Genomic DNA, 71,778 nt, shown 5'->3' with positions numbered 1-71,778 from the left:
TACATGTCCGCAAATTGTTTGAGGAACAGGGAAGGACTCAACGATATGAGATATCCAAGAGCCTTTTCCGCGCTAGGATGACTGAGGGGACACCGGTTCAGAACCATGTCCTAAAGATGATTGAGTGGATAGAGAAACTCACAGGTCTAGGAATGGTCCTAGAGGATAACTTATGTGTGGACATTGTGCTTCAGTCCCTACCAAATTCCTTTTCACAGTTCATAATGAATTTTAATATGAACAAGCTTGAGGTGACTCTCCCAGAGCTCCTCAATATGTTGAGGGAGGCAGAGAGTACTATTAAGAAAGAGAAGCCAGTTCTCTACACTGGTGAGACCAGAAAGAAAAGGAAAGCAGAAAGGTCCCTTAAGAAGGGAAAGGGCAAGGGCAAACAAGGTAAAGCAAAGGTTGCTAAGAAAGACCCAGCAAAGGACAAAGGCCAGTGCTTCCACTGTGGTAAAGATGGGCATTGGAAGAGAAACTGCAAAGAGTACCTTGCAGAAAGGGCGAAACAAAAGCTTGATGAAGCTTCAGGTACATTCATGATCAGTCTCCATTTGTCAGAATCTTATGATAACACATGGGTATTGGATACCGGTAGTGCTTATCATATATGCAATTCGTTGCAGGTTCTGGCAAGGCCTAGGAGACTTGAGAGAGGCGAGATGGACCTCAAGATGGGTAATGGAGCAAAAGTTGCTGTAGTAGCTGTTAGCGAGGTCGCCTTACATCTGCCTAGTGGAGCTTTTAATGCATTAGATGCATGTTATTTTGTTCATTCTATTATCAAAAACATTATCTCCATTTCATGTTTAACAGTTAGTGGATATAAATTTGTTTTTGAGAACAATGGTTGTTCAATATTATTAGATGATAAGATCATCACGAAAGGAACATTGCATAATGGTTTATTTATGTTAGACACTACTCCACATATCATGAATGTAAATGTGTCTAAGAGGAAACGAGATGAAGTGAACAGTGCATACCTGTGGCATTGTAGGCTAGGTCACATCCATGAAAGAAGGATTCAAAAGTTGCTAAATAATGGATATCTAGATCCATTCGACTATGTGTCTTATGCAACTTGTAAGCCTTGCATTCGTGGAAAATTGACCAACTCTCCATTTAGTGGAACTGGAGAGAGAGCCACTGAGTTGTTGGAACTCATACATAGTGATGTATATGGATCCATGTCAACTCATGCCATTGGAGGTTACTCCTACTTCATTACATTTACTGATGATTTCTCAAGGTATGGATATGTGTACTTAATGAAGTACAAGTCCGAGGCCTTTGAGAAATTCAGAGAGTATAAGAATGAGGTGGAGAACCAGACTGGAAAGAGTATCAAAACTCTTCGATCAGATCGAGGAGGTGAGTACTTAAGTACAGAGTTTACTCAGTTCCTCAAGGACCATGGGATATTATCCCAATGGACACCTCCTTATACACCTCAGCTCAATGGTGTCTCTGAAAGGAGAAATCGTACATTATTAGATATGGTACGGTCCATGATGAGTTTCGCTGACCTACCCATCTCATTCTGGGGATATGCCCTAGAAACCGCAGCTTACCTTCTGAACAGAGTTCCAACTAAGTCGGTAGTGTCTACACCATATGAGATATGGAAAGGGAAGAAGCCTGATCTTAAGGTTGTTAAGATTTGGGGCTGCCCAGCCCACGTTAAAAGACACAACCCCGATAAGTTAGAATCAAGGACAGAGCGATGCATATTTGTGGGATACCCCAAGGAAACTTGTGGGTATTACTTCTATCATCTCGAGGACCAAAAGGTCTTTGTAGCTAAGAGAGCAGTGTTCCTTGAGAAGGAACACATTCTTGGCGGAGACAGTGGGAGAATGATAGAGTTGAGCGAGGTTGTAGAACCAAGCTCAAGCACCACTCTACAGCCCGAGTCTGTTCAGGTACCTAATACACAAGTTTCAACTTTACGCAGGTCTGATAGAGTATCTCATCCTCCTGAGAGATATGTGGGACATATTAGAGGAGAGGATGCTGAGGATATTGATCCTCAGACCTACGAGGAGGCTATTATGAGTATAGACTCCGGGAAGTGGCAAGAAGCCATGAATTCTGAGATTGATTCTATGTACTCCAATAAGGTTTGGAACCTAGTTGATGCGCCCGAAGGTATTGTACCCATCGGTTGCAAGTGGATCTTTAAGAAAAAGATCGGAGTAGATGGAAAGGTGGAGATCTATAAAGCAAGGCTAATGGCTAAAGGGTATCGTCAAAGACAAGGTGTTGACTACGACGAAACCTTCTCACCCGTAGCAATGCTAAAATCCATCAGAATTCTATTGGCTATTGCAGCACACTATGATTATGAGATCTGGCAGATGGATGTGAAAACCGCATTCCTCAATGGGAACCTCGAGGAGGAGGTGTATATGATGCAACCTGAGGGATTCGTGTCCAAGAACTGCCCAGATAAGGTGTGTAGGTTGCTTAGATCCATTTATGGACTAAAGAAAGCTTCCCGAAGTTGGAACATAAGATTTGATGAGTCAATCAGATCTTATGACTTCGTTAAGAACGAAGATGAGCCTTGTGTGTACAGGAAGGTAAGTGGGAGCGCTATCACCTTTTTGGTGTTATATGTGGATGACATCCTCATCATTGGGAATGACGTAGGAATGCTATCCACTGTAAAGACTTGGTTATCTAGACACTTCTCCATAAAGGACTTAGGGGAAGCATCCTATATCTTGGGGATTAGAATCTATAGAGATAGATCCAAGAGGATGCTTGGCTTGTCCTAGTCCAGGTACATAGAAACCATTGTCAAAATGTTTGGCATTGAAAATTCTAAGAAAGGGCGAACATGGATATGATACCTTATGCCTCAGCAATATGGTATATCATGTATGCCATGCTATGTACTAGGCCTGATATAGCGCATGCTCTGAGTGTCACGAGCAGGTATCAGGCGGATCCAGGCTTGGAGCACTGGAAAGCAGTAAAGTGTATCCTTAAGTACTTGAGAAGGACTAAGGATATTTTACTAGTATATGGAGGTAATAGCCTTAAGGTTGAAGGCTTCACTGACTCAAGTTTTCAGTCTGATGTCGATGATAGCAAGTCGAATTCAGGGTATGTGTACACCTTGAATGGAGGAGCAGTGTGCTGGAAGAGTTCCAAGCAAGATACCACTTCTGACTCGACCATAGAGGCGGAGTACATTGCTGCATTAGATGCAGCAAAGGAGGGAGTCTGGGTGAAGAAGTTCATCACAGATTTGGGAGTCGATACAGATAGCGAGAAGTCGACTTCCTTATATTGCGACAACTATGGGGTGATTACTCAAATAAGGGAACCCGGGTCTCATCAGAAGTGTTCTGAGGAGGTTCCAGCTTATAAGAGAGATCGTAACCCGAGGAGATGTAGTAGTGGAAAGAGTTCCATCCGAAGATAACATTGCAGATCCACCGACAAAGCCGTTGTCTCAGATTGTCTTTGAGCGTCACAGGAGTCTGATGGGGATCAGACACATAGGTGATTGGCTTTAGGTCAAGTGGGAGATTGCTAGTCATAGGTGCCCAGCAGGCCAATCACGTGAGTAATGGCACGTGTGACTTGATACATAATCTTTTTGTTTATTATATTTTGGCGTATATCACTTTATAACTATTGCATAAATGCATATATATATATATTGTGATGTCCTTGGATTTGTGCAATGGGAATCAGATCGTGATGAGATCACGATAATGAGATCGATTCACCTTTAAACACATATCCTAAATAATCCCGGTCATAGGTTACTCGAGAGGGACATCGTGATAAACGGATAGACTGGTGTGCTGTATACCCGTCCATATGATGGATGCAGCTGGTCTCATAGCTGCTCGTGTAGGGACACTAGGGATACAGTACAGGTGCTCATTGGAGAATGAGTTCACTGATTGATCCGCTTACGGAATGCTGGATGGTTGATGATGCATTATTGTCAGACAACGATTCTGTAGTCCTAGTGGTGTATTTGGTCCTTAGACTTGAGACACCAAGGATGTCCTGTATGAGTGCTCCACTCTTTGATACCAGACTTATAGGTTTGGCTGTCCCCAGATCTAGTACAGCTGGTCATTGGGAGTGGTAGTCGACCTTACGAGGGCTATTGAGTGTCAATAGAGGATCATCCACTCTCGGCGTCATGAGAGGAATATCCTATGTGTTCTTGCTCAGACAAATCCCTGGCCAGGGTCATTCGGGTTGAGAGAGAAAGAGTTCTCCGGGAGAATCCGATTAGAGCGAGACTCGAGTAGAAACCGTATGGGTCTGACAACACCATGCTCGATATACGATCTCTGGGATATTAGATGGATGAGGGATTATAGGTACATGGTAACTGAGGACAGACAGGTCCAATGGATTGGATTCCCCTGTATCGTTTGGGGACTACGGCGTAGTGGCCTAGTACGTCCGTAGTCGATGAGTCGAGTGAATTATTACAGAGATAATAATTCACTGAGTTAGAAGGAGTTCTGACAGGTATGACTCACGGCCAGCTCGATATTGGGCCTAGAGGGTCACACACATATGGTAGGCATTGCGATGAGTGGAGGTTCGGATATGAGATATCCGACGGAGCCCTTGTCTTATTGGATGCAGATCCAATACCCACTAGGGAAGGACCCATTAGGGTTTGACACGGGATCTCTATAAATAGGTGGGATTCACAGCCTCATAGGCTAGAGTCTTTGCTTGCCTTTCCTATTCTCCTCTCCCTCTCCACCTCAGAGTAGGCCTGGAGTTTTGAGGAGCGTCGTCGCAACCCTACTGTGTGGATCACCGCTAGAGAGGAGGACGCTTGACCTCCTTCACCCTCTCCTAAGGATCTGCAAGGAAACAAGGATATACGATCTCCCTAGGTAACACAATCTCTATACGCAGTTTTGTGTTTTGCGGATTTTTGCGCACAAATCTTCGCACGACGACGAACATCTTTTTGGGAATCGGGGATTTTTGTTTTCTTGTTCTTCCGCTGTGCATATGATGTTGCCCCCCAATGATTTCCCAACACTCTCATGACGCCGAGAGTGGATGATCCTCTATCGACACTCAATAGCCCTCGTAAGGTCGACTACCTCTCTCAATGACCAGTTGTACTAGATCTGGGACAACCAAACCTATAAGTCTGGTATCAAAGAGTGGAGCACTCATACAGGACATCCTTGGTGTCTCATGTCTAAGGACCAGATACACCACTAGGACTACGGAATCATTGTCTGACAATAAGGCATCATCAACCATCCAGCATTCCGTAAGCGGATCAATCAGTGAGCTCATTCTCCAATGAGCACCTGTACTGTATCCCTAGTGTCCCTACACGAGTAGCTATGAGACCAACTGCATCCATCATATGGACGGGTATACAGCACACCAGTCTGTCTGGTTATCACGATATCCCTCTCGAGTAACCTATGACCGGGATTATTTAGGATTTGTATTTAAAGGTGAATCGATCTCATTATCGTGATCTAATCACGATCCGATTCCCATTGCACAAATCCAAGGACATCACAATATATATATGCATTTATGCAATAGTTATAAAGTGATATACGCCAAAATATAATAAGCAAAAAGATTCTGTATCAAGTCACACGTGCCATCACTCACGTGATTGACTTGCTGGGCACCTATGACTAGCAATCTCCCACTTGACCTAAAGCCAATCACCTATGTGTCTAATCCCCATCAGACCCCTGTGACGCTCAAAGACAAAATGAGACAACGGCTTTGTCAGTGGATCTGCAATGTTATCTTCGGATGGAACTCTTTCCACTGCTACATCTCCTCGGGTTACGATCTCTTTGATAAGCTAGAACCTCCTCAGAACACTTCTGATGAGACCCGGGTTCCCTTAGTAATCGCCCCATAGTTGTCGCAATATAAGGAAGTCGACTTCTCGCTATCCGAAATGACTCCCAAATCTGTGATGAACTTCTTCACCCAGACTCCCTCCTTTGCTGCATCTGATGCAGTAATATACTCCGCCTCTATGGTCGAGTCAGTAGTAGTATCTTGCTTGGAACTCTTCCAGCACACTACTCCTCCATTCAAGGTGTACACATACCCTGAATTCGACTTGCTATCATCGACATCAGACTGAATACTTGAGTCTGTGTAGCCTTCAACCTTAAGGCTATTACCTCCATAGTAAAAGATCCTTAGTCCTTCTCAAGTACTTAAGGATACACTTTACTGCTTTCCAGTGCTCCAAGCCTGGATCCGCCTAATACCCGCTCGTGACACTCAGAGCATGCGCTATATCAGGCCTAGTACATAGCATGACATACATGATAGACCCTATTGCTGAGGCATAAGGTATCATATCCATGTTCGCCCTTTCTTTTGGAGTCTTTGGGGACATACTAGTAGAAATCGATATCCCATGTCTCATCGGTATGAGACCTCTCTTGGAATTTTTCATGCCAAACCATTTGACAATAGTTTCTATGTACCTGGATTGGGGCAAGCCAAGCATCCTCTTGGATCAATCTCTATAGATTCTAATCCCCAAGGTATAGGATGCTTCCCCTAAGTCCTTTATGGAGAAGTGTCTAGATAACCAAATCTTTACTGTGGATAGCATTCCTACGTCATTCCCAATGATGAGGATGTCATCCATATATAACACCAAAAAGGTGATAACGCTCCCACTTACCTTCCTGTACACACAAGGCTCATCTTCGTTCTTAACGAAGTCATAATATCTGATTACCTCATCAAATCTTATGTTCCAATTTTGGGAAGCTTGCTTTAGTCCATAAATGGATCTAAGGAACCTACACACCTTATCTGGGCAGTTCTTGGACACGAATCCCTCAGGTTCCATCATATACACTTCCTCCTTGAGGTTCCCATTGAGGAATGCGGTTTTCACATCCATCTGCCAGATCTCATAATCATAGTGTGCTGCAATAGCCAATAGAATTCTGATGGATTTTAGCATTGCTACGGGTGAGAAGGTTTTGTCGTAGTCAACACCTTGCCTTTGACGATACCCCTTAGCCATTAGCCTTGCTTTATAGGTCTCTAACTTTCCATCTACTCCGATCTTTTTCTTAAAGATCCACTTGCAACCGATGGGTACAATACCTTCGGGCGCATCAACTAGGTTCTAAACCTTATTGGAGTACATAGAATCCATCTCAGAATTTATGGCTTCTTGTCACTTCCCGGAGTCTATACTCATAATAGCCTCCTCGTAGGTCTGAGGATCAATATCCTCAACATTCTCTCCTCTAATATGTCACACATATCTCTCAGGAGGAGGCGATACTCTATCAGACCTGCGTAAAGTTGAAACTTGTGTGTTAGGTACCTGAACAAACTCGGGCTGTAGAGTGGTGCTTGAGCTTGGTTCTCCAACCTCGCTCAACTCTATTATTCTCCCACTGTCTCCGCCAAGAATGTGTTCCTTCTCAAGGAACACTGCTCTCTTAGCTATAAAGATCTTTTGATCCTCGAGATGATAGAAATAATACCCATAAGTTTCCATGGGGTATCCCATAAATTTGCATCGCTTTGTCCTTGATTCTAACTTATCGGGGTTGTGTCTTTTAATGTGGGTAGGGCAACCCCAAATCTTAACAACCTTAAGATCAAGCTTCTTCCCTTTCCATATCTCATATGGTGTAGACACTACCGACTTAGTTGGAACTTTGTTCAGAAGGTAAGCTGCGGTCTTTAGGGCATATCCCTAAAATAAGATGGGTAGGTCAGCGAAACTCATCATGGACCGTACCATGTCTAATAGCGTACGATTCCTCCTTCCAGAGACACCATTGAGCTGAGGTGTATAAGGAGGTGTCCATTGGGATAATATCCCATGGTCCTTGAGGAACTGAGTAAACTATGTACTTAAGTACTCACCTCCTCGATCTGATCGAAGAGTTTTGATACTCTTTCCAGTCTGGTTCTCCACCTCATTCTTATACTCTCTGAATTTCTCAAAGGCCTCAGACTTGTACTTCATTGAGTACACATATCCATATATTGAGAAATCATCAGTAAAGGTAATGAAGTAGGAGTAACCACCAATGGTATGAATTGACATGGGTCCACATACATAACTATTTATGAGTTCCAACAACTCAGTGGCTCTCTCTCCAGTTCCACTAAATGGATAGTTGGTTAGTTTTCTACGAATGCAAGGCTCACAAGTTGCATATGACACATAGTCGAATGGATCTAGATATCCATCATTTAGTAACTTTTCAATCCTTCTTTTATGGATGTGACCTAGCCTACAATGCCACAGGTATGCAATGTTCATCTCATCTCGTTTCCTCTTAGACACTTACATTCATGATATGTGGAGTAGTGTCTTGCATAAACAAACCTTTATACAATATTTCTCTCGTCAATCTCCCCTCGGCTTTGCTAGAATTTACAATAAATTGTAGATGTGATAAGCAATACTGGTATCCAATACCAATGCACTTTCACAAAAATCCGACAATTGGAGATTGATCATGAATGTATCTGAAGCTTCTCTAAGCTTCTATTTCGCCCTCTTTGCAAGGTACTCTTTGTAGTTCCTCTTCCAGTGCCCATCTTTACCACGGTGGAAGCACTGGCCTTTGTCCTTTGCTGAGTCTTTCTTAGCAACCTTTGCTTTACGTGGTTTGCCCTTGCCCTTTCCATTCTTAAGGGACCTTTCTGCTTTCCTTTTCTTTCTGGTCTCACCAGTATAGAGAACTGGCTTCTCTTTCTTAATAGTACTCTCTGCCTCCCTCAACATATTGAGGAGCTCTAGGAGAGTCACCACAAGCTTGTTCATATTAAAATTCATTATGAACCGTGAAAAGAAATCTGGTAGGGACTGAAGCACAATGTCCACACACAAGTTATCCTATAGGACCATTCCTAGACTTGTGAGTTTCTCTATCCACTCAAACATCTTTAGGACATGGTTCTTAACTGGTGTCCCCTCAGTCATCCTAGCGCGAAAGAGGCTCTTGGATATCTCATATCGCTGAGTCCTTCCCTGTTCCTCAAACAATTTACGGACATATAGGAGAATGGATCTGGCATCCATCTTTTCATGTTATCTCTGTAACTTAGGAGTCATAGAGCCCAACATATAGCACTGAGCAAGAGTGGAGTCATCAATGTACTTCCCGTAGCGAGCGATCTCATCCTCGCTCGCCCCTTCTTTGGGCGTAGGCATCACTATATCAAGGACGTACACGATTTTCTCCGCTGTGAGAACAATTCTCAAGTTACGGAGCCAATCCATATAATTTGGACTAGTGAGGCGGTTGACATCAAGTATGCCACGTAAGGGATTTGAAAGCGACATTTTCTGAAAATAAAGATGCAGCAGAAATGAATAACATGTAGATTTTGCAAGAAATAAACTATCAAGATATGAACTTCTATCTTAATATGCTCCCACTATTTTACTAACGAGTCACGCGACACCCTTAGCACGTGAAACGGAAGTCTCCGACATACTTCTAGTGGGGATCAGGATCCAATTAGCGTCTTAGTGTAACCTCGAGGGACTTGACCAATCACACTTAAGCCTAAAAGGTAGGCATCTCTTGCCGATCACAACTCCTTGTGATTCCCGTCCTGTTCGGCCTCCGAATCACCATGGCCTCGAGGGACTCGACCAACCATGATGCTCGGTTAAGTCAACACCTTCATTACAAGATGAGTCTAATTTGATGATATACCCTCGAGGGACTCGACCAAGCATACCATGCCCTCAGGTCACCGGTGACATCTCTATGTCGTAAGCAAGATAGCGAATCGCGATATAGGTGAGTCTCGAGGGACTCGACCAACTCAACCTACACCGGGAATCGGTTCCTACTTATAACGATGGAAGGTCACGTGGGTCAATCTAATTGCATCACGTTTACCGACTTAATATTATCGAGAGATGTTTATATGATTTGGTCTCCTAATATGACATGTCACACATATACATATTTAATATATATCTACATCGCATGCAAATATATATACATATCTAGTATGTGTAAAAGCAATCACACCAGATGATCATGGACCACAACCTAATGTGATTAGGCCCGAGCCAGTAGGCCTAATCACTCACATCAAGATCTTTGTGTGCAACAGTGCATCTCCATGCCCTGTGATCGTCCATCTCGTCCTCGTCGGTTCCGTCGACATCTTGATGCATCTTCATGCATCACGATCGTCCGTCTCGTGGGTCCCGCTATCGCATCCACGCTCCCGTTGCGCCTCCTCATGTGATTACAACTTAATCATAGGCACGCAGACCCGACAATAAACGAGAAATATAATGGAGGCTCGCAGATCTCAATAATAATAATCACAAGTACACACATCACACGGTCCATGATCATCCGTCCACACATCATACATCACATGTTTAAATAATCATCATCATGTAGGACTACTAGATAATAATAAAAATAATAATCAACTAAACCTTTTAATTAATTAATATTTTTTGAAATCAGGGACATGTAGGAAATTTCTCAATTCTAAGGGTATTTTCATAACTTGGACAAAGACATAAACTAGAATTTCTCAAATTCACAGGGGCAAAACTATCTTTTTGCCCAAAACCCTAATTCCCTCTTACTGTTGCCGTTGCCGCCACCCTGCTGGCGGCGGCCTGTGCGACGGGGCGAGGGCGCTGCCCTCGCCTGCAGGCGGCGGCCTGTGCGGCGGGGCGAGGGCGTTGCCCTCGCCTGCAGGCGGCACGACTGTTGGCGGCGCTGCCGCTGCAGGTGGGCGCCCCCGCGGGCGCCGCCGCCTCCGCGGGCGTTTCTGCCGGCGGGGCAACGCTCGCAGGCGGTGCTGTCTCGCCGGGCGGCCGCCACTATGGGGGGGGGGGGGGTTTCGCCCGCGGGAGCAGCGGCGGCAGGCGCCGCTGCTCTGCGGCGCCTCACCCCGCAGGAGAAGCGGCCGCAGGCGCCTCTGCCGCGGGCTGCTAGCCCCACCGGACGCAAGCCTACTGCAGACGCAGCCCCTGTGCTGCCCACCTTCGGTTGCGCTGCACGTACGTAGATCGAGGGAAGCAACTGTTGCTGCCCTTCCCTGTTTTTGCGTCAACGATTTTGACGTCAAAATTCTTCCTAAACACAACACACGCAGTTCAAAACCAATCATTCACACGAACAACCTGGCTCTGATACCACTGTTGGGAAATCTTGGGGGCGACATCACATTCGCAGCGGAAGAACAAGAAAACAAAATCCCCGATTCCCAAAAAGATGTTCGTCGTCGTGCGAAGATTGGTGCGCAAAATCCGCGAAACTCAAAACTGCGTATAGAGTAGATTGTGTTACCTAGGGAGATCGTATATCCCTGTTTCCTTGCAGATCCTTAGGAGAGGATGAAGGAGGTCAAGCATCCTCCTCTCTAGCGGTGATCCACACAGCAGGGTTGCGACGACGCTCCTCAAAACTCCAGGCCTGCTCTGAGGTGGAGAGGGAGAGGAGAATAGGAAAGGCAAGCAAAGGCTCTAGCCTATGAGGCTCTGAATCCCTCCTATTTATAGACGTCCCCTGTCAAACCCTAATGGGTCCTCCCCTAGTGGGTATTGGATCTGCATCCAATAAGACAAGGGCTCCGTCAGATATCTCATATCCGAACCTCTACTCATCGCAATGCCTACCATATGTGTGTGACCCTCTAGGCCCAATATCGAGCTGGCCGTGAGTCATACCTGTCAGAACTCCTTCTAACTTAGTGAATTATTATCTCTGTAATAATTCACTCGACTCATCGACTACGGACGTACTAGGCCATTACGCCGTAGTCACCAGACGATACAGGGGAATCCAATCCATTGGACCTGTCTGTCCTCAGTTACCGTGTACCTATAGTCCCTCATCCATCTAATATCCCAGAGACCGTATATCGAGCATGGTGCTGTCAGACACATACGGTTTCTACTCGAGTCTCGCTCTAATCGGATTCTCCCGGAGAACTCTTTCTCTCTCAACCCGAATGACCCTGGCCAGGGATTTGTTTGAGCAAGAACACATGGGATATTCCTCTCATGACGCCGAGAGTGGATGATCCTCTATCGACACTCAATAGCCCTCGTAAGGTCGACTACCACTCCCAATGACCAGCTGTACTAGATCTGGGACAGCCAAACCTATAAGTCTGGTATCAAAGAGTGGAGCACTCATACAGGACATCCTTGGTGTCTAAAGTCTAAGGACCAGATACACCACTAGGACTACGGAATCGTTGTTTGACAATAAGGCATCATCAACCATCCAGCATTTCGTAAGCGGATCAATCAGTGAACTCATTCTCCAATGAGCACCTGTACTGTATCCCTAGTGTCCCTACACGAGCAGCTATGAGACCAACTGCATCCATCATATGGACGGGTATACAGCACACCAGTCTGTCCGGTTATCACGATGTCCCTCTCGAGTAACCTATGACCGGGATTATTTAGGATTTTTATTTAAAGGTGAATCGATCTCATTATCGTGATCTCATCATGATCCGATTCCCATTGCACATATCCAAGGACATCACAATATATATATGCATTTATGCAATAGTTATAAAGTGATATACGCCAAAATATAATAAGCAAAAATATTCTATATCAAGTCACACGTGCCATCACTCACGTGATTGGCTTGTTGGGCACCTATGACTAGCAGATGTGGCCTGGCCCTTTGCCCAATGGGGGCTCATTCTCCTTGGGCCTTTCCCTCCAACATCGGGTCAGCGACGCTTTCTCATAGTCGGGGTCGACTATTTCACAAAGTGGGTCGAAGCCGAACCCTTAGCCTCCATTACCGAGAGGCAAGTCCAAAACTTCACATGGAAGAATATCATCACCCGGTTCGGGATCCCGAAGGCTATCATTGCCAACAACAGGACTCAATTCAACAAAACTAAATTCAAGGCCTATTACTAGTCGTATGAGATCTAGTTGAAGTTCAGCTCGGTCGCACAACCCCAAACCAACGGCCAAACTGAAGTGATGAACCGAGCAATTCTGGAAGGCCTGAAGAGGAGAATCTCAGGCGCACATGGTGCCTGGGTGGACGAGCTTCTCAGCGTCCTGTGGGCAATGCGAACGTCTCCCAAAACTGCCTCGGGAGAGTCTCCATTTAGCCTGGCGTTCAGGACCGAGGTGGTCCTTCCGCCCGAGATGTTATTCCCGACCCTGCGCACCTCCAATTATGAGCAAGGAGACTCTGAGGAGGGACTCCGGGCAAACCTGGATCTCCTCGAGGAAAGGAGAGCCAGGGCACATCTACGCGCCTTGGCATACAAGAAGGTGGTAGCTCGGATATACAATCGAAGGGTCCGTCCACGACCGATCCAGGTCAGGGACCTCATCCTCCGAAGAGCAGAAGTGAGCGACCCGACTCGAGCGAGGGGAAAGCTCGCACCCAACTGGGAAGGCCCCTATCGAGTCTATGACATGGTCCAAGAGGGAACCTACTGACTCGAGACTATGGAGGGAAGTTCCTTGCCAAGAACGTGGAATGCGGCAAACCTAAAGAAATTCTACCCATAAAGGAGGTTGGCCGGGACGTAGAAAAGATATAGGGGGTCCGTGCACCCACAGTCGGGGAGAAGAGCAAGTTAGAATTTCAAAATAAAAGTGCTTCTTGATGATAAGGGAGGTACATATGGCGGTCGGGCGGCACGACCCCAAGCCCAACCAAAACAAAAAAACAAAAAGAGAGGGGGCGCAGCCCCTAGCTCAGGGGAAGAGTCACGGGCCCATCGTCGAAGGGGACGTTTGCTGGCATGTCGACGTCCTGATCCGCCGGGTTGTCGACAAACGGGTCCGACAACAGCTCCAGGTCTGGATACTTCACCCGGAAGCGAGCGCAGGCCACCCGGTACCTATACTCGTACGTGACCTGGCCCGACCTCACCAAGCCATACTCGAACCCGGCAGACGCTTTATACCCGACGACCGCCTCCTCGACCCTTTTGGGCAACCCCAGCCACTCCTCCTCCAGGGCCTCCTCGGCAGCCCGGGTCATCGACCTGGTGGTCTTGACATCCTAGGAGAGGGTTAGCAGCTCGTCATCCAGCAAACAGATGTGTGACCGGCTTTCTTCCAGTTCGGTCTTCAAACGAGCCACCTCCTCACCCAGTGCCGTGGTGCGCTCTTCGATCACGGCAATGGCCTCTGGACCCCCCTGGCTCGCAGCTTCAGGTTCTCTAGCCAGAGGGCGGCATCAATCTCTAATTGGCTCCCGATCACCCGCCCGACGTCGAGGACCCAGTCGATCAACGCCATACCGTAGTGCTGGCTCTGCATAAGGATCGCTCTCAGCTCCTAAGAAAGAGGGGATCGGGTAGGAAAAGGAAGCCATTACTTACCTAGACGAGCGACTTGGCCGCCCGCTCTACCAGCACTTCAGAGGTGGAGCTATAGAGGTCCTTGGCCAGGCTGGGTGCAGCGCCCCTCGGACGAACTCCTGGGCAGTTAGCCCATCGCCTTAGAGATGACTGTCGGCCTTGAGAGTCGGTGTTAGGACTCTAGCTTGGAGAGTCCTAATTGAGAGGGACATTCATATAAAACCTACCTAAGTCGACCCCTATTAAAGAGGTGAAGAGGCCGGCTAGGGTTAGGAGGTTGTTTCTTAGAGAAGAATAAGGAGTTGTAAAGGAATATGAGTCTTGAGTAGGAGTCATATTAGGAGTTAGGGTTTAGAAGTCCTATAAATAGTCATGTATTCCTCCTCTTTCATAAGCAATAGATGAATCTTTTCTGCAGCCTTTGAGCAGCAACTTGGAGGGAGGGACCCCTATAGAGTTCCAAAGAGGCCGATCCCCTAAAGAGATCAACCCCAAGTTTAGAATCTGCAAGGGTTCTAACACCTGGTATCAGAGCAGCGTTCTTGGCGTCTCGCTGCCCTTCCACAGCCATCCATCAACCCTCCACAACCGTCCAAAGCAATTCCCATAATTGCTTAAAAGATCATCGCCAAATTCCGTCATCATCTCCACCACCACGGATCATCCTTTGATCTCCCCGTGAATTGCAACAGGTTCTAGTTTTCTAACTTACTACTGCTGCAATTTAGTTATCCTTATTCAAAAATCCCAAAAAAATTATTCCTATATTGCTGCATAAACTTTTCGTCACAAAGTTTTCATCTCTACGACGAAAGATACATTGCAGAATTCCAACCGCATAGCACTGTCTGTTTGATCTTGCTACTGTATTTTTTCTATCCAAATTTCTACAAAATTTTTATGACATATTTGACACTTCCTAACAGCAGATTTCCCTTTAGTTTTGTCAAAAAATTCTCAATATAAACCATTGATCTTTTACGTCTAATCTACTATACTTAAAAATCTGCATTGTAAAATTTCAGCCGCATAGTACTGTTTGTTTGATCTTGATACTATGTTTTTTCTATCCAAATCTCTACGAAATTTTTATGATAGATTTGACACTTTCTAACAGTAGATTTTCCTTTGGTTTTATCGAAAAAATCTCAGTATAAACTACTGATCTTTTACGTCCAATCTGATACACTTGAAAATTTATACTACAGAAAATTTCAGCCGCATATTGTTGCCTTAACCCATCTATTTGCAATCTTTTTTGAATGAAATTTCTTATACACTTCATAGATCACCTTGGCTTCCATTTAAAATTGATCTATTAAGGAATTTATCTCTAAAAACGATTTTGTGTTGCTGCAAATTTTCATCGTAGACCACTGAAATTTTTCGACGAGAATTCTGCAATCGCAACTTGCACCAATTTCCTTGCTGTTATACTGCCGAAATTTTCTTGATTAAATTAGACATCCTTGCTATCATATAAACTGTGATTTTCCTATCAATTCTCTCCTAATTCTATCAAGTTTTTGGTGGAAATAACATCGAGAAACCATTGTTTCTTCGACGACAATTCTACTCTTACAAGACAGCACATACTTGCTGCAACTTCCACTGATTTCCATCAAACCTTTGCTACCATCTACCACAGATCCAAAACTTTCATCCACAGCCCTAAAACTCCACCAAACCATACTCTCAAGCTGCACCCAAAATAGCCACAAAACAAGCCTAAACCGTAGCCTACATCCACCAATCCACTAACCCTTTCGACCATCACCTCTCTCAACCAATACATGCATTTAACCCAACAACAAAAGAGAGATCTTAACATCACAGATTTGGTGGCATATACTATGGCATCTGAGGAGGTAATCAATGCTAAATTCAAAGCCTTCGAGGTGTGAATGGAGGATAAGATTCAGACGCTCTTTACCGAACTCAGATTGGACCGACCACTAAGCCCGAAGAAATCACAACAAGGAGAGAGCTTTACCTAATCATACCAAGCCCGAAGATATGACTTCCAAGAGAGGGAAGCTCTATGACCGACCCCAACTATCCATGCATGAGAGGGGACTTCCCTAGATGGGAAGAAGGAGACCCGATTGGTTGGATCTCGCGCGCAGAGCGATATTTTCGGTACCATAAAACCGCGGATGCATCTATGGTGAAAATTACAGCTATACATCTTGAAGGGGATGCTATACAGTAGTTTGACTGGTTTGAACATACTTATGGAGTCCTTTCATGACGACAATTCAAAGAAGGACTGCTGATACGCTTCAGACCAACCGATTACGAGAATATTGACGGACAACTAGCAAAGATCCGACAAACCTCCACCATTCAGGAGTACCAAACTAGGTTTGAAAGGTTATCTAATCAAACTCATGATTGGTCTCAAAAACAGCTATTGAGGACCTTCATTGAGGGCTTGAAGCTAGAGATCCGAGGAGAAGTTAAAGCGCGACAACCATATACGCTTATGGCAGCTATCTCTTTCGCACGACATCAAGAAGAGCAATTGAACCATGAAGCTCGAAGGACTAGGGTCACTCCTCAACTAGTAATATTGAAGCCCTCAGCCCCTCCTACTATCGACCAAGTCCCTACACCAAAGAGGTTAATAAGAGAAGAGCTTCGGGAGCGATATACGAAGGGGTTATGTTGGCATTGTGACGAGCCGTGGAGCCGTGAGCATTGCTATAGTAAAGGGAGACTTCTTATGATTAAACCAATAGAAGAAGAGGTCATTGAACATCCAGAAGAGAGCCTTGAACATGAAGAAGAAGATGCAGAAGAAGAGCCACAACCGACTGAAGTTACGGTACATGCACTAGCCAGCTACTCAAACTCGCAAACGATGAAAGTTGGAGGCTTTCTCAAAAAACAACCGATCACTATTCTCATTGACACGAGCAGTACTAATAACTTTCTAAACAGTAAAGTTACTATCCAGATGGCCTCACCTATCGAGGATTGCAGCAGATTTGACATTAAGGTCACCGACGGACGGATTTTGAAGTATGATCGTAGGCGTCTGCGAGTGAAACTGTTGCTGCAGGACCAAGAGCTAATTGCATATTTCTTCCTCCTCCCTCTTGATGATCATGAGGCCATGCTCAAAATTAAATGGTTGATGACATTAGGTGATGTTTCTTGAAATTTTATGCAACTAATTATGAAATTTTACAGTAAGGAGAAACAGGTGATACTGCACGGGAAAACATGGGGGCGACGTAACGACGATTTGCACACAACAAATGGAGAAGGTTTTGCATAAAGCATACAGCGGCTTTTTAGTACAACTTGAGTAGCAAACTAAGGGAGAGCCAATAGAATTTGAAGATCTAAACCTACTTCCTTTGCTTGCTAAATTTTCAGATATATTTGACGAATCACACAACCTACCTCTTACCCGTCGGCATAATCATTATATAATGATTCTTTCAGGCAAACCTCCAGCAAATACTCAGCCATATCAATATCTACATCTCCAGAAGGATGAAATAGAAAGGATTGTAAAAGAGATGCTCGAAACAGGAGTTATTCGGCCAAGTTGCAACCTCTACTCTTCACCGGTGCTACTTGTACGCAAGAAGGACGGAACATGACGAATATGCGTTGATTACCGAGCTCTCAATGGCATAACCATCAAAGATAAATACCCTATTCCAGTAGTAGATGAATTGTTAGATGAAAGGGAGCACAAATCTTCATAAAGCTGGACCTTTGATCCGGGTATTATCAAATACGAGTGTACGAAGAAGTCATATCGAAAACCGCCTTTCGAACACACAACGACCACTACGAATTTTTACTTTCTTCAACAAAAGGTGGAATATCTTGGGCATATCATATCAGAGGAAGGTGTGACGGTGGACCCCTTCAAAATTGAAGCAATGCAAAACTGGCCTACCTCGACGAACATAAAATTTCTACATGACTTTCTGGGTTTAACAGGCTACTACCGTAAGTTCATGAAAAACTATGGAAAGATCAATGCACCACTTACTTATTGGAAAAAGATGTCTTCCAATGGTTGGACAGAGCCTCCACTACCTTCGACAAACTTAAGGCAACTATAACGACGACGCTGTTGCTAGCGCTACCATATTTCAACCGACCCTTCATCATTGAGGCCGATGCATCTGGAGACAGAATGGGAGACGTTCTCATGCAAGATGGTCGATCACTCACATACATTAGCAAGGCATTGTCTCCCCCCTATCAAAACATGTTAACATATGATAAGGAGATGCTCGCCATTGTGCATGCAGCAACGAGGTGGAGATCGTACTTGATCAAGCGATGCTTTCAAATCAAGACCGACCATAAAAGCCTAAAATATCTCTTGGAGCAGAAGATATCTTCCCCCGTTCAGCAAAATGGGTAACAAAGGTTCTTGGATATGATTATGAAATAACTTACAAAAAGGGGAAAGAGAATATTGTTGCAGATACGCTTTTACGGCTACCTAAGCAAGCTAAATTTTTGGCCATTTCACTTTCAACTAGTGACTTCCTTGAGGATATTAAGATGGAATGGCAAGAAGATTCGGAGACCAGTAAGATCATAAAAAAATTGGAGGAAGCACCAAGCTCTATGGCTCATTACAATTGGGACTCAAAAGAATTACATTATAAGGGATGCATTATGCTTGTGATAAATTCTACTTGCATCTTCATAAGCAGAGTTTGGACAAAGTTATTCCATATGCAGGGTATTAAATTGAAAAGGAGTACGACATATCACCCACAAACCGATGGCCAGATGAAAGTTGTAAATAGATGCTTGGAGACAGCCCAAAGTCACCCACCAAATAAGACAACCCAATGAGAACTCCAGACCCAGCCAAGTGCCATTATTGATCGATGGATCGTGACTCGACGACAACGACCCACTAATGAAGTGCTAATACAGTGGGCGAACCTACCAATAGAAGATGCCACTTGGGAGAACTATGATGACTTGAAGATCAAATTTCCAGAATTCATGAATCATCAGCCTCGAGGACAAGGCTGATTTGAAGAGGGCGGGTCTGTTAGGACTCTAGCTTGGAGAGTCCTAATTGAGAGGGACATTCATGTAAAACCAACCTAAGCCGACCCCTATTAAAGAGGTGAAGAGGCCGACTAGGGTTAGGAGGTTGTTTCTTAGAGAAGAATAAGGAGTTGTAAAGGAATATGAGTCTTGAGTAGGAGTCATATTAGGAGTTGGTTAGAAGTAGAAGTTTTGAGTAGGAGTCCTATTAGGAGTTAGGGTTTAGAAGCCCTATAAATAGTCATGTATTCCTCCTCTTTTCATAAGCAATAGATGAATCTTTTCTGTAGCCTTTGAGCAGCAACTTGGAGGGAGGAACCCCTATAGAGTTCCAAGGAGGCCGATCCCTTAAAAAGATCAACCCCAAGTTTAGAATCTGCAAGGGTTCTAACAGTCAGCCGCCGAGCAACGTAGGGGACCCCGGCTCCCTGGCCAGAAGATCGGCCATGTGCTGGGCTTGGTACTACCCACCCTTGGCCTAGGAATAGACGTGCTCTCTTGGAAGGGTCGTTGTCGGACGACTCGGCCGACCCTTTCCCCTTCACACTCCTTGAGCCCTCCTCCTGGGCAGTGGCCCCGGGTGATTCTAGGGAGGCGCTTGAGTGGGTGGCCCGGATCACGGGCGTCTTTCGAACCACCGTCTTCGTCTTCTTAAGAGAGCGCTATGATACCGGTGATGCTGGTGCCCTCTTTGGCGTGCCCTCCAACGGGACAACCCCGCCTCCGGAGCCCTCCCCATCTCGAGACGGGGGCTCGACGGCCTTGGAGCTGGCCATCCTCTTCATCGATCGCAGGTCCACCATTTCTACAAAAATAAGCAGTGGTCAGATGGTTTGGGATGAGCGAACGAGCCATCATATGCGAATGGCCATACCCCCGGTGGCAGGGCTCAACTTCGCTTCGACCATCCACTCCTCGGTCATCTCCTTAATTGCCGAAGAAGAGAACATGATACTCCTCAAACAATCCATGACTATTGTGTCCCCATCAGAGAGCGACGGGGGGGTGTTATCGATGGTCCGAAAAGCTCACCCGGTGTTGAAGCCCCACTCCTAATCACAACTAATATAGAAGAAACACCTCTTCCAACCTTTATTGTTGGAGGGCGCACCACCGATCTTGAAACCGCTGTGGTCGGTCAAGTAATACCCGCCTTGTCCCCTGCCCAAGCGAAAGCAAGCCAGAAAGAGGGGCCGGGACAGCTCGATCCCAGCCCCCCCGACACTCCCAGATGAAAGCCACCAAGTAGCGCTAGGAGTTTGGCAACACTTGGGATGGGGAGAAGGAGAAGGAGAGGGAGATGGGGATGAAAACGAAGACAAAGATGAAAATGAAGACGAAGACAAAAATGGAGACATCCCGATCTCAGAGTTGCGAGAAAGAAGCCCGGGGTTCGGGGCGAGGGATTGAAGCAAAGAGGACGACGGAGTTGCAAGAAAGGAACCGAGGCGCAGGACGAAAGACTGAAGGCAAAGTTGATGGCAACCACCCTGGATGGTGATTATTAAAGGCGGGTAACCCGCGGCGAGGCGACGATTAGGGCTTCCCGAGGAGAGGAACAGTCGTGGCATTTAAGACCTATTGCAACCCCTCGGATCCGCCAGATTCGCTTGCCTCAGAGCTCCCGCCAAAGGCGTCCCATCACCCGAGACCCCCCGCCGAAGGCCATTCAAAATGAAGTTTCCCACCGGCCCCCGTGACGCTCCACCTGGCCCGCCACGTGGCACGATGGCGTTCAGGTATGAACCGACCCCCAGGATCAATTCAGAACCGAGCTTAATCACTTGGCCCCCGGGTTCGATTCCTGCCCGGCTCACTCTAGATCGCTCCCGATTAGCGACCCGTTGACACCGAAACCGGAACCGAGCTCAATCACTCGGCCCCTAGGATCAATTCAGAACCGAGCTTAATCACTCGGCCCCCAAGTTCGATTCCTGCCCGGCTCACTCAAGATCGCTCCCGATTGGCAACCCGTCGGCACCGAAACCGAAACCAAGCTCAATCACTCGGCCCCCAGGATCAATTTAGAACGGAACTTAATCACATGGCCCCTAAGTTCGATTCCTGCCCGGCTCGCTCTAGATTGCTCCCGACTAGTGTTAGTGAATAAAAGTACCATGATTGATGAGTCAACACGATTAAGTCAGCAGGCCGATGTCGGGAGCTTCTTGTGGAGTGAGTAGGATGATGAGGTGGCCGTGCCCTCGGGAAGGAATGCTGGTTAGCGTTGGTCGGGATCCGGGACAGCCCACTGCTCTCCCTTGTGCGATGGAAGGTATCTCTTGGGTCGAGGCGCTTGCCGCTCGGGGGTGGCCGCTTTGGAGCGTCTCGGGCAAGAGTCGAGCCAACGGGGTCGACTAGGACCTCGTGAGAGGATGTTGATCAACGTTCCTCGGTCTACCGACCCGGGCATCGTTTGTGATGGGTCACGTCTCTTCGACTTCGGGGTGAATGACAGCGTGTCCTCGTGCACTATATGGCGATTTCCGGGTTGAGACGCTCGCCGCTCGGGGGTGGCCGCCTTCCTGCAAAAATGGTCTTCGTCGGGTGCTCCTCGACTTTGGCCCCTTCAACGAGCAAGTCAGTCGAGTGTTTTTATCTCGATCTTATTTTTCCCTCCCCTTTGGCCGGATGTCGGCCAAGGGTTTTTATACTATCGTGCGAGGATTGGTTGCCCCTCGGTTCGGTGTGGCCGTTGACCTTCGAGGGATGGAACGACTTCTCTGATGAGTTGATGTCTTTGGGGATGCCTGAGCGGCGTCAGACAGCACCGCCCCGAGCTCTCGGGATAGTCATATCGCATAGTGTCTTGGTACGGAACCCGACGTAGCGTACACCATGGGGTTTTGATGGCGTGTGTGCATCGGATTTTGACATTGGTTGGGACGTGGCATGTGATGTCGATGGTGACTCATCTAGGGACCAAAATATGCCTTATCAACTGGCGACCCATCGGCACCAAAACTGGAACCAAGCTTAATCACTCGGCCCCTAGGTTCGATTCTTGCTTGGCTCGCTCCAGATCGCTCCCGACCGGCGACCCGTTGGCATTGAACCAAAACCGAGCTCAATCACTTGGCCCCCAGGATCAATTCGGAATCGAGCTTAATCATTCAACCCTTAGTTTCGATTCCTGCATGACTCGCTTCAGATCGCTCCCAACTAGCGACCCGTCAGCACTGAAATCGGAACCGAGCTCAATCACTCGGCCCCCGGGATCAATTCGGAATCGAGCTTAATCACTCAACCCCCAAGTTCGATTCCTGCCCGGCTCGCTCCAGATCGCTCCCGACTGACGATCTGTCGGCACCGAAACCGGAACCGAGCTCAATCACTCGGTCCCTAGGATCAATTCGGAACGAAGCTTAATCACTCGGCCCCCAGGTTCGATTCCTGCCCGGCTTGCTCCAGAACGCTCCCGATTGGCGACCCATCGGCACCGAAACCGGAACCGAGCTCAATCACTCGGCCCCTAGGATCAATTTAGAAAGGAGCTTAACTTAATCACTCGGCCCCCAGGTTCGATTCTTGCCCGGCTCGCTCCAGATCGCTCCCGACTAGTGACCCGTAGGCACCGAAATCGGAACCGAGCTTAATCACTCGGCCCCCCAAGTTTGATTCCTGCCTGGCTCGCTCCAGATCGCTCTCGACTGGCGACCCCTCAGAACCAAAACCGGAACTGAGCTTAATCACTCGGCCCCCAAGATTCGATGCCTACCCGACCCGCTCCAGATCGCTCCCGACTAGCGAGCCGTCAGCACCGAAACCGGAACCGAACTTAATCACTCAGCCCGCCAACCCAACGCTTAGGCCACACCCCACAACCAATCTTATGCCCGAGTCACATCTCGGTCGATCCAGTGCCCGAATCACCAGCCTAGTCCGTTATCTAAGTCACTCCACGTCGACCCCAACTCACTGCCCGTCAAGTCCCAAAAACCGAGTTGCTCCGACTCTCCCGCTATCTTGGAAACTCGGCAGCCGTAACTCCGAACCATACGAAACCCATCATCTAAACTGAGACACGTCGAGTTCCCCGCATAGGTCTCGACTCGCTGGTGTCAGCACTTCGATTTCACCTCGTCAGGCCCCCACCATTCAATCAGTAGGGTTAGTCCTGCTTGAATCGTGGGGCACCGCCCCCCCGACGAGTCAATCCAGCTCCCCGCACGAGCAACTAGCACAATAGCCTCCTTCGGCCCCAAGCGTGCCCCCCCTGGCCCATTAGGGACCCAACGACATGCCTTGGAGGGTGGGGGGGGGGGGGGGGGGGGGGGGTGGTTGGGAGGGGGAGAAGTGATAAGACATATTTTGGTCCCCGGATGAGTCACCGCCGGCGTCACACGTCACGTCCTAACTAGTGTCAGAATCCGATGCCACATGCCATCAGAACCCCGTGATGCACGCTAAGTCGGGTCCTGTACCGAGACACTATGCGACACGACTATCCCGAGAGCTCGGGGCGGTGCTGTCTGACACTGCTCAAGCATCCCCAAAGACGCCAACTCGTCAGAAAAGACGTCCCATCCTACAAAGGTCAGCGGCCACACCAAACCAAGGCGTAACCAATCCTCGCACAATAGTATAAAAACCCATGGCCGGCACCCGGCCAAGGGGGGAAAAAAATCGAGATTAAAACACTCCATTGACTTGCTCGTCAGAGGGGCCAAAATCGGGGAGCACCCGACGAAGGCCATTTTGCAGGAAGGCGGCCACCCCCGAGCGACGAGCGTCTCAGCCCGAGAATCGCCATCCAGTGTACGAGGACGTGTTGCCATTTATCCCAGAGTCGGAGATGTTAGGATCGGAGCGGCACTAAGAGGGGGGGGGGGGGTGAATTAGTGCAGCGGATTAAAACTTGTAAGTTTGAAAACGATTTTGTAAATGCGTAGAGATTTCAATCCGACAATGAATAACTTGGAGAAAGTAGCTCAAGTAAAGTGAAAAGATGAAAACCGAATGCTTACTGCTATGTAAATAATGGTTTCAAAAAGGTAAATACTCACACATTCAAAGAACACACTAATTTAAAGTGGTTCGGTCAAAATGACCTACATCCACTTGCGAAACCTTCTTCGATGAGGCTCCCAACTTCCACTAGCAAATCACTTTGAAGGGGAAGGACAAATACCCCTCTTACAACATTTTACAAGTGGTTCACACTCTTACAAATTTTCAAAGAGAAAGAGGGAGGTGAACACTTAAGCTATGGAAAACAAGATTTGCTAAAGACTTTGCTAATGCTTTATCTCAATCTCTTACTTCTCAAAAGGTGTATTCTCTGCTGAGAATAGAGGGCTATTTATAGACCCCAAGAGGATTCAAATTTGAGCTCCAAATTTTGAATTCCCCCGGGTTCCCGAAGCTGGTGGTGCCACCGTCTGTCAATGTCATATTGATCGTTTACTAGCGCTGCCACCGCCCAGTCCAGCGGTACCATCGCCCGGTCCTTCGGGTTTTGGGCGGTGCCACTGCCCAGTCCAGCGGTTCCACCGCCCGATCCTTCGGGTTCTGGGCGGTGCCACCGCTTGGACTATTTCAGCTCATTGGTTGGGCTCCAAATTTGGCCCAAACCAGTCCAAACTCGGGCCCAATTGGCCCCTAACTGGGTTATAGGATTAACCCTTAATCCTAACCCTAATTACATGCAAACTACGAAATTAAGACATAGTCCTAAGCATGTTTTTAACCGGCAATGTCGAGTTCCCTTCCGGCGAGCTTTCCGGCGAACTTCCGGTGGACTTCCGATACCCTCGGATTTCTTCCGGCGGACTCCCAGCAGGCTCCCGGTCTTGTGGCGAGTTCAGTGAGTCTTTGGCAAGTAGCCGAACCTTCTCGGTGATCTCTGCGAACCTCTGACAATCTCTTCGGTAGACTTCCGAAATCTTCGGCAAGTCCTCGATTTCTTCTCGGTTGGTTCTGGCAGCACTTCCGACGAATCTTCGGACTCTCGAACACCCATCGAACTTGACTCCGGTAGACTTGCTTTATGTCTCAAGCTATCGTAGTTAATCCTGCACATGTAAAACAAAACTTCGATCTAGACAATTACTCCTAAGCAATTAATCAAGTTGTTTGGTATGTCATTGGTCCCTCGACGCTTCGTCCAATTCTTCAGCGCATCGTCCTCTCTTGCGGCCTTTCGCCCAATCGGTCAGTTGACTCCGTAACTCCGATATCCTTGGCGCAGTACCCGCTCTTCTTGGCCCGATGCCCGAATCCACAGCCCGAAGCCTTCTGTCGATACGTCGACCGTTCCACCGGCCCGATGTCCAATCTTCTGACATGTTCCTTCGGCCCAACATGATTTTTCTGCTTTAATTGTCCCATCCTGATCGAAGCATCCTGCGTCACTAAAAACGTAGATTAAATCATAAACACATATAAAGTGGTTTCATCATCAAAATACGAGATTCAATAAGAGAGACATGACCCATCACAAACGACACCCGGGTCGACAGACCGAGGAACGCTGATCAACATCCTCTCATGAGGGCCCAGTCGACCCCGCCAACTCGACTCTTGCCCGAGTCGCTCCGAAACGACCACCCCCGAGCGACAAGTATCTCGACCCAAGAGATACCTTCCATCGCACAAGGGAGAGTAATGAGCCGGCTCAGACCCCGACCCACGCCAACCAGCATTCCTTCCCGAGGGTGGCCTGCGGACTTAACCGTGCTGACTCACCAGCCATGATACTTTTGTTCACTAACACCTACAATTTTTTGGACGATAACTTCCTCTCTAAATTAGATTCGACTCTTCTCACCTCCCATGTCCCGGTGGTGGGTGGTGCCCTACAAACAAAGAGGAACATTGTGCACCTGAGATTGCGGCGACTGCACCGCTTGCACGCGAATAGGTTCTCCGTGCGCACGCTTGTACTAGCCTAAGATAATGTCGAATTAGATTAGCATTTGAACATTCAGATAATAACGATTGATAGTTTATTTTTGTTAAATATTAAGTAATAAAGTATTATCATTCATTAAAGGCTTAGTTTTGAAGACTAGCAATCACTCCCAAAAATGATTGTTTGATTCGTTTCCCTGTATTCTGCCTATTGTCTATTACGAAAATTAGGATATTAGTAATGAATTCTAGAGAATCTGCAGCATGAATAATAATAATAGTAAACAAAGCAACTAAAAAGGTTTATAGATTCTTTTGCTCCTACATAATTGTATGGATCAATAAAGATTCCAAACTTTTTACCAACTTTAATAGCTTTCTTACATTTGGATTTTGTATTTCTCCTTTGTTATTCAATTCATATTCTCAATACACATTCACCTAAATATTGTTATCTAAGCGATAAAACAAGTCCAAAGAAGCATGAATTACAATCCTGAAAAGCACAACAAAAGACAAGTGAGATGAGAAATGCTATCAGCACAAGACCAACACGCCCCAAAACACCCATATATACCAGACTATTTCCACTAGATGTATGGGTGGAACAAGTATGGTCAACCATAACCAGTATGGTTGTGTTAAAGCTAGTCAATCAACTGGTTCTTAAGATCTAACATGTAGCAAAAGCACAAAACAAACCAGCAACTATCAAATGAATTTAAGAAAAACTGAAATAAGTTCTACAAATACCATTTTGTGCACAAAAAATTGGAAGTTCCATCTGTTGATGCAGAATGACAACCAATATACCTGTTGACTGAACTGGTCAAAAGTAGAACTCTTCAAGAGTTGAACTAAAGATTACAAATACTGAAGAGATTCTGAGACTATTCATCATTTTGCAAGGCAATTCCCAGAGAACACGTCAAAAGATGACTCGTTCAGATCTCTAGGGGCAAAAAAAACCTTTCAATTATGTATTCCCCTTAAATACCTTCATATTACCGATATAGAAGAATATCTGGCCTGCTGATTGAATAAAGATTTCTCCCATAAAGCAGCTTCAATAAATTATCTGGATTGTAGAGCAAATAATCAACAATCATCTCTCAGAATTTGATGAAACCTTCTGCATGATCATAGCCTCAGCAGCACGAATTGCTTCTGATGATCCAGTTATTGTTACTTTCCTGTATGTATGGTCGCAGAATAATCAGAATACAAAAATCCATGTGGTAAGATGAACTGAGAAGAGGAAACAAATACAAGAGCTTTCTTTACCTATCTGATGTGCCCAAAATGAAATCACCTCTATCTGAAATCTTGATCCTAGCTCCACTAACCTGAAAATCAAGAGCCTTTCATGTTGAAAATTTCCAGCAACTAATTCTTGCATTCGCTAAAAACTTCTGCCAAAAATATGATTTGATGACTAACATCCACTAAAAAGAGCCATGTTAGTACTAAATGCGTAGATAGAAGGACACTACCATTATGCATATACTTCTAAATTAAATCAAATAATTACATAATCTGATTAATTATTTCAGTAGATAGTTTCCTGTCATGTACATAGAAGAATTACTCTCTCTAGTGCATGAAACATAACAAGTAATAAGAATACTAATTCCCATATTAGAATTCTTGGTTAGATAGCAAGACACCCTTTCTTTCCAAAATGAATATCTTTACCTAGAACTCATATTGAATCATCAAGATATGGACTTTAACTGTATCTTTACATCAAGCATCAATCAGTACCTACCTTTATAATTTCAGCCATTATTACATCATAGCAAAAATCGAAATAGAAACATGGTGTATTTTTTTTCAAACCTGACTTATCTCCATTATGTTCCTCCCCCCTCGACCGACAACAGCACCAATATGCTCATCTGCAATGCCAATTGTTGTCGAGTTACTCTGGTTTTCATGAGACCCACCAGGTGACCGAGATGAAACCAAAGGTGATGCCACACCCTAACATACAATTATCTTGAAGCATTATTAGCAAGGGTGTAGTCAAATACAAATCATCACACAAGGCTTTTTAATGTTGCAACAAACAGAAGGAAACATTATCATGAAAACAGGACCAAAGGTACAATATCAGACACATCAAATAGTGACTGACTACTAGCATGCAACGTTTAACTCTAAGATCACAAGATACCAAATACTACTTTCTGGTAACCAAATCCATAAGACAACAACTTCAGACATGATCAACCAACAGTCAACTACTGACTACTGAGTAGTATTCCAAACCTAGAAAACCACAGAAAGACTTAAAATAATGAGTTAATGTCCACACATAGTGATCGAGCATCAGCTGCTCCAGGGTATAGGATAAGTTAAACATATTTTCTAGGCTACATGTTGCAAAATATCTAGCACAAAGTGCTAAGCTTACATTCTATTTGCTGGTTCCGAGTTAAGTCACAAAGTTTATGTTTGGTTCACCAATCTTTACAGATTTCTGGTGTTTAGGTAATGCACACTTTACTATAGTCCAACTTATATACTGTGCCAAGACCATTTTACCAGATTAACCAGCAATATGGTTAAACAGTGCACTGAAGTGGCAAAATGGAAAGTCAAGAAACACAATATACTGTGAACCGTTTCATCATTTATAATTTTATTAAATTTCATATGTATAACTTTTAGTGTCTAAGCCTTTGTTAAACCAAACTATACCATCAAACTAATTAGTTCCCCAATTCAAAGATCTTTTGGTCTAGCAGGAACCAGAATAGATTTCTAAAGTACACCTCCTGGAAAACTGTGGTCCAGCAACTATAAGATGCCCTTTAATTGATTTAATTGTTGACATTCATAATGTATATTTACAAATTGCACCACTTCATTCATCCATGAGTATGCCAAAATAAATACTAAATTTCTGTAAAGTTTTCTTCATTAATTAAGAAAACATTATGGTCCATCACCTGTGATCATCATTATCATTGTCCATATTATGTTGTTTTTTTGTTGCTTTTTTACATCACACCAACTTCAAAATCTCCAAAAATAATGCATTTGAAACATGATAAAGGCCAACCTGACCAGGGAAATCTTATTCAAACAAGTGTTTTTGATGTCTTTTAAAGTTTCTATATTCTGCTAAAAAACATCTAAGAAAACTAGAAAAGTTACATGGAACTATAACATTAGCCCTGCTGTCAATGTTCTTGTGCCAGTACAGGACCGTTATGGAAGTGTCATGGAAACAGAGGCCCGACTACCAACATGATTGGTACTAGACATATCAAATGGGAGATACTCTTGGCATGCTACTATGTTCTGAACACATATATGTATAACTATCATGAGATGGCACAACCACAATCCCTGAAACCATATTTTGACAATTTATAGCTTATGGTTTATCAAGCAAAATATGAAAACTAATGCTCCTCGATAAAGATCAGTAAACGAAAAAAATACTGAATGTAATATTTTGTTCTATAAGAAACAGATGATATTCTTACTTTATTACTAAGATATTTTCCTCCAATTCCATTTGCTCCATAACCCACAGGATATGCTACAGAAGGAATCATGTAACTAACAGGAACACCAGGAAAACCAGGAAAGTTAACACCTAAGAATCCAAAATGAGAAAGGAAAGAAAACAAATTAACAATCATATTTAATAATGAATAATATCAAATAATCAACTCTGTTCACATCAGATCAATAGATAAATTGCTCATAGTGAAAAGATAATCGGAAAAATTAACTCTGAAATTATCAGATCAAAAATAAGTTGCTCATAGTGATATGCGCATTAAGCCAGATAAAGCTGCCAGACAAGATTAGAAATGCCACATCAAACTTTAGACGCTATTAACGTGTCACATCACTGTAGGAGCTTCTGCCACATCAACACAATATGTTATCATCACTTCACAAACAGCTGCCAGTGTGTCTAAATGCACTCATGCACTGCTAAAGCAAATGAACAATTTGCAAAATATTCGAGTATTCAAAAGAAATATGCTTTAATCTGCCTCACTTACCCTCACTTTAATAGGACAAACCAATGGCTCCACATGTGGGTCTTGAATGGGACCCATCATATCCTCTCATCATAATGCAAATAGCTAAGATGAGTAAGCCAGAAACAGGTTAAAAACGTACTGCTTACACTATAGAAAGATAAGCACCTCTTGGCTTTTTTGACATAGCAAAGTTCCTACTGACTACCACCAAGTCTTTTACTCATCTAAATTTCAATATTTCACCATGTCATTCAGCTAACACAATACAACCAAACCAGTTCTGGGCCTTATCATCAGAAACAAAAAAACAGAATCAGCTAGAATCAGCTAAATTCAACTGGAATTGGTCTATTTGGCTAACTCTAGCTGATTTGACTACCTAAAAAGAAGAAATTAAAGAGAGGAGAGAAAGAGGTGGAGGCGTCAGATGGCAATCTTCAGCTGAAGTTTTAGATCCACTTTGCAATCTTCATCCAAGTTCAGAAAGAATTGCAAGAGTTCTCTTTGCTCCATGCTTATACATCAAAGTTTGTTGGATCTCTAGCTACAACATTGTTTTCCGTGAGAAACAACAACTACTATAAATCCTTTAGCAATATCACAATATCACTCTAGTGGTATCACAACTAACCATAGAACCTAGATGGATTCCAGTGGTAGCCATCAAGGTACAGAGGGCAAAAAAAAGAAAAACTAGTACACCATCGTTCTTGGATGCTCCAGAACATGGAATAGGAAGCCGTAATAGAGAAAGCACAAGAAAGATAAAGAGACTTCTCAAGCTAATAGGTTAGCAGAGATGCAGAATTCAAACATAGATCTAAGATTGCCATTTAGACGGCAAAGGCATCTAATAGAATATACACAAAACAACTAGTGATAACAAAAAATTCTACATAAAGGATGGACTACATAAATATTGGAGATGCACCTGAATATGGATAAGGCGAGTTTAATGTTTGAGGATAGTGAGCATCTTCTATTAATTTTGACAATATAAGAAAAATAGCATGCATTTGCTCCTCAAAAGACCCTGTCAAGGAAACCAGCCTATCATTTAGGCCAGCAATATTATCCTGAGGTGATATCTTAATCCCAGCCTGGGACTCTTCTATAAAAGACCTGCAAAATTGATGACATGTCTCAACTACTTATGTCAACAAACAAAAGGGACACAAAGAAGCACTACGAATAAGTAGTGAATTGTACAATATAATGTAATTCAGATTAATCAACTAAAATAAGGTAAAGAGAAAAAAGTCACTCCTACTAATGCAGAATAGCTTTATGGTTCTTAGCCTATCGCAATCCAGAAGTAACTGTCATACAAAATGACAGTATACAGTTGCAAATATTGTTTAAGATTTTTAATTTATGTTTTCCCCTAATTCCAGGTATCAAGTGTACAACTTCACCTAACTATTAAAGAATATGCTTATAAGACTATACTTTATAGTGGATCCTCCTTTTCCAATTATGGCACCGCATGAGCTATTAGGAACAATGAGCCTCACTTTTGATCTACCTTCAACATCATTACCCTCTTCCACCTGTATGTTAGTAAAGAAAACTTCAGATGAAGTACAATTTTCAATAAAAAATTAGAAATAACATAAAAACTATACCTCATTTAGCAATTTTTCGAGGATCAGTTCCATTGCCTTCATTACTTCACTAAATGCCCCAGAAATCAATATTATTCTATCTGAAGTTCTGGGAAAGACTTCATGATTACGTGATAGCTGAATACGGGCACCAGATTGTGACTGGAATTCAGTAATTGTTAATCCACCCTTCCCGATTATGCACCCAGCTGCAGTGTTTGATACAAGAAATCGTATGTGTGTCTGCTTCTCCTTATCATCTAAGAAAATTGAAGTATTTAATAGATCAGGTTTATGGATCTGAACAAAGAAAAAAAAATATAGTATTTTCCAAGTAAATATAATTGCAAATGGCAAAAGAAAATGTCAAATTTATTCAACATGGTTAAAACTCATGACAATTTAAAAAATAAAAAAAGAGAAAGCAATATAAGAAAAAAGTTAATCCAATCAGCATAAAAAGGGCATACAGATCGTTTTTTCAGACTCTAAATAACATGTGATATATTTTATAAGGTAATAGTTAGCAATTTACTTTCATAAACTCACATATGGCTAGTGAAATCAAGTCACATTGAAATAATAAGTGGTAATCAGCTGAAGATGCTTAAATGATGGATAGCTGATACCTAAATCTCTTACAAGTGTCACAAAATGAAAAAAGTTTCCTTGTCATAAATTTTGCTTATAATAGTTGTTAACTTGAACATCAAAATATTTTTTATCAGTCTCATATGAATGAATCAAATAATGATGAACTTCTATCACTTACAGCCAGTCATTCCTTATTTCATGTCTTTGTCTAATCTTTGTATGCCACATTGACCATCATTGGCCATGTGAAGCCCAAATATATAATACAGCATCATATGTTAGATAAGTTACTTAGCAATATTAATTTAGAATGTTTATGGAGTTCTCTAAAGAAAAAAGAACTTTCATCACGATCTAATCTCACACTAAAGATTTTTCAATTTCATGGTATGTCATCATGATGGTCATGCTGGTAGAATACATCAAGGTTTGATGTATCAACTGAAACAGTATAAAATGAGTGGTACCTACCGTTTAGGCAGCTGATCGATACATTAACCAACCTGTTTCGTGCGGCATGCAAAAAAACTGCTCTAGTATTGGCCAGTATGGGTCGTGTATCAACCAATAAGATCAAGACTTGACGATTGCCAACTAATACGAGTCATTAACGGTCATATTTTGACCAATACTGACCCATAATGAGTCAAATCTGGCCCCAACAGTCAATATTGGTCGATACTCGATTGTAACCAACCGATGCGGGTCGGTAATGATTGGATTTTGACTATTACTGACCCATAAAGGGTCAAATCTGGCCCCATCAGTCAAATTGACTGTTGGGGCCTCTTTTGTGCTCTAATCCTCCTCCCTCCCATCTCTTTCACTCACTCTCACTTTTAAGGCTTTAGATGGACTGTTGAGGTGCCTTGAACACATGTTATTAATGACAATGACGCAACAATGTTTACCACATTGATGCACCAACAGTACATGGTTTATAAATACAATATGTCAAGGGAGCATTTTCAAGATTGGATCCAATAAACCTATCATATTGACATATAACTTCATAGGATCGAGGACCCCATTCCATCGATCATGGATTCTCAACATTTATTTTGGTGGTAGAAACAAATATATATAATTGTTATCCTGAATTCTTGATAGTTTATTTCGCTCAAACCTTGAAGTTTAAATATCTAATCCAACATCTCAACTCTTTTTTTACAGATAATTCAAGATCAACTGAAGTAGATTCCTTCAACAGTTCCTCGATGCATCTGAAAAGGTAAATCCAATTTTTCTCCTTATAACCTAGATTTTCTATTCATTTATGGCATATATATGCTTTATTCTTATTAAAGTATAATTTATATACTAATAAGGAGAAAAATTCATAAAAAAGGGTTTTTTGAATTTTCAATATTTTCTAGCCTTTTTTCGGAAAACTGATACATACTGGCATATACACTGGCCGACAAGTATATAGACATAGGCTATAGCACTGTAATGTCACGAACGGTCGGCACGCACCCGCAACAACTTCGTTCAACGAACCGTTCGTTGCTTTTGTTTACATGTACAGATGCTTGACAACATGTTTTGCCTTGGTTTTGTGTTCTTTTGCTTGTAAAATATGTAAGTTCGAACAGGTTGTAGCGCTACAGTGCAACCGCTCACCGCATCGAGCAAAACAGCCCAAAATGGCTCCGTTTTCGCGTGCCACGGGCTGTTTTCTGCAGCCCGCTGCCGCGCATGAAACATCAGCCATCTCAGCACCCTGGAACCACCCAGGTGGCACCATGGGGGATGGGGCTTCAGTATAGTGTCGGGCATTGAACAATCTTCACAACTTCGCACGTTTTCTTGACGGGAACTTGCCTTTGCGCCCAGCACCTGGTGAGCAGTTGTTTGTGGACTTGTAGTTGTTCGTTTAACCTTCTAAAGTCCTTGTTTTCCTCATTTCTTTGTTTTCTCTCATGCACTCAAGGTGCTTGCTGAATTGTTTGTAAAGCTTCCCTCTTTGCGAGATGTCGGGACTTGTCCGTCGCTCGTTTTTCGAACTAATCAACTTTCTCTTTTACAGGTCCTTCGGGACCTAAGTGAAGTTGCAAATTGGCTGACCTTTGTGGACGCATATCGTAAGGGCACGTCAAGACTTAGGCAATCCCAGCTAAGTCCGAGAAGTTGGCACAAGGGTGCTTCGTGACTTAGGCATCTTAAGCTAAGTTCGCGCCTTGGCCGCAAGGGTGCCTTACGACTTAGGCAATTCCAGCTAAGTCCGTGACATTGTGGTATCAGAGCGGGCAAGCAATTCAAGCAAGCAGTGAAGGAACTTTGCAACTTCGCCATGGCAAAGCATCGTGGCGAATCAAGCAAGACGGGGCAAGCCGGACCCTTGCCCCAAGCAGTCGTAGGTGGGCTGCAATTGCATACTCGCTCTTAAACTGTTGGAGTTGCTCAGGAGGATCGCGATAGCGAACATGATGAGCGAGAAGTTGGCTACTCTCCGCGAGCGGAGGAGGCGCAATCTGGAGCGCCAACTTGACACGGACTTAGCTGGTTTTGCCTAAGTCGTGCGGCACCCTTGCGCGTCCGTCCGCAAAGGTCAGCCTCCCCGAAGCCTCCCATTGTCCCTTAGGACCAACAAAAGAGAGAACGGGTTAAAGAGAACGCCTCAAACGGGATCCACAAGCAAACATGTCCGAAAAACACTTCATAGACAAAGCAAATTACAAACAGACTTTACAAGCTCTGAACAATGGCACAACAAAGGGTAAAATGGTCCATTACAGACCGAAAAGCTCTCGCACGTGTCTACATGACACAACCTTTATTTACAAGCCTAAAGAGGCCACCAACCCAACTAAAATGGGACTTATAAGCCTTCGGCTGCCCCTTTACATTCTGTACAAGGCATGAACATGCCAAACGACACGGACATACATAAGCATTACATCAAACACCTTGTTTAGAAGTTTGTCCGTGACAGTCGGGCGGGCGATTGGGCGTCAGATGGACCTCGACGATGCCCTCCGGAAGGTCCGGCATGTCGACGTTCTGGTCCGCAGGGTCTTCGGCAAATGGGTCCAATTCCAGGTCCAGGTCCGGGAACTTCACCCGGAAACGAGCACAGGCCACCCGGAACCCGTACTCGTACGTGACCCGGCCTAACCTCACCAGGCCGCGCTCGAACCCCGCGGATGCCTTGTACTCGGCAACCGCTTCCTCCACCCTTCCGGGCAACCTCAGACGCTCCTCCTCGAGCACCTCCTCGGCGGCCTCAACGTCTTGGGAGAGGGACAACAGTTCGTCATCCAGCAAACGGATGTGTGACCGGCTTTCTTCAAGTTCGGCCTTCAAACGAGCCACCTCCCCCACCAACGTCGTGGCGCGCCCTTCGGCCGTGGCAATCGCCTTCGCACCCCCCTCGGCCTTCAGCTTCAGGTTCACCTTCCGGAGGGCATCGTCGAGGTCCATCTGACGCCCAATCGCCCGCCCGACTGTCACGGACAAACTTCTAAACAAGGTGTTTGATGTAATGCTTATGTATGTCCGTGTCGTTTGGCATGTTCATGCCTTGTACAGAATGTAAAGGGGCAGCCGAAGGCTTATAAGTCCCATTTTAGTTGGGTTGGTGGCCTCTTTAGGCTTGTAAATAAAGGTTGTGTCATGTAGACACGTGCGAGAGCTTTTCGGTCTGTAATGGACCATTTTACCCTTTGTTGTGCCACTGTTCAGAGCTTGTAAAGTCTGTTTGTAATTTGCTTTGTCTATGAAGTGTTTTTCGGACATGTTTGCTTGTGGATCCCGTTTGAGGCGTTCTCTTTAACCCGTTCTCTCTTTTGTTGGTCCTAAGGGACAATGGGAGGCTTCGGGGAGGCTGACCTTTGCGGACGGACGCGCAAGGGTGCCGCACGACTTAGGCAAAACCAGCTAAGTCCGTGTCATATGGTATCAGAGCGGGACAAGCACTCATAGAAACACTTGACATGCAAACGTGGGGGACCTAGCGGGGCTGCGTTGAGGGCAGTCAGCACATGCGCGACCGTTTGAGGGAAAACGGGCATGGAGATGTAGGGAAAAGAGTCGCTCAGAGGAGCGGGCATTTGAGATTGGCATTCAGAGGAATGGCCAACCCTTCGCGCAAGAGGCACCACGAGAACAGGCAAGCTTGGAAGAATCTGGAGCGCACAAAGGTTGGGATGGCTGAGTTTGAGTTACGGCTCAACGTTGACAACTTTACTTGATGGTGCTCAAGGCAAGCGAGGCGCTTGGCAAAAGGACGAGACCATGCAAAGTGGAATGAGTTGCTCAGCGACCGAAAGAGTTGTGCAAAGCTCACAGAGGTGAGGGGAATTGCTAACTCGAAAAATTCGGTACTCATGCATGGGCTTGTATGCGGACGATGGATTGTTCGTGGCCATCCCAAGGCGACCGAGACTCGGCGCCATGGAGCATTGAAACTTTCTCTTCGGCATGCGAAGGATACGTCCGGAGGAGGCTGAAGTGTGCAACGAGTTCAGCATGTTGCTAGGCCTGGAGGGGTGCAGCGGTGGCTGTATTGACGTGGAGGCGCAATCTAGCAAGTGCGTTTGCAAGAGGCAGAACAATGCACAGTTTGTTCAGTAGATCGGAGTAGTCCAAGGGGATGGTGGTCTCCGAAACGAAGAGAGATGTTGCTCCAACGGGACAGTTATCCAGGAGGGATAAGTCTCGGCTCTCCAGAGGGAGAATCATGTGAGACGGACTTCACATGTTGAGGAGGAGTACCTCACAAACAACAACTCCACGAAGCTCAATGGACCGAGCAAGCAGCGAGGAGTTGTCACATGATCTCGCTCGAGAGAATGCATGGGTGGATGCATTGCGAGATCAAGTGGGGGAGCGACCTGAAGCAACTTAAATGAAGGCACACTTAGAGTCGATATGGAGATCGGACTCAAGGGAGGGCTGACCCGTGGAATGGTGGGCGTGAGGGCCACCATCAACTCAATGCAAAAAACGAGGAGCGGAGCAACTTGGGGGTAACTTGGCGAAGTACTCAAGCCGCTTGAAGGGAGCCAGCATAGAAGTTGGAACATGGAGCAGAGGCACAGTGCTTTCCTTAGACAGAGGTCAAGGACATGAACTCTTGCAGAGGCAAGAGTAAGATCATGTTGTTCCATGGGTCCTTCATTCTGACGGAGCAGACTCATCTTGCATGGTGCCAAAGACGAAGGGAGCTTCGGGGCACATGCACCTTATCTCGGAGGAGCATTTGATGGAGGAACTAAGGCGACTCAATTTGCGGAGGCGAAGTTGAGTTCAGAAGGCCTTAGCACGGGGCAAGAGGATGCAGAGGCGGGTACTCTTGAAGAATATGCCACAGTGTTGCCATTCGAGTTGCTATGAAGGAAGCGGTGCGCAGCGGAGATTGTGCTGGTAGGGGCAGAGGCCTAGGATCCAGGCAATGGTGCACAATTTACAGCGAAGTCGGTGGACTTCGGGAGCTTCTAGGCGATGGACTGTCCTAGAGCGGTGCTTCATCTAGGTGTGACCCAAGAGTGGGTGGATGAAGGTCGATTGCCAAAGGAGCGAACAAAATCGAAGGTGGAGGAGACCCTGCGATGTATTGGCAGAGGCCACACATGGAGGGTTCACAATTCGAGTTTATTCCACAAGGATCAGAATGCAATGGAGATGTCACCAGGAGGCGACATGGTGCAGCGGATCGTGGTGGGACAGTTCGTGGCAATGCGATACACACGACAGTGTCCCGGGAGGGACTAGATCATATGGAGGTATGATCGGGAGCTACTGGGAGCTCCGCTTTGGTGAACAACACGACGGCAAGAAGGGCTATGGATTCAAGGAGTGAAGGCCATGGTACCGCAGAGGCGGGTCTTCCGGGCGTGCACCGAATTTTGCATCGGATGAAAACCTTGGTCATCAGCATATGGGGGCTGGGTTCCACCAAGGGAAAAGTTCGAATGCAAGTACCAGTGAGTCCCATGAGAGGGACTTGATCATGCAGAGGTATGATCGAAGCAGCTGGAGAGTTGGACTGCTCCAGAGCTCATATTCGCTTAAGGGAGCCCGACAAGTCAGAGGACAAGGTCGAGTAAGCGAACGTTGCTACCAAGGAAGCTAAGGAGAACAGAATCGGTGCAAACCCTACAATGTGATGGCAGAGGCCATGCATGGGAGTTGCAGTCTGTCTTTCCATCGAACAAACAGACTGCTTGGAAAACACAGAGGTGTTGAAGCAGGGGGTCGAAAGGGGCGAGGAAGCGACGACGAGTCCAGAGGGACTTAGCTACCCAAAATCAAGCAATCAGTTAGAATGGAGGTGGACTCGGAGGAGTGTCACGGAGGCATATCTACTGATTGTGAAGAAAAGGGATTCAGAGGCGAGGCGACGGATAGTAGCGCCATGGGCATGGCAGCGCCATGGTACCGCAGAGGCGGGACTTTCGTCAAAGTCATTGATCCCTTGCTCTCACGGAGGGAGAGCGCTTGGTCGTGAAAGGGGCCGAGGAGGTGGAGCATGCAGAGGCAATCTCCAAGTACCGAGACAAGGCTGAAGGGCAGAGGCCAAGAAACTTCGTAAGACCGGTGTCAACAAGTTTCTCATCAAGATGGCCGTAAGTGAAGGACTTCGGGTCATGCAAGAGTGCACGACCAAGGAACGAAGCAAGCAGTACGCGGTGCTGTACCTTTGCTACTCAGTGTAGTAGGCGGCAGGGTTGATGGAGAAGACGGTACAATCCCAGAGGCGACCTCATCTATCAGAGAATTACTCCAAGTTGGGGTGAAAACTTCCTGCATTCCAGAAGTTCAATGGCATTGAGAAGGTGAATCACAGTAGCTAACTCAACGCAAGGAGTGCAAACACTTCAAGTGCTTCAGAAGTGTGAACAAAGAGCAGGCGAAGACCAGTAACCAGCTCGATGCATGAAGTACAACCTCGAGGAGGCGGGCGAAGTCAAGTAACCTTTGCCTTCTCAACTCTTAAGAGAATGGGCGAAACCGAGTACCCCAGTTCTCTTATCTATCTAGCAGAGGAGCTCTGCACAAGTTCAAAGACCCTTCGAAGATAATGGAAGACAATAGTTGTCAAATCCTCACCAACGGTGATCAGTGCTACTGAGAGTAGATTGTCCGCCTCATTTCCCAACGAAATGCCAATCGAAAGTGGAAGTGATGCGAACCTACTTGGATGTGACAACTAACTGAAAGAAGAGTCAATGAGCAGATTTTGTGGAGGAAGGACCCAAAACTTCAGAAGTTTGCGAGGCGATGCTCGTTAAAGCTCCAACAAGCATCCACCCAGTTCAAGCAGCATGTGGAAATTTTGAGAGACTGGCGCAGTAAGGATGGTCTTTTTCCTTCATTTGGTGGATCCGCAGGAATCAACGAGGATCAACACAACTCAGCCAACCCCACACCAGAGTCAGAGTCATTGGCGAGTTGAAGCAGCATGGCGGATCAAAGGTTCGACTACTCAAAAACAGCAGCGGAGAGCAGCTGGGAGCCAGGAGGCGCATTGCAGCTGGAGCGGAAGATTGAAGACTCAGCAAAGGCGAAGAGTTGCAGTGTTCACAAAGGCTTCGACGAGGACGTCGAAGGGATAAGTGGGGGAGAATGTCACGGACAAACTTTGAAACAGGGTGTTTGATGTAATGCTTATGTATGTCCGTGTCTTTTGGCATGTTCATGCCTTGTACAGAATGTATAGGGGCGGCCGAAGGCTTAATAGTCCCATTTTAGTTGGGTCGGTGGCCTCTTTAGGCTTGTAAATAAAGGTTGTGTCATGTGGACACGCACGAGAGCTTTTCGGTCTGTAATGGACCATTTTACCCTTTGTTGTGCCACTGTTCAGAGCTTGTAAAGTCTGTTTGTAATTTGCATTGTCTATGAAGTGTTTTTCGGAGATGTTTGCTTGTGGATCCCGATTGAGGCATTCTCTCTAACCCGTTCTATCTTTTGGTGGTCCTAAGGGACAATGGGAGGCTTCGGGGAGGCTGACCTTTGCGGACGGACACGCAAGGGTGCCGCACGACTTAGGCAAAACCAGCTAAGTCCGTGTCACGACGTCAAGGACCCGGTCGATCAGCGTCATCCCATAATGCAGGCCCTGCATGAAAATCATTGTCATCATCCACGAAGCAAGGAGGCGAATAAAAGGGATGGCCATCACTTACCCGGACGAGCGACTTGGCGCCCCATCCACCAGCACCTTTGAGTCGGAGCTGTACAGCTCCTTGGCCAACGAGGGGTGTAGTGCCCCTCGGACGAACTCTTGGGCATCTTCTCCATCGACCCAGGGTCGGCTGTCGGCCTTCAAAGCCGACCACCAGGCGGCGTAAGGGGCTCCCGGCTCCCTGACCGGAAGGTCGGCCATCAGTTGGGCTTGAAACTGCCCGCCCTTGGGCTAGGAGAAGATGCGGCACATTTCCCGCATCGGTAGGGGGGATGCCGGCCCCCTCCTGGAAGGGACGCTACCAGATGATCCGGCCAACCCCTTCCCCTTCTCACTCCTCGCGCCCTCTCCCTGGACAGGGGTCCCAGATGATGCTAGGGGGGCGCTCGAGCGCGTGACTCGATTGGCCGGCGTCTTCTGGACCACCAGCTTTGTCTTCCGGACCACCAGCTTCGGGGGACCATGTAAATAGGTCGACATTCTCCCTTAGGAAATCGACAAGGTGGAGCTGGTCCGCTTCGGGGAGCACAATCCTGAAACGGTTTGGTCGGGTCGAGCCCGCTTCAAGGGCACCTCGATAAGCGGCTCCGGGGGCTCTAGCGTCGCTTGTAGTACAGGTGCCTCACGGGGGTCGGGAACCGGGGTTGGGCGAGGCTTTGGCGGGAGAGCGACTGCGATGAGGTAGCATCGCCTCGACTCCCTTGGGTCGCTCCAAGCCTCCCCAATCCCTGCCGAGGTTGGGAACTTGATGGTTCTGTGATAGGTGGAGACCACCGCTTGGATCCTGTTGAGGGTCGGGCGGCCGAGGATGACATTGTAGGTTGATGGTAGGTTGACCACCATGAAGGTGGTCATTACTGTTTTCGTCCTTGGTTCCTCCCCGAGAGTGCTGGGGAGCACTGTGGTTCTGAGCGGGGAGATGGAATATCCGGTGAACCTTGCAAGAGTTGACGTCACAGGGGTAAGATTTTCCTGGGTCAAACCGAGCCTCCCGAAGGCATCGAAGTAGAGGACGTTGGCGGAACTCCCTATATCAACCATCACCCTCTTGACTCGGGCGTTGGCGATTTGGACGGAGATTACCAGAGCATCGTCGTGGTGGGAGCGCTCGACCTCCCCTACCCCAAAGGTAATTGTAGGCTCGTGCTCAGGCCGAGGACGCTTCTCCACCGTGCTACGCGCGTAGGCCTTTCTTGCCGCCGCGCTAGTGCCGCCAACTGCCGGCTCGCCAGAGATGACGTCGATCTGTCTCTCGAGGGGCCCTCTAGGGCACGGAGTCGCCTCCCGGGACTTGAGATAGCGTCCAAGGTGGCCTCTCCGGATTAGTGCTTCTATTTGATTGTGGAGGTCATGGCAGTCCTCCGTGTCGTGGCCGTGGTCCCAGTGGAACTTATAGTATTTAGATTGGTCTTTGCGGGCGGCCTTCATAGGGCGAGGTTACTGCAAGAGGCCCGTCTCTTTGATCTGGAGGAAGATCTCGATGCGAGATGCGTTTAGGGGGAGAGTTGGGGGGTCTTGGGAGCAGCAGCTCTTGTCGGTTGGGCCCCCGGCGGGGAGGCGTTAGGACCGCCGAGGCCATTCCTCGAGATAGCTCCATCCTTGGCTTCTTGCTCTCCACACGCCTCCCCGCCACTAATGTCTCGGCGGCAACATACTGGTTGGCGCATTGGAGCACCTCGGAGATGGTCGCCGACGGCTTCTCGATTAGCGACCAAAAGAGCCTCGAATGCTTCAAACCCATCAGAAAAGCCTGCAAGATTAGAGAAGGATGAGTATCCGGAAAACTCCGGATTTCGGTGGAGAACCGTGCCACGAACTGAGAGAGTGACTCGTCCTCGCGTTGGGACAGCGCGAGCAAGGTGACCATAGAGGGTCTGGGCCGCGCGCTGGCGAGGAAACTTTGCTCAAATTCCTCGGCCAGCTGGTCGAAGGACGAGACCGAAGCTTGGCGCAGCCGACTAAACCACTTCCGCGTCGACCCCTTTAGAGTGGTTGGAAACGCTCGGCACATCCGCGCATCAGAGGCGCCATAGAGGGCCATCTGGGCCCGGAATACAGAGACGTGCTCCATGAGATCGGAGGCTCCGTCATATGTCTCCAATATCGAGAACTTGAAGTTGAGGGGTACCGGTTTGCCCAGTACTTCCTGGGTAAAGGGGGACCCGCCCGAGGCACACTCGCTGCTCTCGCTGCGCGACCTCCGAAGCTCGCGTTGAAAAGCGTCCAGGCACTGGTTAACCCGTGACAACTGGGCTCTGAGCGAGTCGTCCGCCGAGTCCGATGATATGATGTCGGGCTTCAGGTGAGATAACGTGGCTTGGCAAGGCGTGGGTGCATTTGGCTCAGGAGGATCGCTCGGGTCCGTCGCTCGCCCACAGGCCTCTATGATCTCGAGTCGTTCCCCAGTCAGGGGTTGCCGGGCTGGATCTATCGGGGGGACCGCCAGCTGCACGATTTGGGGAATGATCGGGGCAAGCGTCTGCATCATGCCCGCCATGGTCTGTACTTGCTTAGTTAGGCTAAAGAACGCCTCGGGCGTCACGGTCGGGCCCCCCAGGGCGAGCCCCGGGGGAGATAGTCGTGGGTCGTTGAACAGACGCCAGTAACGATCAATCGTTGAAGCCGGTATCCTTCCGTCCGTAGGGGCGGAGAGGGCTTGTCCTTCTGGCTCGGCGGAAGGGAGGTCGGTCGGGGGCTCCCTCCCGAGGTGAGTTCCTGCTAGCTGTTCCTGCGACATGGGCCCTCCTTCTAGCGCCAAACTGTTGGTGAACAAATGTGCCGTGACTGATGAGTCAGCACGGCTAGGCCCACCTGCCGACGTCGGGAACCTCTGGCGGAATTATTGAGTTGATGAAGTGGTGGCGCCCTTCAAGCGTCTTAGGCGCCGGTTGAGGTGGCAAGGTCGGCTAGAGCCTCGCTGCGGGCCAGCACTCCAACTTCCTTTCCAGGATTAGAGATGGATTGTACAGTTATCCCCAAGTAGTAACCCTGATGCAACTCATCAAAGAAGGAAAGACACGACGATTTTGGGTCCAGGAGGGACTCGTTTATACAAAAGGGAATAGGGTTTATGTCCCTCGAGTGGACAATTTAAGGCGTGAGCTCTTAAGAGAGTGTCACGATTCTCTTTCGACTGGACATCCAGGCATTTACAGAACCTTGGCTCTCATGGAGAAGGCCTTTTGCTAGCCGAAGATGGGGATTGATGTGGAGGAATATGTTCGAACGTGCCTCACTTGCCAACAAGACAAGGTGGAGCAGTGGAAGCCGACGGGACTTTTGGAGCCGTTGCCCGTACCAGAAAGGCCGTGGGAGAGCATTTCCTTGGACTTCATATTAAGCTTACCGACAGTAGGGGGACTCGGATCGATACTCATGGTGGTCAATCGATTTTCAAAGTATGCAACTTTCATAGTTGCACCTCTAAACTGTTTAGTAGAGGAGGCGGCCAAGCTGATGATGAAAAATGTGGTGAAATATTGGGGAGTCCCGCACAATATCATCAATGATCGAGACGCTCAGTTCCTAGGACGATTCTTGACCGAGCTGTTCAAATTGTTGGGGTCTAAGTTATACTTCTCCACAAGCCTCCACCCCCAGACGGACGGCCAAACCGAACGGATAAACTCGCTCCTGGAGCAATATCTTCGGCACTACGTGAGTGCCAACCAACGAGATTGGATGAAGTTGTTGGACATAGCATAATTCTCCTACAACTTGCAGCGGAGCTCTACGTCTAACAAGAGCCCCTTCGAGATCATTACAGGACAACAACCGTCAACTCCTCACACCTTGGCTATTGGATATATTGGGAGTAGTCTGTCAGCATATCACTTTGCAAAAGTATGACACTGAAATGCATATATTGCGCGGGCTTACTTAGAGAAGGCGGCCAAAAAGATGAAGAAGTGGGTAGACTTGGGAAGGCGACCGCAAGAGTTCAAAGTCGACGATTTGGTGTTGCTAAAGCTCCAACCAATATCACTCCAATTCTTTAGGAACAAAGTACACAAAGGATTGGTGCGCAAGTATGAAGGGCCCCTCCTAATTATCAGTAGGGTGGGCAACGTCTCCTACAAGTTACAACTGCCGGCGTGGCTCAAAATTCACAATGTTTTTTACGCCAACAACTTGAAGGCCTACCACTTAGATCCGCAAGATGCTTCCTAAAGTGTTCCAACTCGGCTACCCCCCACCAAAACCTCCTACGAGAAGCGAGTTGAAACCATTTTAGTGGATCGCAAGATAAAGCTACCCAATGGAGCCGAGCAGACCGAGTACTTTGTGAAGTGACGAAAGCTTCCCCGAACCGAAGCCAGTTGGGAGCCCGAAGACGCCCTTCGACATGAAGAAGCAGCCATCAACAACAACCAACAAGCGTCGACGAGGGCGTCAACAATTTAAGTGGGGGAGAATATCACGAATGTTCGACGCACACCCGCAATAACTTCGTTCAACGAACCGTTCGTTGCTTTTGTTTATATGTACAGATGTTTGGCAGCATGTTTTGGGTCATGTTTTGGCTGCGAATATGTACCTATATGACTGACGAAAAAGCCAAAGGACAAAGGTCATCAACAAGATAGTTGCCAAGGGACTAAATTACACTTTAACCATGCATCAATGACACATCTTGCGATTATGAAATAAGTCAACAAAAGGATACTCCCTACAACTGGCTGACAATCACTACAAATTCAGGTGGTGATTGAATATGCACAAGAAAGTAGGACAGCCTTTTTATGAGAAATCTTTGACATTATGTCTGTGTTGAATGCTCAATAGTCAATGCACATGATAAGCTATATGCTGTAGTAGACACAGGATATGAAAGATAAGGAATCATTAACACCTAGAAAGGAATTAGATAAAATTGGAGTAACTAAAATGATATATACCTGAACCAAAACCATAAATTATATTCTAGTCATTCCAAGTAGACACTCTGAAGTGTGAAACGGTTGTTAGCTAAGGCAATCAGACAGTCAAGCGAACTACAAGAGAGCAAATTAATCTATAAAAAGTCATTATATAACTCCCAGCTAGTCACCAAGAGAATTCAACTTAAGCAAGCTATTATGTTGATCTGCTCAAGTTGTTTTGTCCAGAAAGTCACTGTCCATGCAATCCTAAACTTTTCTGCTTACATTCCTCCCGCTTCAGTAGTTCGACGTGCTTTCGTGTCATCCAACTGAGGAGCTTCTCCCAACCGATCTTACAAACAAATGAAAACAGTGGTTTTGGAGTTCTGCTAGGGTTCTTTTATAGGATTAAAAGAAAAACAAAAGATGGAAGAAGCACCACGATGTCAAGGGCCTAAACAGCACAAGCGAATCGATTGCTTTCTCCCCAACAATTTGATCCAGACCTCTAAAGTATTACCATAACACAATCGCGTACACTAATAAGCAACAGCAACAAACCATCAGAAGATCTCCGCTGCTCTTCCATGGGATCAAGAAAAGCAAACAAGCAATCCACGTTACCTAGGGGTGGGGATCTGGGGCGCTGTGATCGACGTGGTACGGCGTCGGGAGAGGAGTCGCCGTGGAGCTCGGGGGACTCCATGGGGAAAGATGTAGCGGAGCGGAGGCGGGAGGGGAGGAAGGCGGGATGAGTGGACGAAGGACGCGTCTGCCTCAGACCATTCGCCGAAATGCCTTGGCGATCTCGCGCCTCATTCCTTTTCTCTCTCGCGCCGCGGCGATCCTGTGGAGGCTCATTCGGCCGGTGATTAGGTGCCCTTAGGGATGTCAACCGATTCGGCCCGCAAAGGATCCGAGTCCGGATCCGGTGGTCATCCAAAGCAAATTAAATCCACGCTCATTGCGTGTGTTCTTAGAATTATATAAACTCTAACGCACGTCATATTTCATTTTTATCTGGTATATATATATATATATATATATATATATATATATTTGATATATAACTATAAAATATTTTACTAGAAACTGTAATTAAGATTTAAATTACGATAAAATATCTATATAGTCGATATTAAATGATTTAGGCTTCATTGTTTGTTGTTATTTGTTATTGTATATTATCCTAAAAACTGGGAAGAATAATTTATTATATTTGAAATGACATCCTAACGGTTAAAACGTTTGTTGTCCAATTAATAAATCAGAATTTAGAATCCATTTTCTTAATATAATACATATATGGTGTTAAAATTTAAAAATTTCCATGGACTATAAACCAGGTTGAGGCTTTTTGACGTGTTATTTGTTTTTGACATCCTCTTTTGGGAGGATGACAGGCTACCTGTTTGATGCAAACTGATTCAAGGCAGCAAAAATAACCTAAGTGAGCCATGAAACTGATGGCAGAAGCATAAAGTGACAGTAGTTCACACTTTATGTTAATCAAAGATTTTACTAGACGTTTGGCAGGAATGTAGCGAGAAACATACCTTGATGTTAATCAAATCAATCCAAAATGACAAATTAGTCTTGAAAGTTTCGTAGAAACTGCAGCAATAAACATACTTTGGTACCAGAGTTGAGAGACAAAGCAAATTCTCAAACTAGTTAGCCATTAAAAACACCACGAAAAGGCACCCTGTTTATATTGGATTGCGTGATCTCTGCTTGGCCTTCTCAATAAGGGGTTTCAGTTGTTTCTTCTCTGCAAGAATCTTTAGAAAATTAAAAAGGAATGGTATGTAGTTATGCTTCCTCCGAATGTTCTCAGTTCTCCACTTCTTGAACTTCTCTTCTTCCATCAGTATCTTCTCGCTCACACTTTCTATGCTGGCAGTCACTTCGGTGAGTGACTTATTCCAAGCTTCGACTTCAGGACTGTCTTTATCAGCAGTGTTTGCATGTTCATTCAACTGCTGCACAAGATGCTCCCTCTGCTTTTGCAGTTCCTTCAGCTCAGCAGTGTATATCTCCTTCCGATTCTTTATGATGGCCATGAGGTTGAATCGGATTTCGCTCTGAGAATACCTGTCGATGCGTTCCTGGATTACTGGTTGCACCATCTGCAACCAATCCAGGTCACCTGGCCCACCGGGGCACTGGCCGAGGCTGATTGGCCCCTCCTTCAGTCCATCCAGCTCGTACAAAACTCCGTCAACAGGTAAATAGCTTATGAAATGGTAGACATCATCATCTTTGCCAGCAACTTTCTGCTCTTCAGGTACAAATGGTTCAGGCCTAGCGAAGCTATTGTGAGCTGTTCGAATGGCTTCACTGTTGTTGATTGCCAGTCCTTTAAGTTCCGGAGGGAAGTTTTTCGTGAACTCTTTAAGCATTGATAGTTCTGGACCAATGTCTATATCTGGACAATTCACCAATATCGAAAGAATAGCTTGGGTTGCACAAGCATTGTTAATAACCTGCAGATAACCAATCAGCTCAGTGATATAAAGAACTTTCAAACACACAAAAATGCACAGAAACATTCCAATATTGTATTTTTTTACTCCTTGTCTAACCTGACTGGCAAAGAAAAGGTTTGGATTTGGATCTTTAATTACAGGACGGTCATCCTTTTCCCCTCGTCGCCATTTGAATAGAAATATCAACCCATATACTGGCCTGTGAAAAGCAAAGCCAAAAATTAGATACATGGTGGAGTAATATACGAAAAACCACGATGGAGTGATTGGTTTAGATTCTAACCGCAGGTTGTCCAGAGAATCCAGATCAAGCGAATATAATTCTTCCACCTATTGAGAATGATATTATTAACCACATATTTTGTTCAACACACCAGAATTCATGCAAGTTGAAACAGTAGAAAAGATGATAAACTCCTCGAAGTAGATGCTCTATAAAAAAACATTAAAAGAGATAAACCTTAATAATCATCAGAAAAGTACAAAAGATAATCAAAATATTCAACTCTTGACAAAAGACAACCAAACCATCTATAATTTCATACTACATTAAATTTGTGACAGGAAAAACTTTAAATACTGGTTTGATGATAGTTTCAGTAATCTAATAATCATAACGATACCAGTATATCAAGTGGTATATTGACCAGTACCATGTGATATCATTGCATAAAAAAATAAAAAAATAAAATGAATGACATTGTACACATATCGAGCCATATGTTTCAATACCTATACTTGGTCAGATTGCTAAATACTAATCAATACATACCGGTCTGATAGGTACTAAAATCCTTGGTCACAATACTAATCTTCCAAGCCAATCAAAGAGATGATATTAAGCAAAACAAAGAATAAGGTTCTGAAAACTTGTTTAAGTGCTTATATAATTACTACTCCCTAAAGGCAATAAAGAAAGCCCAAAACATGGGGGTTACTTGACTGCCTCTAACAAGGCCATAAATGAGATGAAGGAAAAAGAATGGATTCAATTGCCTCAAGCATGCCCATATATGAGATAAAGGAAATGTTTTTCCAAATTCCGCTGATTCATGTCGCTCAAAAATGCTAAACAAAAGGAGGTTTGAGACAGGCAACATCAACTGTGACAACCAGAGCATGGTCATGTCAGACTTAGCTCTGCCGTTTAAAATGCACAAATTAGATAGGAGCAACCTGATATTTGAGTACAGATCAGTTATTGGTCAATTTTCAATTTATTTTTGTCACTGCAGCTGAAGTTATAATGAAAGCTGGAATTGGACGATGATCATCAGTTTATTTTATTTCATGCATAACAAATTATCTTGGCTAATAACAGAAACTTGCCACCTCCAGTGCTCCATATTTATGCTAATGCATGACAAGAAGAACACAAGATGAGGAAAGCCTTGACCAATTATTTGTAGTCATCTGCACTGGCAATAAATTAACACTACAATAAATGTCATCATGTGCTCTACCAATTGTCAATTGTCCAAAAAAAAAAAAAGAAAAAAGAAGCAGATAAACTTACTTGAACTCCCTTGACTTGCATCTGTTGTATAAGTTCAGTAAAAACACCTGACAGAGCAAGGTAAAAAGATTAAACATGGAATAAAATAATTGTCGCACAGAAATGGAGAAAGTATATTATAACAACATATTAAATATGCAAAACATAGCAGGGGAACAAAATATAGTGTCAATTTCAAATTTGAAAAGTGACTTCCCAGAGGTGCTTAGTGTAAAAAAAGTAAGTTGGTAAACATCTGTGATGTTCCTTGATGTGCCTATATCGAGATGCTGTCAGATCACATACATCTGTGATATAGAAACTTCTTGGATCCACTATAGGGCATCAGATACAGTAACAAGTCCATGAATCCAGACTTTTGTGTATATACAGGTAACTCCTGGGAAAAAGACCAGAAATTACACTAATCCAAGTTATAGACCACCTAACAGAAAAAATTGACTTTAGCACTGAAAGAAGCTCAGCTCACACTTAGACAATACTAATTATGCAGCATTGTTACATTTTATACATTGACAAGGAGTATTACCCAACACTCAAAGCAACACAGAACCATCATAGATGCACCCTAAGATTGGCAACTCAACAAAAGCAACCAGATGCATAATGAAATTTCAATTAAAAAAAAAAAGAAAGCTGTTATAACAAAAAAGATACTAGCCTGTCTATGAGAACATGTCAATGTATGTCAACACCATCATAATGGATGAAATAACCAAGGATTGCAATTTTATACTGGACTCTGTACTGGTCTTAAAGTGGATTGGTATGTACAGCATACTGGGTGTTGGTACACCGATATGAATCAAAGAAGAAGAAGAAAACGAAGAAGAGGAGACAATGGAGAAAGAGTAGGAAGAAAGAGAAGGAACAAGAAGGAAGAAAAGGAGACAGTGGAGGGAGGAAGCAGGAAGAAGAGGAGGTGGTGCAGGTGGTGGAGGAGGAGCAGCAAGACGATGGAGGAGGAAGAGGAAGGAAGAAGAAAGAGGCGGTGGAGGAAAAGGAAGAAGAGGAGGTGGTAGAGAACGAGGAAAAAGAAGGAGAAAGGACGAAGAAGAAGTGATGATGGAGGTGGATGAAGTGGAGGAAGAAGAGTTGGTAGTGGAGGAAGAGGAAGAAGTGTACCAGAATTGAGGCCGACAACACAAAGAAGAAGGTGACAGTGGAGGAAGAGGAGGAAGCATATCCACTACGAGGTCGGCAGCACATGGTGGATGGCAGGGAGATAGGTGCATTAGAGGGATAAGAGAAATCGTGAATGCTAATCATGAATTCTTTAGAGTAAACAAAGGTTTTATTATTATTTTTTTAATGATGACAAGGATCGCTCAAAACGGGAGTGGTCCCTGTACCTGTTCACACCCAAACTGGATTGGTATAGACCTATCCAAGTGAAATTGCAAGCCTGATAACTAACTCATTCATTGACCAGTGCCATTGTGTTTCACTCAAATTCCAGAAATAGAATCTCTATGCCTGGCCACTACTAGTTGAAAATTCTTCAAAAATGTCCGAAAGTAAAGAAATCCTACTGAACATCAAGTAAAGATGTCCACCAACCACAATCAGGAAATGCACAATGGCACTGGTCAATGAATGTTGGTTTCTAGAAATGGAACCAACAAGTAAACTAGATTCTAGTTTTCAAATTTTGGAGCCAGCATCGTGTAACTATGTCTCCATATGTTAAATATTATATATGAAAGTCAACCTTCATTTTTAGGTTAGCTATTTCTGAATGTCTACAGGGTAGATGGAAAATAGTACAAGTAGAAGCCTGTTGGCAGCTATTTTGAATGAAAAAAGATCAGGTCTCATAAAAAAATCACGAGATTTGTCTCATCTCCTGGATCAAAATAATATCCCATACAAGGAAAAAATAGTTCAATTCAAAAAGTTATATGATGAAATGTCACATATAAGTATATGATCTAGTACACAATGCTTCAACAAGTTTAGAAATCCAGAAAAAAGAAATCTGACTGATCTTTATACAAAAGAAAAAAGAATCCATTAATGACAAAGACATATGCATGAGAAAGATGTCATGAAAAATAGTTTTAGCAGCAAAAATTCACTTCATATCAATGACTTACCAGGATCAGACTCAATAGTACACCAAGACATCCTGAGAAATCTTTTATAACCTGCAAAGGTTGCCACATTTAATTTTCAGTATAATCATGCAACCAGCACAAATTATACCCAAAAAGAAACACCCCAATATAACACACAGAAAGTTATTTAAATATAACAAGATAAGATTAAAACTTTCCAAGAAAAAAAAAAAAAAAATCCCAAATGATGACCAATCAGTGTCTGCTGGGTTAAAATGTAACTACCTTAGTATGAGCTGAACATACCAAAATTGAGAAACTTTAGTAACATGTCCAAATGAGTTTAAACTAAATGTAACAATTCATAACAGCCACACATACATTCCCTAAAAAGGATCACTTAATAAGATCCATGCATCATAGTGCTTGCAATCTCTAAAAGAATATAAAGAAAAGATAAAGTGCTGATGGAATACGATAGTACACTTTTCAGATGTGTAAATAATAACTTCAAGATGTACACTTTTCACAAGTTTAAACCAGTCAAATGGAAGATTCCCAATATGTCCATTGATTCTCAAAGGAGAACATAGCAGATCCAACTTATGCTAAATAAGCACAAAAAAGAAATGGGACATCAGAGCAAGACATGCCAAGGTTGGGTACAGACGAACAGTTCTCAATTCAATCATACTAGAAGAAAACACAGTAAAAATAAGTTTGAAAGAAGGCTCATATAGGTTGGTGGCACTCTGTTTTAGCATAAAAACGTAATACACATCGATGGAGAACACATGTTCTGCTTCAACCTTACAGCAATGGATAGCAAAAAAGAATGGTCCAATGCACAAGTTCTCACCAATGGAAGTCTAGAGAGCATCAATGAATGCACAAGCAAAGAGGTGGTTTCCATGACTCGTAGTAAACTAGCAACCTTACCATGACACCAATGGATGACGACTGATCAAAACTTGGGAAACATTAAAACATGGAAAAAGTAAAACATGTATCACAATAACTAATGTACACTTTAGAATATCAATATCCTGATAAGCAAGATCCCCAATGATATCTTTTCCCTATTTGGTGAGCAGAGAATGCATGTCACTTAGTACTGCAAAGACTCCATTTTCAGTTAGAATAGCAACAAGTATTGATATTCAATGATTTGATTTTCTCATTTAAGTATAATATTTCCGGAAAGGAAAAGTAAAAAATTTTTAAAATAAAGAAAGGTAATCAAATACGAAAAACCAGATGCAATTTCACATCCTCTGTGCTAAAGAACAGATAGCTTTGCATGATGAAACTTCCAAGGAGATATGCTTTTTTTCTAATGAAAAGTTTCGACATTATAGATAATGGGGTACTTGCATAGGAGACTATTTATTCTCGAAAGTATTTTTCTAGCGGACTGAGATGGACAATAAAGAAAAATCTCTCACAGCAACAATCCAGAGAGGGGGGAAAAACAAAAATGAATCTCCAAGTACATGACATGTATTATGCAAACAAGTACATTTTGATCGAGCTGCTTTTGTCACTGGTCCTATTTATGTTACAGCTGCCACATATACATTGTAAAAAAAATATTGTTTTAGACTTAGGATACATAATGCTTTAAGTCTTTAGTAAAGTAAAAATAACTTAAAAATAGTGAAAGAGAGAAGGCATGAATAATAGATATTTATCATATCAGACAAAAAAGGTGATTCTACTTATTATGATATGACCAGTATATAGACCTTTCCTTATAATCTATTTTCGCATCAAGAAACTTCCTTAAATATCTTCAAGAAAGGAACAGAACACTTTTTACCTCCTTTTAGTCTAGGTTCAAAATCATAATTTACTTCCCTAATATAATAAATATTTAACTAAAATAAACTAAGATCAAAGTTGCACAGTGATGGAGGCACAAGTCGCTTTCATTCAACAAGACAGTGATTGTAAGAGAAAATTACCTACTCATTCAGGGTTTGTATTTAAACATGTTCCAAACATACGCTGTTATTGCTAAATTACCAAGTGAATAACAAAGGAGGCGGTAAGGAAGGGTGCCTGCTTAGCAAAGGTTATAACTAGACATATAATGTAAAGCAAAATTGAAAATAATCTGCAAAAATGTAATATAACAAACCGATTAATCATCTCTCCCACATAGCTTGTCCCATCTGGGATTAAAACAAAAACAATAGTTTAAAAAAAAATCAGAATACATGACAAAATTTGGACTTTTCATTGGCCAAACATCTGATGCAGATAACGCAAGAAAAAACACCTTTTCTTTTTCAAGCGTTTTTCAAGGATGATATTCCCACTTCAAAGCAAGCCACAATTTCTGTTCCGAAAGTTTCTCCTATGTCACAATTAAGTCAGGAAGCATAACAATCAATGATAAATAATTCGAACAAGAACATAGTCTATAAGAAATTCAGGTGGAGATCCACAAAACTAGATATTCGGCTGTACCTTCCTTAAATATAAACGGCATAAACCTTTTAAACCCTAGAAACCGGTGTCAACAAGAGGCATAGAGCTTACAGCGCTCTCAAACAAGCAACAAGCAGAGCAGCCGCAACTGAAGAGGACGAACAACGCAAGGAGGAACAAAGTCACTGCGATATCATCAATCTACGGTGGGGGCGTAGGAGGCTCAGGACAGGCGAGGGGCTCATGTTATTTTATAGTGATCCGGACAGTCACAAAAGCGCTTCTTCTACCATTTATCCATAGCTCTTCTTTCTTACTGCCTCCTGATTGGAATAAAAAATGTGGGCCTCGCGAAACAACCGACGGGACCCAACTCTTCCTCCAGTGAGGTACATCTAATCGATCGCAATCGGGTGAGTCGGTGTTGGATTTGGATAGATCCTCCGAGTTCGTGTGGGACTCCCTCATATGTATTCTTTGAAATACAAATTAATCACCTAAAACACTGGCTCTTTGACCACCGGTGCGAGATGGGTTCCCTCCGATTTATTATGGTTTATTTTGTCCAAAATGGGTTGAAAGCGGATTGATGAGTTTTATGGTTGTTGTGTGAATGAATATAGGTTACCTTATGAGAGGTGTCTTTTGAGCTCATTCTCCTTCCATTTTGTCTTCGTAAAGCTCAATGTTCTATTTTGATAGTGACGAAGACCCCATTCTTATTCTCCTTCTCTTTTTTTAAAGCTTTAGTTTTTACATTTATAAAGCTTAATATTAAATCTCATATTTTGATAAATTTTAAGAATTAAACATATGATGAGTTAAGGATGACTCGATGATAAAATTAGATATTACGATAAAGATCAAATGTCATATTGAAAAAATAGACATTGTGTAAGAGGATCAGATGATGTATCAGAGTTGAACAAATCGACGTATTAGAGAATATGATGATGTGTAAAGATCAAACAATGTGTTAAAAGATGTGTCAAAATATAAGATGACTTGTCGATAGACTTGATGGTATAATAGATGAATGATTGATACATTTGATTGAGTCATCGATGCTTTGCATAGGTCCTTGGAGCCTTAATTGAGTCTTTGGGTCCATACATATGCTTCATTAAGCTACAATTAAGTTGTTATTTAGGCTCAAATCAGGTCTTTATAAAACCAAGTGTTTAGGTTGGTTTCTGGGTTATTTTGGGCTCTTATTAGGCTTGGAAGCCTAGTCTACATGGTAATACTGTCCAACTTTAACGATGGTATCATATAGCCCTAGTGATGATATCGCTTGACATATCTCGAACAACTTAGGTGATGTCTTTTTATCGTTTCAACCATAGTATTGCCTCGAGGAATTATAGTAACATTAGTACTCATGATTTAGAAATACTTTTTCTTAATTTACTTTATATTTTGGAATGATCGGATATTCTATAAATATCTAACCAAGTTAATTAGTTAAAATAAGTGTTCCTAAGATTAAGAGTGGAGTTAACCTTGTGAGAATTTTTTTTTATATTGTAAGAGTTATTCCAAACGAATTTCAAGTGTAAGATTTAATTCTAAGTCTTAAAAGAGGACTTTGTATAAAATAATTGATCTTCATCTATCATAAGCAAGATTGTTAGTGAAAACTAGCTTGAAATAGACAATAATGGTTTAGAATCATCCTCAAAAGAGTCCTGAATCAATTAAACTGTTATGATTCAATTAATTTTTAAGACATTAGCAAGGCCACAAGGGCCCATGGGTAAGCTGCTAAATGCTCACACAGCAAGGCTACTACATAGGTCATAAGGGGCCATGGATCAGTCTTAAACCAACTACACAAGGGCTCGGTCTATTCTCTAAGTTAGACATAAAATACCATGTCAAGCTCTTGACTAAGCCAAAGGGAGCCTTATATTAAGTCATCTATATTGTTTTGTGCCGAATAGTGAGGAGGGTGGGCTGCAAGGGCTCTAACAAGGCTATACTACGACACATTAATAAAAAGTCTTAAAAATCATAACAATAAAATTTTACATCAAATCTATTGAGTTGCTCTGTGCACTTGTCATTTATTTTGAAACCTAACAATAATTTTAAATAAATAAAAATTAATAGTATTAAAATCAAAATAATATATTATGAATCTAATAAATAAAAATAATATTATTAGTATACAGTGAGTAGTATACTATTAATATATTGTTAACAGTATAGTAAGAAGAGTGTGAGAAGACTGAGGCTGCTAAGGCAACGACCGTAATTGGAGCGAGAGCGGGAGCGATGAGCGACAACGGAGAGCAACAACGAGGGTGGGAGGGGGAGCTGCGAGAGGTAGCGAGAGCGACGAGCGATAGCGGGAGCGGCGACAGCAGCGGCAAGCAACGATTGTGGCAACGACGAGTAGCAACAGCAGCGACGAGCAGCGACAGTGGCAGCAGAGAGCAACGACGATGGAGAAGAAATCTCGACGGCAAAATCACGAGTGTTAGGGTTGGGGAAGTCGAGGAAATCGTGAGAGGGAGCCTGATATCGATGATTTAGTTGGTTCGATTGAACCAACTAAAGCACCGGAGACCAACCAGACCTAAAAATCTGGTTCGATTGCCTAGTTTAACCCAGGCGCTCGCCCGAAGCGCCCGACGATTTGTCATGGACAAAGTTCTAAACATGATGTTTGATGTAATACTTGTGTATGTCCGTGTCTTTTTGTTTGTTCATGCTTTGCACAACATGTAGAGGAACGGTTGAAGGCTTAACAGCCCTATTTTAGTTGGGTTGGTGGCCTTCTTAGGCTTGTAAATAAATGTTATGTCATGTGGACACTTGTGAGAGATACTCGATCTGTAGTGGACCATTTTGACATTTTGTTGTGCAACTGTTCAGAGCTTGTAAAGTCTGTTTGTAATTTGCATTGTCTATTAAATGTTTCCTGGAATGTTTGCTTGTGGATCCCGAGTGAGGCGTTTTCTCTAACCCGTTTTCTCTTTTGTAGGTCCTAAGGGACCATGGGAGGTTTCGGGGAGATTGACTTTTGTGGACGGACACGCAAGAGTGCCACACAACTTAGGCAAAACCAGCTAAGTCCGTGATAGATGGTATCAGAGCAGGACAAGCACTCATAGAAACACTTGGCATGCAAATGTGGGGGACCTAGTGAGGCTGCGTTGAGGGCAATCAGCACACGCGTGACCGTTTGGGGGAAAACGGGCATGGAGATGTAGGGAAAAGGAGTCGCTCGGAGGAGCGGGCATCTGAGATTGACATTCAAAGGAATGGCCAACCCTTAGAGCAAGAGGCACCACGAGAACAAGCAAGCTTGGAAGAATACAGAAAACACAAAGGTTGGGATGGCTGAGTTTGAGCTACGACTCGACGTTGACAACTATACTTGATGGTGCTCAAAGCAAGCGAGGCACTTGGTAAAGGATAAGACCATGCAAGGTGGAATGAGTTGCTCAGCGACCGAAAGAGTATAGAGGTGAGGGGAATTGCTAACTTGATGAATTCGGTACTCATGCATGGGCTTGTATGTGGACGATGGAATATTCACGGCCATCCCAAGGCGACCGAAACTCGGCGCCATGGAGCATTGAAACTTTCTCTTTGGCATGTGAAGGATACGTCCGTAGGAGGCTGAAGTGTGCAGCGAGTTCAGCATGTTGCTAGGCCTTGAGTGGTGTAACGGGGGTTGTATTGACGTGGAGCCGCAATCTAACAAGTGCGTTTGCAGGAGACAGAACAATGCATAGTTTGTTTAGCAAATCGGAGTAGTCTAAGGGGATGGTGGTCTCCGAAACTTTCAGAGAGAAAGAAGCAAAGAGAGATGTTGCTCCAACGAGACAGATATCCAGTAGGGATAGATCCCGGTTCGACAAAGGCTTCGACGAGGACGTCAAAAGAATAAGTGGGGAGAATGTCACGGACAAAGTTCTAAACAGGATGTTTGATGTAATACTTATGTATGTCCGTGTCTTTCTGTTTGTTCATGCTTTGCACAGCATATAGAGGAACGGTTGAAGGCTTAACAACCCCATTTTAGTTGGGTTGGTGGCCTTCTTAGGCATGTAAATAAATATTGTATCATGTGGACACTTGTGAGAGATACTCGACCTATAGTGGACCATTTTGACCCTTTGTTGTGCAACTGTTTAGAGCTTGTAAAGTCTGTTTGTAATTTGCACTGTCTATAAAGTGTTTCCTAAAATGTTTGCTTGTGGATCCCGAGTGAGGCGCTTTCACTAACCCGTTTTCTCTTTTGTAGATCCTAAGGGACCATGGGAGGTTTTGGGGAGGCTGACCTTTGTGGATGGATACGCAAGGGTGCCGCACGACTTAGGCAAAACCAACTAAGTCTGTGATAGATTGGGCTCGGGCAAGCGCCCAAGCGGCACCTCTTTGAAGCACGTCGCCTAGAAATGAAGCGAGGCGCTCGGGCCTCGCCTCGTCGCGCCCGAGCGCCTATTGTAATCACTAGGATTATAAGATGGCAAACATACATGAAAGAAACTTACGTGTCATTCATAGAACAAACATAAATGGCACCATCCTTAAGTTAGCTAATGACACATGTTCTCTATTTTTTTAACTTAATATGAATCTTTCACAAATCATATTAAATTGCTAAGATTCACATTTAGGTCCTTAGCAATAAGCTATTAATAAAAAGTTATTTAATGAAAAAAAAATTATTAAACAATCCTTATATTTACAAATAGGTCATTACATTACAAATAAGTCCTTACAATTTTTTCAAAAATTAGAGATATTTCACTCCCTTCCATAAAAGAGAAATTTAGTCCTCTAAATTTATCATACCTCCTTCGACAAAAAGAAAAGGATAACCTTTCTTCATTACTTCCACTAGTTCCCAGGCCGTATCATCCGTAAAATGATGCTTCCAAATTATTTTACCGAGAGGAATGATTCTATTTCTTAGGATCTTCTCTTTCTTATCAATAGTCTGAGTGGGCTCTTCCATGTAAGAGAAGTATTTTTTGATCGCAATCGGCTTATACTTGATAATTTGAAAAGAATCTTGTATATATTTTTTGAGCATTGAAACATAAAATATATTATGAATGTGACATAAAGATGGTTTCAAGACAAAGCCTGTAAGCAATAGAATTAATCCTCTCAATGACCTCAAAATGTCCAATAAACCTTGGGCTTAACTTTTCTTTCTTCCAAAATCTTACAATGCCTTCGTAAGGGGAGACCTTCAGGAATACAAAATCCCCTACTTGAAATTCAATATCTCGTCTTCTATTGTCAACATAATTCTTACGATGACTTCGAGCAATCTTTAGCCTTTTTATTATAACTCGAATCTTTTCAGTAGTCTCTTGCACTTTGTCTGGTGCTAACAACTTTCTATCACCAACTTCCTCCTAACTTATAGGCATTTTGTACCTTTGCCAATGCAAAGCTTCATACGGAGCCTTTCGAATGCTCGAATGGTAACTATTATTGTAAGTGAATTTAATAAGAGATATCTTTATCCCAATCACCTTTCTAATCCATAATATAGGCTCTAAGTAAATCTTCAAGAGATTGAATGGTTCTTTCTGATTAACCATCAGTTTGAGGGTGATAAGCAATGCTAAACTTGACTTTAGTGCCTAGAGATTCCTGTAACCTTCTCCATAATTTTGAAAGAAATCTGAAGTCTCTATTAGAGATCTTTTTTGGAACACCATGAAGTGTTACTATTTCATTGATATATAAATCTGCAAGCCTATCAAGAGAATAAGTCATATTGATCAATAGGAAATATGCAGATTTGGTTAACCGATCAATGATAACCCAAATAACATCATGCTTTCTGGCGGTTCCGAGTACTCCTGAAACAAAATCCACGATAACACATTTTCATTTCCATTCAGGAATATCTAAAGGTTGAAACAAATCGCCAGATCTCTGGTGTTCTGCTTGGATTTGCTGACAAGTCAAAACACTTTAAAACATACATTGCAATCTCCTTCTTCATGCCTTCCCACAAATAATAACTTTGGAGATCTTTATATATCTTAGTGCTATCGGGATTTAATGGTGTACTTTCAATTATGACCCTCCTTCAGGATTTGGTTATCGATATCAGAGTCATTTGGAACATATACTCTATCTCAAATCTCAATAGGCTATCCTCTAAAATTTGAAAATTCGACTTCAATCCCTTTTCTACTTCATTCCTCAAGTAGATTAAATGTGAATCACATAGTTGTCCTTTTTAAATTTGTTGAATAAGATCATACCGCACCTAGATAGACGCAATATTCAAATCTCAATAGGCCTTGTCGTTTTCTCATAATATTCAAATCATAATTTTCTTCTAATAATAATAATATCATTAATGTAATTATTATTATTAAGGCCTACGTGTCTATGATTATAATGTAATTAAACGAGGAGGCACGATGGAAGCATAGAGGTGACAATGGGACCTACGAGGCCGAAGGCCTCATGGATTAACCAGAAGAAGATGAAGCAAGAGGACCAGATGTCCTTGTCATCCTAAATTACTAAAAGACATCAAAAAAAATTTTCATCGATCTCTATATAATTACTAAACCTTAATATAATTTTGTACATCAAGTGTATTAAATATCTCAATGATCCTAAAATCATGCTTCGATACCACCTTCGTCACGCCCCCTAAATTATCATATCAGGAGGTGTGATCCTGTCTTAAAATCCATAATATTAAAATTTAATCAACAATCTAATCCTGGATACAAACCACATTTGAGGATACTAAAAATCATTCAAGTTATAATTTACACCCATAATCCACAATTCTTAAGCCTATGTAATTATAATCATACACCACATCACTTGATGATTCATAAAATCCAAAGCCAACTCAACTAAACGATAACCACATCATAAATCAACAAGTGTGGGAATTTATACAATCACAAAACCAACATTTATCATAAGTTCGTATCATTATACAAATTAAACTTAACATTATAAAATCCTAAACATGAGAGGTCCGTTAAAACCTCTACAAAACACATAAGTTCATATTTACCATCAACATTTAATTAGACGCAAAGTGTACTTATACAACAAAACATTTAACACTAGCCTTAGAAACATTTGATTCCCAAATGTGAGGAATTGATCCAAAACATCAAGCCAAAGCAAAACTTCTTCTACTTCAATTCCTCTTCTCTTCTCTTATCAAGCTTACTTTGGTTGCAGCAAGTTTCTTTCATTTGGTAAATTTTCCTTTAATTTCACCTCTAATTACTTAAGTTTGGCAAACACAAGGATTATAAGGTGGCAAACATGCATGAAAGAAGCTTACATATCATCCATAGAACAAATATAAGTGGCACCATCCTAAGGTTAGCAAGCGACACATGTCCTTTTTTTTTTAACTTATCCTAATGTTAGCAAGTGACACATGTCCTCTATATTTTTTTAATTTAATATGAATCTTTCACAAATCATATCAAATTGCTAAGATACACATTTAGGTACTTGGTAATAAGCTTTTAATATAAAGTTATTTATTGTAAAAGAATTATTAAACAATCCTTATATTTACAAATAGGTCCTTATATTACAAATAAGCCTTAGCAAAATTTTTAAAAATGAGAGATATTACACTCTCCCATCCTTAAAAGAATATTTTAGTCCTCTAAATTTGCCATACCTCATTCGACGAAAAGATTAAAATAACCTTTCTTCATTTCTTCCACTAATTCCCAAGTCTTATCAATCGTAAAATGATGCTTTCAAATTACTTTAACGAGAGGAATGATTCTCTTTCTTAAGATTTTCTCTTTTTTATTAATGATCTGAGTGGACTCTTCCATGTAAGACAAGTCTTTTTCAATTGCAATCAGCTCATACTTGATGATATGAGAGGAATCTGATATATATTTTCTGAGCATTGAAACATAAAATATATAATGGATATGACATAAAAATGATCGTTAGGCAAAGCCGGTAAGCAATAGAACCAATCCTCTCAATGACCTCAAAAGGTCTAATAAACCTTGGGCTTAACTTTTCTTTTTTACAAAATCTTACAATGGCTTTATAAGAGGAGACCCTCGAGGGCATATCATCAATCAGACTCATCTTGTAACGATGGTGATGACTTAACCGAGCATCATGGTTGGTCAAGTCCCTCGAGACCATGACGTTTCGAAGGCCGAATATGACGAGAATCACAAGGAGTTGTGATCGACAAGAGTTGCCTACTTTTTCGAGCTTAGTATGATTGGTCGAGTCCGGCGAGATTACACTAAGACATCGATTGGATCTTGATCCCCACTAAAGATCCGTCGAGGGTTTCTGATACACATATCAGAGGGAGTTATGTGTTTCGCTAAAAAATATTAAGAGTAGATTAAGATAGAAGTCCTTATCTTGATCATTTACTTTATACAAAATTTACGTGTTATTTATTTTTCTGCTACATCTTTTTGTTGGTCAACAGCATGTCGCTTTCCAATCCATTACATGGCATACATGATGTCAACCGCCTCACTACTATAAATTACATGGATAGACTCTGCAACTAGATAATCGTTCTCATGACATAGAAAATCGCATATATCTTTAACACAATGATGCCCACTCCCGAGGAAGGGGCAAGTGAGGATGAGATCGCTTGCTACGTGAAATACTTAGACGATTCCACTCTTGCTCAGTGTTATATAGAGCTTCATAACTCCTGAGTTACAGAGACAACATAAAAAGGTGAATACCAGATCCATTCTCTTATATTTTCATAAATTGTTTAAGGAGCAAGAAAGGCCTCAACAATATGAGATATACAAGTCTCTTCCGCGCTAGGGTAACTTAGAGGACACTGGTTCAGAACCATGTCTTTAAGATGATTGAGTGGATAAAGAAACTCACGGGTCTAGGAATGATCCTAGAGGATAATTCGCGTATGGATCTTATGCTTTAGACCCTTCCAGACTCCTTTTCTCAGTTCATTATGAATTTTAACATGAACAAGCTTTAGGTGACTCTCCCTGAGCTCCTCAATATGTTAAGAGAGGCTAAGAGCACCATCAAGAAAAACCCTCTCTCATGCCTTGTCCTTCTTCCCCTTTCCCCTCTCAGTCGATAAACCGACAACTCTCTCTCATACCTCCTCCCTCTTCCCATCCCAATGATAGCAACTCAGAACCACTTCCTAGTGTTTTGGAAATGATTAAATTTATCATGTCTTTTAAATTTAATATTTAGGAGTGTTTAATTTCACTTAAGTACGCACCTAGTGCCATGGGCATTTTAGCACTTTGGTGTCTTTTAGCGCCTAGCACCTTCGACTATATTAATCCTCCCTAGATAAACAAATTAGCAAAACTACTTATTCTTCTACAAAGTTATGGAAAGTACCACCTCCTTATTTCTTAATTAAAAAATGTCATAGAGTACCTTATGAGTTTAATCACTATTCTTGTTATTTGGTTTTACATGTCAAATAAAGTATATGATATATATATCCATGGGTATAAATTAACATGTGCAGATAATGATCTACATCAAATGCATGTTGATGCACATAGAAGATTGCAACTTCAACGTTTTTTAAGATAATAAAGACTTATCTAATTTTGTGAGTTTAGGAATGTAAAAATCATCGATTAGTCGACCCTCAAAAGCTCCTTCATGTCAAAGCTAAACAACCTTGATTGTCTTGTACCAACCACACTTACAAGTCTTCTTTGTCTAAATAGTTAACAAGCATTGCATGTCAATCTAACTCAAAATTGCAATTTGCAAGAGGCTGGTGTGAAACCTTAATTCCCAACTTCATCACAATCTAATTCCTCCATCAATTTTAGAGAGAGAGAGAATGAATTAAAAATAACACAACACTCGACCATTTTCTAAAGCCACATGAACCACAAGACCATAGTAGTGGGACCCAAATACAGATTTAGGGTTGGCATGAGCATCCATAAATAGAATAAGCAAAAGCAAAGTGGAGAACTATGCAATATTTCAAGAGATAAAGACACAATCATGAGACTATACAGTCTGATTAGTTTTATTGCTATTGTTATGTGCATAGTGTCGCTTCTTTTTTCACAAAATAAACAAGTATTACAATTTAAGATACGGATAACTTTAAGTAGCACTAATTGAATAAGTTTGTAAATAATTCTGACAAATGGTACAAAAGCTTCTAATAACAAAAAAAATTACTGCCAGCAAATTAGGAAACGGAAAACATGAAAGAACAAGACCTTGTAGAAGTTGTAACATCACCACCTATAAATGTGCTTAGATAATTAGAAAATAGAAAGATATAACAACAAATTGACAAACACATATTTTCTTCGCATTTAAGACATCATAAATTATTCCTTCTTTTTGTTAGAATTTAGCACCACCCTTCAAGTAGTATTCCAGCATTACACCACTATATGACGATGAGTGGAACATAAAATGACCTCAAAATGAATGCTAGTCAGGTTATAGGATGAACTGTTGCTAAACCAATGTTTGTGAACAAGTGTATGCAACCAAATGAGTAATTAATACTATCATATGTAATAGTGTGGAAAATTTCAAGATCCATTTACATCATACTCTGAAAAGTCCCATTAATTTGTTGTTACCCAATTTCTCATGAAATAGAAAGCCGTACAATATAGTTGTTAAAAAGAAGAAAACAAAGAACAACTAAAATCACTCAAGTTCACGACGTGATGCTTACCGCAAGAGAGTGTACACCTAAATCATCACCCACACCTGATTTGCCTGGCACTTGATGCCTACAAAAGAAAATCAAAATCAAAATCAGAACAAAAAACCAAACAAAAAATCCTAAGCCTAGATATAAACATTAAAAACACCCAAAATCTTATATACAAGAGTGGTTAAGGGTAAAATCTAGGGGGATCAAGAGAAGTTTCTTCCATAAAAAGAATCTAATTTTGGTCTTCCACTTCTTGGCGATAACAAGAAAGGTCCGATAGGGTCCCCTGCTGAGCCTTTTGGCGTTCGACAACATGGTCCAACATGGCCCTTATCGAGCCATCGTTGAGGTGCTCCTTGATGGGCCTCTTCCTTCTGGTGATGACCTTATTGGCATACATCTTGATCATACTCTAAACCAAGAGAGGAGCTACGACAAAAGGTGGAAGAGGTAGGAGGGAGGAGGATCGGGGAAGGGATGTCATCGTTGTCGTTTCATTAAGGAAAATGTCATTCACCAAAGAAAATGTCGCAACGCCAAGAGCAACTCGGAGGATCCAAAATAACCTATATTGAAGATGAGGTGGTGGAGAGAGGATCCGGGATAGGAGATAGAATCTTCGGAGGGTGAAAGGAATCATCGAAAGAACCTAGGAATTCGATTTGGCTACTATTGAATATTGTCTACTAATCCATACAAAACAAAATCTACCAGGAAAACGCCGTAGCCAAGAACTCCCCGGAGGAAGACACCGTCGTTGCTTCCGCTGTTCGCCGATGGAGAGGAAGACAACCGCTCGCCGAGGAAACGCCGCAGTCGTCGTTGGGGAGAAAGAGAGTCGGCGCTGGGGAGAGAGTGGCTGTGTTTAGGGCACGAGTATGCCCGGGCACTTTCTTGTGACGTCGGTAAGGGGCGGGGTATTGTGGTGTCACGATTCTTATTTGGTTCAAAGTAAAGATCCAAATTAACTCGACTCAAGTTTGACCTAATTGTAATTGAATCGGAACATTGTCCAAGTCGAGCCCTAATTACAATTGTAGGGTTTAGGGTATAGGGTTTAGGTTTACGATTTACGATTTACGATTTTAGGGTTTAGGGTTTTTAGGATTTAGAGTTTAGGGTTTAGGGTTTTTAGGATTTAGGGTTTATGGTTTAGGGTTTAAAGTCCAGCAGGGTCCCCTGACGAAACTTTTGGTGTTTGACAACATGGTCCAGCACGGTCCTTAACAAGCCATTGTTGAGACGCTCCTTGATGGAGGATCCGGAATAACCTATATTGAAGATGAGGTGGTGGAAAGAGGATCTGGGATAGGAGACAGAATTTTGGAAGGGAGGGGGAAAGGAATCATTGAAATAACATAGGAATCCGACTTGACTACTATTGAATATTGTCTACTAATCCACACACAAAACAAAATCCACAAATAATTGAATCTTGTGTACTAATAACCTGATTTGACAACCATCGAAATACCCAAGGAAACTTAGCATCTATGCCGATCACTTCCCTAACTGTCTGCTCCGAACTACCATAACAATGTTGACACCATTATACTGTGTATTCACACAACTAAAAGATGTCTTTAGACGCATCAAACTTGAAGAAAAACAAGAGCACCATTAAAGGATCAGAACAATATATGTAGGCCTCGAAAGATACCAGAATGGTCATGCCATCGTCTGCGTCTATCCACTTTCCACTAGTAAGCCCCTGAGTCCTCAGAGCCCCGATTCTATCGTGGTCAGTCATGAACAGCCCGCTGCAATTCCATACTCAACTGACTTCCAAACAAAATGCCAAGACTGAGAAGATATCATGAATCGACACCACAGGGCATGACCGAAGACGAGGAAAGATCCTTTCAAGAATCGAAACGACAGGAAAAGGAGGAACACGAGGAGGCAAGATTGAACAAGAGAAAAGACAGCTTCAAGAATCAAACTAGAAGGCAAGATTGAAGACCAAGCGAAGAAGAAAGATGGATCCGAAACGAGAGCGACCGAGAGCTAGGGCAAGATTGAAGACGACAAAAAAAAAAACCCATCAAGAATCAAAACTAGAGGGCAAGATTGAATACGAAGCGAAGCAATTGATCCGAAAAAACAGGGCCGTGAGCCGGGGACTGACAAGAGCAAGAGAAACGCTCGAGGAGAAACCTAATAGCTTGCCTAGCGGCAAGGGGGAAGAGGGAGGGGGAGCGAGGAGGGATCGGGCGAGGGGCGGCGACGGCAAAGGACGAAGAAGAGGAGAAAGAGAGAGATACCAGGGGGCAGAGACGCCGCCTCTGCCGTTACAAAGATGGAGAGAAAGACGCAGCAGTCGCAGTTCACCGAGGAAATCGCGGCAGCGACAAGAACTCGCCGGAGGAAGACACCGCCGATGCTTCCGCTGTTCGCTGACGGAGAGGACTACAGCCGCCGTCCGCCGAGGAAACGCCGCAGTCGCCGCTGGGAGAACAGCAACCGCTTAGGGCACGGGAACGCCCGGGTAGTGCGTCGGGGGGAGACCAGTGCAGTTTATCATGACCCAGGTTTGACCCAGTACATTGACTAAGGCCGACGCAAAAGCCCAGCACTGGTTGGGCCCAAACGAGCGCAATGTCCAAGCGCCCGCCCAACCGACATATCGGGTAATCGGATATCAAGATTAAAAAAAAAACCAAAAATAAAGGAATAATTAAGATTTAAAGCAATTATTCCATTTTTAGGGTTTAGGGTTTAGGGTTTAGGGTTTGGGGTTTAGGGTTTAGGGTTTAGGGTTTAGGGTTTAGGGTTAAGGGTTTTAGGGTTTAGGGTTTAGGGTTTAGGGTTTAGGGTTTAGGGTTTAGGGTTTAGGGTTGAGGGTTTAGGGTTTAGGGTTTTAGGGTTTAGGGATTAGGGTTTAGATTTTAGGGTTTAGGGTTTAGGGTTTTAGGGTTTAGGGTTTAGGGTTTAGGGTTTAGGGTTTAGGGTTTAGGGTTTAGGGTTTAGGGTTTAGGGTTTAGGGTTTAGGGTTTAGGGTTTAGGGTTTAGGGTTTAGGGTTTAGGGTTTAGGGTTTAGGGTTTAGGGTTTAGGGTTTAGGGTTTAGGGTTTAGGGTTTAGGGTTTAGGGTTTTAGGGTTTAGGGTTTAGGGTTTAGGGTTTTAGGGTTTAGGGTTTAGGGTTTAGGGTTTAGGGTTTAGGGTTTAGGGTTTAGGGTTTAGGGTTTAGGGTTTAGGGTTGAGGGTTGAGGGTTTAGGGTTGAGGGTTGAGGGTTTAGGGTTTAGGGTTTAGGGTTTAGGGTTTAGGGTTTAGGGTTTAGGGTTTAGGGTTTAGGGTTTAGGGTTTAGGGTTTAGGGTTTAGGGTTTAGGGTTTAGGGTTTAGGGTTTAGGGTTTAGGGTTTAGGGTTTAGGGTTTAGGGTTTAGGGTTTAGGGTTAGGGTTTAGGGTTTAGGGTTTAGGGTTTAGGGTTTAGGGTTTAGGGTTTAGGGTTTAGGGTTTAGGGTTTAGGGTTTAGGGTTTAGGGTTTAGGGTTTAGGGTTTAGGGTTTAGGGTTTAGGGTTTAGGGTTTAGGGTTTAGGGTTTAGGGTTTAGGGTTTAGGGTTTAGGGTTTAGGGTTTAGGGTTTAGGGTTTAGGGTTTAGGGTTTAGGGTTTAGGGTTTAGGGTTTAGGGTTTAGGGTTTAGGGTTTAGGGTTTAGGGTTTAGGGTTTAGGGTTTAGGGTTTAGGGTTTAGGGTTTAGGGTTTAGGGTTTAGGGTTTAGGGTTTAGGGTTTAGGGTTTAGGGTTTAGGGTTTAGGGTTTAGGGTTTAGGGTTTAGGGTTTAGGGTTTAGGGTTTAGGGTTTAGGGTTTAGGGTTTAGGGTTTAGGGTTTAGGGTTTAGGGTTTAGGGTTTAGGGTTTAGGGTTTAGGGTTTAGGGTTTAGGGTTTAGGGTTTAGGGTTTAGGGTTTAGGGTTTAGGGTTTAGGGTTTAGGGTTTAGGGTTTAGGGTTTAGGGTTTAGGGTTTAGGGTTTAGGGTTTAGGGTTTAGGGTTTAGGGTTTAGGGTTTAGGGTTTAGGGTTTAGGGTTTAGGGTTTAGGGTTTAGGGTTTAGGGTTTAGGGTTTAGGGTTTAGGGTTTAGGGTTTAGGGTTTAGGGTTTAGGGTTTAGGGTTTAGGGTTTAGGGTTTAGGGTTTAGGGTTTAGGGTTTAGGGTTTAGGGTTTAGGGTTTAGGGTTTAGGGTTTAGGGTTTAGGGTTTAGGGTTTAGGGTTTAGGGTTTAGGGTTTAGGGTTTAGGGTTTAGGGTTTAGGGTTTAGGGTTTAGGGTTTAGGGTTTAGGGTTTAGGGTTTAGGGTTTAGGGTTTAGGGTTTAGGGTTTAGGGTTTAGGGTTTAGGGTTTAGGGTTTAGGGTTTAGGGTTTAGGGTTTAGGGTTTAGGGTTTAGGGTTTAGGGTTTAGGGTTTAGGGTTTAGGGTTTAGGGTTTAGGGTTTAGGGTTTAGGGTTTAGGGTTTAGGGTTTAGGGTTTAGGGTTTAGGGTTTAGGGTTTAGGGTTTAGGGTTTAGGGTTTAGGGTTTAGGGTTTAGGGTTTAGGGTTTAGGGTTTAGGGTTTAGGGTTTAGGGTTTAGGGTTTAGGGTTTAGGGTTTAGGGTTTAGGGTTTAGGGTTTAGGGTTTAGGGTTTAGGGTTTAGGGTTTAGGGTTTAGGGTTTAGGGTTTAGGGTTTAGGGTTTAGGGTTTAGGGTTTAGGGTTTAGGGTTTAGGGTTTAGGGTTTAGGGTTTAGGGTTTAGGGTTTAGGGTTTAGGGTTTAGGGTTTAGGGTTTAGGGTTTAGGGTTTAGGGTTTAGGGTTTAGGGTTTAGGGTTTAGGGTTTAGGGTTTAGGGTTTAGGGTTTAGGGTTTAGGGTTTAGGGTTTAGGGTTTAGGGTTTAGGGTTTAGGGTTTAGGGTTTAGGGTTTAGGGTTTAGGGTTTAGGGTTTAGGGTTTAGGGTTTAGGGTTTAGGGTTTAGGGTTTAGGGTTTAGGGTTTAGGGTTTAGGGTTTAGGGTTTAGGGTTTAGGGTTTAGGGTTTAGGGTTTAGGGTTTAGGGTTTAGGGTTTAGGGTTTAGGGTTTAGGGTTTAGGGTTTAGGGTTTAGGGTTTAGGGTTTAGGGTTTAGGGTTTAGGGTTTAGGGTTTAGGGTTTAGGGTTTAGGGTTTAGGGTTTAGGGTTTAGGGTTTAGGGTTTAGGGTTTAGGGTTTAGGGTTTAGGGTTTAGGGTTTAGGGTTTAGGGTTTAGGGTTTAGGGTTTAGGGTTTAGGGTTTAGGGTTTAGGGTTTAGGGTTTAGGGTTTAGGGTTTAGGGTTTAGGGTTTAGGGTTTAGGGTTTAGGGTTTAGGGTTTAGGGTTTAGGGTTTAGGGTTTAGGGTTTAGGGTTTAGGGTTTAGGGTTTAGGGTTTAGGGTTTAGGGTTTAGGGTTTAGGGTTTAGGGTTTAGGGTTTAGGGTTTAGGGTTTAGGGTTTAGGGTTTAGGGTTTAGGGTTTAGGGTTTAGGGTTTAGGGTTTAGGGTTTAGGGTTTAGGGTTTAGGGTTTAGGGTTTAGGGTTTAGGGTTTAGGGTTTAGGGTTTAGGGTTTAGGGTTTAGGGTTTAGGGTTTAGGGTTTAGGGTTTAGGGTTTAGGGTTTAGGGTTTAGGGTTTAGGGTTTAGGGTTTAGGGTTTAGGGTTTAGGGTTTAGGGTTTAGGGTTTAGGGTTTAGGGTTTAGGGTTTAGGGTTTAGGGTTTAGGGTTTAGGGTTTAGGGTTTAGGGTTTAGGGTTTAGGGTTTAGGGTTTAGGGTTTAGGGTTTAGGGTTTAGGGTTTAGGGTTTAGGGTTTAGGGTTTAGGGTTTAGGGTTTAGGGTTTAGGGTTTAGGGTTTAGGGTTTAGGGTTTAGGGTTTAGGGTTTAGGGTTTAGGGTTTAGGGTTTAGGGTTTAGGGTTTAGGGTTTAGGGTTTAGGGTTTAGGGTTTAGGGTTTAGGGTTTAGGGTTTAGGGTTTAGGGTTTAGGGTTTAGGGTTTAGGGTTTAGGGTTTAGGGTTTAGGGTTTAGGGTTTAGGGTTTAGGGTTTAGGGTTTAGGGTTTAGGGTTTAGGGTTTAGGGTTTAGGGTTTAGGGTTTAGGGTTTAGGGTTTAGGGTTTAGGGTTTAGGGTTTAGGGTTTAGGGTTTAGGGTTTAGGGTTTAGGGTTTAGGGTTTAGGGTTTAGGGTTTAGGGTTTAGGGTTTAGGGTTTAGGGTTTAGGGTTTAGGGTTTAGGGTTTAGGGTTTAGGGTTTAGGGTTTAGGGTTTAGGGTTTAGGGTTTAGGGTTTAGGGTTTAGGGTTTAGGGTTTAGGGTTTAGGGTTTAGGGTTTAGGGTTTAGGGTTTAGGGTTTAGGGTTTAGGGTTTAGGGTTTAGGGTTTAGGGTTTAGGGTTTAGGGTTTAGGGTTTAGGGTTTAGGGTTTAGGGTTTAGGGTTTAGGGTTTAGGGTTTAGGGTTTAGGGTTTAGGGTTTAGGGTTTAGGGTTTAGGGTTTAGGGTTTAGGGTTTAGGGTTTAGGGTTTAGGGTTTAGGGTTTAGGGTTTAGGGTTTAGGGTTTAGGGTTTAGGGTTTAGGGTTTAGGGTTTAGGGTTTAGGGTTTAGGGTTTAGGGTTTAGGGTTTAGGGTTTAGGGTTTAGGGTTTAGGGTTTAGGGTTTAGGGTTTAGGGTTTAGGGTTTAGGGTTTAGGGTTTAGGGTTTAGGGTTTAGGGTTTAGGGTTTAGGGTTTAGGGTTTAGGGTTTAGGGTTTAGGGTTTAGGGTTTAGGGTTTAGGGTTTAGGGTTTAGGGTTTAGGGTTTAGGGTTTAGGGTTTAGGGTTTAGGGTTTAGGGTTTAGGGTTTAGGGTTTAGGGTTTAGGGTTTAGGGTTTAGGGTTTAGGGTTTAGGGTTTAGGGTTTAGGGTTTAGGGTTTAGGGTTTAGGGTTTAGGGTTTAGGGTTTAGGGTTTAGGGTTTAGGGTTTAGGGTTTAGGGTTTAGGGTTTAGGGTTTAGGGTTTAGGGTTTAGGGTTTAGGGTTTAGGGTTTAGGGTTTAGGGTTTAGGGTTTAGGGTTTAGGGTTTAGGGTTTAGGGTTTAGGGTTTAGGGTTTAGGGTTTAGGGTTTAGGGTTTAGGGTTTAGGGTTTAGGGTTTAGGGTTTAGGGTTTAGGGTTTAGGGTTTAGGGTTTAGGGTTTAGGGTTTAGGGTTTAGGGTTTAGGGTTTAGGGTTTAGGGTTTAGGGTTTAGGGTTTAG

The 71,778-nt window shown here is 43.6% G+C and overlaps 3 protein-coding genes across 7 annotated transcripts; 1 reads left to right on the top strand and 2 right to left on the bottom strand.

Annotated features, from left to right (window-relative positions):
• The first annotated feature begins 12,997 nt into the window (after window positions 1-12,997).
• Window positions 12,998-13,468, top strand: LOC135606503 (uncharacterized). Its single transcript, XM_065097531.1, has one exon. The coding sequence runs from the start codon at window positions 12,998-13,000 to the stop codon at window positions 13,466-13,468; it is 471 nt and encodes a 156-aa protein (XP_064953603.1).
• Window positions 13,469-26,934: 13,466 nt separating this feature from the next.
• LOC135606674 (protein BTR1-like) lies at window positions 26,935-46,371 on the bottom strand. The gene is made up of 8 exons (XM_065097732.1): window positions 46,058-46,371; window positions 31,871-32,109; window positions 31,695-31,795; window positions 31,177-31,367; window positions 29,733-29,845; window positions 28,075-28,218; window positions 27,520-27,581; window positions 26,935-27,428 (listed from the first exon to the last, which is right to left on the bottom strand). The coding sequence occupies exons 1-8, from the start codon at window positions 46,137-46,139 to the stop codon at window positions 27,341-27,343; spliced, it is 1,020 nt and encodes a 339-aa protein (XP_064953804.1). The 5' UTR covers window positions 46,140-46,371; the 3' UTR covers window positions 26,935-27,340.
• A 603-nt stretch (window positions 46,372-46,974) lies between these two features.
• LOC103977316 (ubiquitin carboxyl-terminal hydrolase 2) lies at window positions 46,975-67,083 on the bottom strand. Of its 5 annotated transcripts, none has more exons than XM_065097731.1 (9): window positions 66,865-67,083; window positions 64,619-64,676; window positions 53,777-53,854; window positions 53,636-53,669; window positions 51,535-51,585; window positions 49,439-49,485; window positions 48,206-48,252; window positions 48,019-48,121; window positions 46,975-47,919 (listed from the first exon to the last, which is right to left on the bottom strand). In XM_065097731.1, exons 5-9 carry the CDS (start codon window positions 51,563-51,565, stop codon window positions 47,143-47,145), a joined length of 1,005 nt encoding a protein of 334 aa, XP_064953803.1. In that variant the 5' UTR covers window positions 51,566-51,585; window positions 53,636-53,669; window positions 53,777-53,854; window positions 64,619-64,676; window positions 66,865-67,083; the 3' UTR covers window positions 46,975-47,142. The 5 variants fall into 5 exon arrangements, with proteins under 5 accessions (XP_064953803.1, XP_064953802.1, XP_009391086.2 ...); XM_065097730.1 differs by lacking the exon at window positions 66,865-67,083 and adding an exon at window positions 66,261-66,564; XM_009392811.3 differs by lacking the exons at window positions 53,636-53,669; window positions 53,777-53,854 and adding an exon at window positions 66,261-66,382 and having other exon boundaries at window positions 66,865-67,076.
• Window positions 67,084-71,778: the final 4,695 nt, after the last annotated feature.

Source organism: Musa acuminata, chromosome BXJ2-3 (genome assembly GCF_036884655.1).
Source record: "Musa acuminata AAA Group cultivar baxijiao chromosome BXJ2-3, Cavendish_Baxijiao_AAA, whole genome shotgun sequence".
Classification (NCBI taxonomy): domain Eukaryota; kingdom Viridiplantae; phylum Streptophyta; class Magnoliopsida; order Zingiberales; family Musaceae; genus Musa; species Musa acuminata.
This window is presented reverse-complemented; position numbering and strand designations above follow the sequence as displayed.

Bases quoted from the DNA above. Each gene is read 5' to 3' on its own strand.
- LOC135606674 (XM_065097732.1), bottom strand. From the start codon at position 46,139: ATGGAGTCCCCCGAGCTCCACGGCGACTCCTCTCCCGACGCCGTACCA. The intron at 31,368-31,694 runs GTATAGTCTTAT...TCAATTTTGCAG, and splicing joins AAAGGAGGATCCACTATAAA to GTCTTTTATAGAAGAGTCCC. The intron at 27,582-28,074 runs GTTTGAAAAAAA...CTTGATTTTCAG, and splicing joins ACATAATGGAGATAAGTCAG to GTTAGTGGAGCTAGGATCAA.
- LOC135606503 (XM_065097531.1), top strand. From the start codon at position 12,998: ATGAACCGAGCAATTCTGGAAGGCCTGAAGAGGAGAATCTCAGGCGCA.
- LOC103977316 (XM_065097731.1), bottom strand. From the start codon at position 51,565: ATGTCTTGGTGTACTATTGAGTCTGATCCTG. The intron at 49,486-51,534 runs GTAAGTCATTGA...TTGCTCTGTCAG, and splicing joins TACTATTGAGTCTGATCCTG to GTGTTTTTACTGAACTTATA. The intron at 48,122-48,205 runs GTTAGAATCTAA...TGCTTTTCACAG, and splicing joins GATTCTCTGGACAACCTGCG to GCCAGTATATGGGTTGATAT.